This window comes from Anguilla anguilla, chromosome 4, assembly GCF_013347855.1.
Source record: "Anguilla anguilla isolate fAngAng1 chromosome 4, fAngAng1.pri, whole genome shotgun sequence".
Classification (NCBI taxonomy): Eukaryota; Metazoa; Chordata; class Actinopteri; order Anguilliformes; family Anguillidae; genus Anguilla; species Anguilla anguilla.
Window position 1 is genome coordinate 42,405,556 of NC_049204.1, and position 64,064 is coordinate 42,469,619.

At 42.0% G+C, this 64,064-nt stretch overlaps 1 protein-coding gene and 1 long non-coding RNA gene across 2 annotated transcripts; both read right to left on the reverse strand.

Annotated features, from left to right (window-relative positions):
• Positions 1 to 14,812: 14,812 nt before the first annotated feature.
• Positions 14,813 to 15,443, reverse strand: LOC118226406. Its single transcript, XR_004765037.1, has 3 exons — positions 15,285 to 15,443; positions 14,962 to 15,025; positions 14,813 to 14,831 (listed from the first exon to the last, which is right to left on the reverse strand). It is a non-coding gene; the product is annotated as an uncharacterized LOC118226406 (long non-coding RNA).
• A 973-nt stretch (positions 15,444 to 16,416) lies between these two features.
• Positions 16,417 to 42,718, reverse strand: LOC118225059 (PI-PLC X domain-containing protein 2-like). Its single transcript, XM_035413075.1, has 4 exons — positions 42,616 to 42,718; positions 29,717 to 30,183; positions 26,639 to 26,883; positions 16,417 to 16,782 (listed from the first exon to the last, which is right to left on the reverse strand). The coding sequence occupies exons 1-4, from the start codon at positions 42,716 to 42,718 to the stop codon at positions 16,629 to 16,631; spliced, it is 969 nt and encodes a 322-aa protein (XP_035268966.1). The 3' UTR covers positions 16,417 to 16,628.
• Between the last annotated feature and the right edge of the window lie 21,346 nt (positions 42,719 to 64,064).

Genomic DNA, 64,064 nt, shown 5'->3' on the forward strand with positions numbered 1-64,064 from the left:
GGAGCGATTTTAAAATGGCTTTTTCCTCATGATCATATACCTTCACCAAACATATCTACTGAATATCATGATGATTGTATAAAATGTTGATGACTTATGGCCAATTTTGTGCGAAGAGACGCTGTCGGATGACTTACTTGCGTCGCCATGCATGTGTCCTGGCCGCTTCCGGTAAAGGCCTTTACTATGTCGTAACACTTAGATGGCATGTCGTAACACTTAGATGGCATGTCGTAACACTTAGATGGCCCGGCGTGTATGCACAGCTGCAGTGTTTCTGCGCCGCAACTAAAAAAGGCGTCACACTAGTGTTGTCACGATACCAAAATTTTGACTTTGATACTGATACCAGGTTTAGTATTACGATACTCAATACTGAAATGATACTTGAAACTTAAACGATGCTAATTCGATACTCGGTACCTAACGATACTGAAATTACCTTAATAGATCAGAAACATAATGTCCACACGGGTTGACCTCATTTTCGAATTCATGGTTTATTAACAACCTGGTTCATTAACAACCTTTAAGTTGAAGCCTCTTCAACATATTAACACTGAACAATAGAAAAATATGTTAAATATATTTCAAAAATTAAACAGTTGTAAACTAAATAATCTTTAAAACAGGTCTTTCACCTTTAAATAGATTTAAAAACAGCATATTTTAATAACAATACAGCATCTATCTATAATAAAATATTTCCAAATTCCAAATCCAATATTGCTACTGAAGTGAACTGAGTCAAAGCTTGCGCTGTATCAAGGAGCTGAGTGCACAAGTCACCTCACTTGACAACCTTAGTTGCTAAGAAAAACACCTTTTTGCTCATGACAGCGCCACCTTTTTGCCAATTGGCTTCATATTTCCTCCCTGTCCATACAGAGTGCCCACATACATGTGTGGCGAGTTTCGAAAACATCGGCATAACGGTTATGCCAAAACAGAAAATGAGCTCTCTAGCGCTACCACTTTGCTTGATTGAGCCGAAAATGGAAGGTTAGCCTCCACTTATGTCTGCTGATGGGCCTACCAAATTTCATGGTGTTAGGAGAAACCGTTCAGAACTTACACACCTGCATGTTACAAGCCACGCCCATTTCAATATTCATTGGCTCATTTTGACCATATAAATAGCTTTATCAAAATTCTGTGAATAACTTTTGGTCAGCACTATCAGTAGATCATATGTACCGAATTTGGTGGTGATCGGATCAACGCCGTAGGACTAGTTCACAAAAGTAGGTTAATTCAAATTCAAAATGGCGGAAAATCTATTATGACACGTTAGGCAATGGAATGGTGCATTGGAATCGGCATGACCCAAGGATTCTGAGGAAACAATCACCACAACTCTAGGACAAACGGTTCAAAAGTTATAAGCAAAAATGTACCTTGAAGTTTGGCCTGTTGATTGCGCTACAGAGTTGGATGGACTGACCCGAAATTCGATGCCTGGATTCATTGGACTGTCCTTTATCAATGTGCCAAATTTCATAAAAAACCACCAATGGGGTCTATGGGCTGCCATAGACTCGCATTGCAGAAATAAATATAGCTGCGAGCAGCAATGAAGGGGCCAAGCACGAATCGGGCACCAGGCCGACAAGAAACCGGAAGATCCCCTGAAGACGACACCAGTCCATCACAGGGAGAACGGCACAACCATTCTGCAAGTTTTGTAAAGTTCTGCAAGTTTTGTAAAAACAGACCAGTCGGTTATACGGGCCGCCGTAGACTTCCATGGCAGAAAGCAATTGAAGCATTTGTCAAAAAGTTTAATTTGTGGAAGATCACAGCTCTAGGACACAAAATGTCTAATTAGCAGAAGATCTAATGGGTCCTAATTGGACGATGGGTCCTTGACGAGTTGCACATATGTGCAAAATTTCATGACTGTAGCTCAAATGGGGCCGGAGATACGCTTGATCAAGTTTATCTAAGAAAAACACCTTTTTGCTCATGACAGCGCCACCTTTTGGCCAATCGGCTTCATATTTGCTCCCTGTCCATTTGGAGTGCCCCAATACATGTGTGCCGAGTTTAGAAAACATCGGCTTAGCGGTTATGCCTAAACAGAAAATGAGCTCTCTAGCGCCACCACTTTGCTTGATCGGGCCGAAAATGGAGGGTTAGCCTCCACTCATGGCTGCCGATGTGCCTACCAAGTTTCATGGTGTTCGGAGAAACCGTCCAGAATTTACACACCTTCATGTTACAATCCACGCCATCCTCAATTTTCATTGGCTCTTTGTGGCCATATAAATAGCTTTATCAAAATTCTGTGAATTACTTTTGGTCAGCACCATCTGTAGATCATACGTGTCGAATTTGGTGGTGATCGGATCAACGCCCTAAGACTAGTTCGCAAAAGTAGGTTTTTCAAATAATTCAAAATGGCGGAAAATCTATTATGACGCATTTTAACGGCAATGGGTGCATTAGCATCGGCATGACCCAAGGATTCAGGGGAACAATCCCCACAACTCTAGGCCAAACGGTTCAAAAGTTATAAGCAAAAATGTACCTTGAAGTTTGGCCTGTTGGTGGCGCTACAGAGTTGGATGGATTGACCCCAAATTCGATGCCTGGATACATTGGACTGTCCTTTATCAATGTGCGAAATTTCATAAAAATCCACCAATGGGTTCTATGGGCTGCCATAGACTCGCATTGCAGAAATAATAATAATACTAACGATTACAATAGGTGCCCTGCACCTTCGGTGCTTGGCCCCTAATAATAATCCTAACAGATACAATAGGGTTCCACCAGCTTCGCTGCTTGGACCCCTAATAATCCTAACAAATACAATAGGGTTCCACCAGCTTCGCTGCTTGGACCCCTAATTAGACACGCCCGCGTCTGGACGACAAACGTGGCCTTGCAACCATAGAACCATACTGTCATAACATTTCAAAAAAGTTAATTGTGCAAGATACGTTTAGTGTTAAGATATTTACATAGAAAAATAGATAAAATAGATCACTAGCTAGCTTACTAGATAACAGAACTCTAGCTAGACAGATATATTACGAGATAACTAGCTAGCAAGTTAGCTGGATATACATATAGATCGATAGCTTAAGCTTGTATCATAAGCTTGCTCTCCCTAGCTTGTTTTGTCGTGTCTAGGAACCGACAGACTTCCACGCCAATCGCCAATCTGTAGAAAACAATTTCACGAGGGAAAAGACACAACAGCAGCAAGCTCTTCAGAAAGTTTTGACTTTATTGCACAGGTGCACAAAGCCGGATCAATTCAGGGGAATTGAACCTCGATTGTCAGTTTCACATACATTTTATACACAAATGTACCCCACAACTCCCCTTAACACATTTCTAAAAATACCAGCCATCTGGTCTTCTTGGCACCACAATGATTTTGATTTCCTGCTCTTGGGTCGGCCTGACCTTCTTGGCACCACAATGATTTTCTGTTCTTTAGATGATAACGTTATTGTGGAATGTTACCCCAACTTCAATGATTTTCTGTTCTTTATATGATAACATTATTGTGGAATGTTACCCCAGCTTTCCTTTAAACAAATGTTAGTCTTTATTCTGTAATGTTTCTTTAAGCATACAAGTTACAGGATTTATAGCCTCCTGTCATTTTCTACTGTATTCAGGTTACACAGGGGTCACTGTAAAGTATTAGTTTTCTAGCATGTCTATTTGGCACTAATTTTCTGCTGAGTAAGTATGGTTTTTTTTAAGCCTTCTGCGTTTGCCTTTTTTCTACAGTGGATACTGTGGTTTCTTGCGTTACCATAAGCTTTGCTGCAACTACTGATATAGAGTTATTGGATTACATATTGATTATATTAGTATATAGTTATACATGTGATATATTTTTATCATGCAGCATCGAGAGTTTGGAGGAAACAGTCTGATCAACATTGATGGGAATACCTTGACTTTAACATGTGACGTCATCACACTCATGGGGAGTCTCAAAATTCTCCTACAGTTTTCTTAAAGAAGCTTCAAAACTGCGTACAAATCTGATTTTACCAACAACATACAAATTATAAAAGTTGAGACTTTATGAGAATCAACTGAAACCCCGAAATGGTCAGAAATCGCATTTTGACATAGAACCTTGTTTATCTGAAAATGTCTCAAATGTATTAACTGAAAGAACTGGAGAGAAGTATCCCTAGAATAGCGGTTAGTGCAGTTGAACGCAGCACACAATATTTTTGGACCTTGGACCTTGGACGTATGTAGCTAGCCAATTGGAATAAAACGACACAGCATCACACCTGCTGCCGAAGCACTCTGCCTGGCTGCGAGGATGGGGAAATCCTTATGGTCATACGGTAGTAGGACAAGCCACATTGCACGCACTGAAATTAACCCAGATTTGGGAATTTTGGAGGAATTATTTTTAAAAATCAGACCCAGGGGAGACATTACAAGGGATGGGATTAACTAGTTAAACCATAATTTCTTGTGTAAAAAATTTATTGACTTTATATTTCATCAGAGAAAATTTGCCTCTTTTCAGGCTTTTCTCATTGACTTAACATTGGGTGGGCGGGGTTTCAAGTTCTTTTTGCAACCAGGCATTGCTGTTCACACAGTAGCCACTGGGGTAAAAGGCTTCACTCATAGAGGCGAGTTGTTGCCCCATCAACTTTTGCCGGAACGCAACCTGACGTCACGCTGCAACGGCCAATCACCTAAGTTGTTTAAATTACCATGTAGCATTCCACTGTTTACCGAGAAACTGTCAGATAAATTACTGACGCGATTCATTTCCTAAAATTTGATTTTATGACCGTCATGGTGATTTGATGGAACACAGAACACAGAATTTGTGTAACCTGCTAATATAAATATGGTCAATAAAGTTATTTATTTTATTTTTTATTTAACCTTTATTTACCCAGGGTAGGTTCGCTGAGCACAGATTCTCTTTTGCAGGACACTGCTTCACACTCATACACATTCACACCTGGGAGCTGCCCAGTACAACCACAATCCTCTATTGTTGGCAACTGAACAGATCCACTGGAGGTAGAGAACATCTTTAATGACCACAGTGAGTCAGGACCTCGGTTTAACATCTAATCCGAAAGACGGCATCTCCTACAGCACAGTGTCCCCATCACTGCACTGGGGCATTGGAGTTTATTTGACCAGAGGGAAGATTGCCCCCTGCTGGCCCACCAACACCACTTCCAGCAGCAACTCAGTATTCCCTGGTGGTCTCCCATACAAGTACTAACCAAGCCCACACTTGCTTAGCTTCAGCCAGTCAGCAGGAGCAGAGTGATAACTGCCAGATATGCAGTAGATACTACCAGGCGCGTAGCCAGAAATCTGATTGTGGATGGGCACAGACAAAAGACAGATGGGCACAGTCCGTATGTGTATAGCGATACAACAGCAGCAGAATAATCATATAACATAGGCTATACATAGAGCAGCTGGAATATCTGCATGCGCTCTGAACGTTCAGAGGCTGACGAAAATAATCCATAGTGGAATATATTTTGAAATATTGTGCCATATTGCACTAGTGTTATGCAGCAGACTTGCTTTCCAAAGCCATCAGAGAGAGAATAATCACAAACATTCAACGATTAGAGGGAAAAATAGTCTAACATAGTAACGTAAATAACGTTTTATTTATTTTTTAGTAGTAACGGTAATATTATTACTCAAATTAGATAGTAGTGCTGCTACCACAAAAAGTACAGTAAATATATTTTGTACAATATTTTGATCCATGACCCTACAGACACACAGCAGACACTGCAACAGCAGCATCAAATCCAATTGCAAAGCTTCAAACAAAAACTAAGCAAAATAAATATACAATGAAATAGACATTACTACAGTCTGCAATTGTAATTAGCCGACCTTTGATGATTAACCTACATCATGAGACGATGGGGCTTGCTGTTGAACACTGAAATAATGTCATTATAGTCCAGCAATTCAGTCAGTTCTCACTCAAAGGAGAGCAGGGACAAAGAGGTCAGTCTGTGTGTTGCCATTGATGCCCTGATGCCAGTTTTTATCTGATTGACAGTAGAAAACAGTCTTTCTACCGTACAACTTATTTAGGCTATAGGAGAATGGCAAATCTATTATTGGACAGGCTGCACCCTGATGCTCATAATGTTAGCCTAACGTTAACTAACTTAACGTTACAGTTTGTTTCCTGCTGCTTTGTTAATTTCATTTGAAACCCTCGTAAATGCATTTTCAAGAAAAATAACACAAACCATTAACGAACACATAGTAATCTATTTTTGTTGTTAACGTTATCTATAGAACATTGGCTATCACCCCCAAATGTATGCACACCTTTACCAGTAGCTTAACGTTAGCTATTTGAAATGTAACATGAATGATAAAAGCCTGGGAGCGTGTGCTATGCAATGGCCGTTCTGTAACCTATTCAGAATTCAATCAATCAATCAATCAATTTTTATTTGTATAGCGCTTTTAACAAAGGAGCTTTGTCACAAAGCAGCTTTACAGAGAACCAGCCCCCAAAGAGTAAGCTTAGGGCAACAGTGGCAAGGAAAAACTCCCTGACTGATAACAGGAAGAAACCTTGAGCAGAACCGGACTCAGAGGGGGAACCCATCTGCCGCGGGCAGGCACCGGTTTGTTATGGAAATGGCTTACATGAAAACAGATAAATTATAATACATAAACAGCCAATCCAGTATTAATTAAGTCCAAGCAAAGGTGACTCCGGTCACGTATAGAGATGGGCAGGAACACCAATGGGTGGCAGGGTCAGACAGGGGGACAGGCTTGGTGCTACACCTGAATCAACAGTGGCAGGAGGCAGGGGTGCCCAGCTGGTCTAGCTGGTCTAGGGCTGGAGCTCTGGGGCAGGGCGGGGTGCTCAGCAAACTTGGGCTAGAGCTCTGGGCAGGTGCCCAGAGCCGAGGAAGACCAAAAAAAACAAAAACATTGTTAGGGGGTTCAAATGGTAGATTGGCAAGCAGAGCAGAAGAGACAGAGGTGCCTGCGTGCGATAAGGAAAACCCTGGCAGAACAAGGCTATGGTAGCATAGCTAAGGGAAACAGAGGCAGGGGCCAACGCAGCCATGAGGGCAGGCTTGAGACAGTCATCACCAGACCATGACCGGTTCAGCTTAACACATCATTACCAATGATGATCCAGTGACAGCACTAACCGCTCAGTCCACCAGAGACTCTATAGCTATGCCCGCCACCCACTCCTGCCCCTCAAATATAGGAGAGGCTAAAAAGATACGTTTTGAGCCTAGCTTTAAATAAGGTGATAGTGTCTGCACCCCGAACATGGGCAGGCAACTTGTTCCACAGGAGGGGAGCACGATAGGAGAAGGCTCTACCACCTATGGTAGTTTTAGCTATTCTAGGAAGAACAAGGAGGCCTGCACCCTGCGAACAGAGCATTTGTGAGGGAATATAAGGAAGAAGTAAATCATTTAAGTACAAAGGGGCAAGCCCACGTAAGGCTTTAAATGTAAGATGTAGTATCTTATAGTATAGTCGGAATTTAACTGGCATCCAGTGAAGCGATGCTAACACTGGGCTGATGTGCTCGAATCTCCTTGTTCTAGTGAGAATACGAGCTGCTGCATTTTGAATTAGCTGGAGCATTTTCAGAGAGGAATTAGCACATCCCTCTAAAAGAGCATTGCAGTAATCTAATCTTGAAGTAACAAAGGCATGAACTAGCTTTTCTGCATCATGTAAGGACAGTATTTTCTGAATTTTAGAGATATTCCTCAAATGATAAAAAGCAACCCTAGAGATGTTTTTAATATGTATATCAAATGCAAGATCTGGACCAGAGGTGTGGGTGGGGTTGAGGACGAAGAAGGTGTGAGTGGCCACAAAATCCTACATACTATAATATACCTATAATAATTTTTAAAATTGGTACAAAAGTTTAGTTTGAATTTATTAATTTATTTTAGTAAAGTTACAGGTTTTAATTTCCACAATATTATATGCTCAAAAATAAAGCTCTTGAAAGTGTGTCACAGGTACATTAGCTTGTACAGACCTGTAATTTTCACTAAATAATACACAGTTATGGCTAACACAGACCATAGCAGGTAAAATAAAAAATATAAATCACAAAGGTGGTTCTTCTTGGTTTGTTCAAGTTCCACGATTTATGTGTAAGCTTCCAAATTTCTTACCACTTCATAATAGGAAGCTGGCAGCCCAGGAATGCTCTGCACATTCTGGGAAGAAATCAGAGGTGCAAGGTCAATTTACTCAGACAAATCCAGTTGATCTGCGCTGAAACACAGTGCAGGGAGGGGGCAATGGGGCAGAAAATGGCCTATATGACAAATTTTGTCCTCTGCTTGGAAAACTAACCCCTTGCCATGAGTAGCCCTATGTAGTTAGTGGCACACCTGGAGAGCGTTATGACTGAGGGTCGAGGAGGGAGGGGTGGTTAAAATGTATAGGTCTAGGAAGCTCTTAAAGTGTATGAGCTCTTACTTTATCACCATGAGATATTCTTTGGTATGGTATTGCCTCCAGTCACATGGGGAGCAAGAGGCTGTGGGGTAGCTCCACTCATCCAAGTCAGAGTGGATCAGAGCAGGCATTCCAGGGGACAGGTCTCTTTTGCTCACTGTCAATTAGTTAAAAACAATAGGCAACACACTAAATGGACTGCATTTATATAGCGCTTTTATCCAAAGCGCTTTACAATTGATGCCTCTCATTCACCCATTCACACACACACGCGCACACACCAACGGTGAAAGGCTGCCATGCAAGGTACCAATCAGCTTGTTGGGAGCAATTAGGGGTTAGGTGTCTTGCTCAGGGACACTTCGACAGGCCCAGGGCGGGGGATTGAACCGGCAACCCTCCTGACTGCCAGACAACCGCTCTTACCTCCTGAGCTATGTCGCCCCATATTCTTTTGGGTTTTGTTGGTGGCCATTTTACTACCTGGTCAAGTGCAGAGCTTCAAAGCAACACCCCCATGCTTCATCGTCATTACTATATGCTGATGAGACCAAGCTGTTTACTCTGTGCTGGTATGGTGTGGTTAGGGCCCAATGAGTGGGCAGCGCGGTATTCCTCTCTCTTCGTGTAGGGACAGCCTTCTATCAACCTGTTTGGTGATAGGTAATTTCCCTTTACGAGCCTGACCGATCAGCAGGGCAAACAGTGATATGAAGCACACACAATGTGCCCAAGGGAGCAACTGTAAGCGCCCCACTCTCCCTTAGAGGCTGAGGCAGACAGTGGATTGGCTGGGATCCATAAATACGAGGAAGGGAGGAATCCATGAGGAGGACAAAAAGAGAGACAGACATCTGCATGTGAAACTTCATGTCGCTCCAAGCCACACAAACTGAGTAGTAAAGGTGTAATTGCCGTGTAATTAGGCTGTCTTTATCTAAGTTACTGCCTCACCGCCTCCACACAGCAGTGTCAGTGTGCTGTTGCAGGACTTTCACAGAAGGGTCATGGCGGGACGGACCAAAACCAAGGGTGGTGAAACTAGGGCGGGGTATCTCGTGTGTAGGCGTGTGCAGGTTGGGAGTCAAATGGCCAGGAGGCCCAGGGGCTGCGCGCATAAACAAAGCTGTAACGTTTGGCCTGGCTGTGGTCTGGAACCAGTGCAAATTGTTTCCAGAGACTTCAGAGAAAGAAAGGGAAGGAGGGAGGCACACCTGCAAATCCCACAGGCGCCACCCACATTTCCTCTCCAAGTGCATGTTTGGCCTCGCCTATATCTGTGCTCAGAGACACCACGTAACACTACTCACCTCATCTGCCCCTCAGCCTATATGTGTGGTCTCAGATACAAATCGAAATTGAGCCCATGCTGCTGGACGGGAACCACTCAGATAAAGGCTGCAAACAGCAACATTCCACCTGAGATTCAAGCCAATATTCTTCAGGTTACCATCCTGTGATTTGATCCCTACAGTTTCTGCAGCCACCCCCACCCAAAAAACAATGTTCAAAGAAATCCTGCTGTGAGTGCGTGAGTGATTGGTCATGAACGTTCCCCCATAATGGGCTGGATGTGACACATTCAGGTGAGGTACAGGGAGCTACCTGGCTGTGAATCATGATGTGTGTTTTGGAGTCAAAGGCTGGGTCAAATCCCCCTCCACACGCACCATGCCCTCTCTCTGGCCTCTGGGGGGGAGGGCCAGAGAAATGACACAGTTTCCATTTAAGACATATTTGTAAAACAGCAGGGGGAAAAAATTAATAAAAGAAAAACAATTCTCTTATCCCACAGATCTTAAGCTGCATTGGCTGTTCGTACAGCTAGGAGAGCAGCTGGGAGAGCAGCTGTGCTCATAGCATCACCTTGAAGTCTCTTTCTCTTTCCATCCCCCACCCTGCACAATCTCTGTCTCCCTCTCCCTCCCTCCCACTCCTCACTGCTCTTAATCACTGCAGCTCCTCACTGCTCTTAATCACTGCAGCTACTCACTACCTTAATCACTGCAGCTCCTCACTGCCTTAATCACTGCAGGCCCTCACTGCTTTTAATCATTGTGTTCTATTTACTGATTTTTTTCCCCCGAGACTCTTTGCCTGGGTCAAATACAGTGCCCTCCAAAAGTATGTTCATCGTAGGGAACATGTCATTTTTGCTATACTCTTAAGGATTTTGGATTTGACATCAAAAGATGAATATGATACAAATGTACAGACAATCAGTATTTTAATTTGTATGGTATTTGCATGCATTCATGTTCACATGCATTCACCTGTTTACAGAATCAGATGTTTTTGTGTTGAGTCCCCCGATTTTTCACCTGTGGAAAAAGTACTTTAATGGATCACAGACAGGTGTTAACTGTTGCTGAGGTGTTTCCTTTTGCAGGGACTCTTGATTGAGCATTGAGTGTCTAGTCTTGGTTTTAGATTTTGTTTTCTTCTGTGGAGATTACATTTGGAGTCAGAATACATACACCATTATGTACACCAGAGAACTGATTATGGCTGAAAAACAACTAATCTTTCAGATCAGATAACAGAAGGATAGCACTGAAACTGTGTTTATTAAATACAGCTGTTTGGAAAATATTCTTTTTTTTTTTTCATTAAGTAAGCAAAAACAAACAAAACAAAAGGGCAAAGGAGGTAACAAAGTCATACAATAAAATGACCTAATCAAACCAGAACAAAACAGTAGGGAGAGTGCATGAGGACAACAAAATAAAAAAATTAAAAAAAAGAAAGAGGGAAGTGATAGATTAGAGAATGCTGGGAGGGGTCTGAATGAGTATATGTTTGTTGGGTGTAGGTGTGTGATGCCTGTGTGTGTGCAAGTGTATGTCAGATTCTAAATTTGGTAGGGATTGTGGTGTAGGTATAATGGTGGATATGTGTATGTGAGTGACGGTGAGCATGTTTATTGTGGATGGTGGACAGTCAAAAAGGGGTGATGAGTGAAGTCAGTGCGGGAATTAAGAATGTAGGGTATTAATGAATGGATTCCAGATTATGTCACAGTCAGCGGTTTGTTTTTTAATGGAGGCAGATCATTTTTCCATTGATATGTATTCGATTAGTAGATTTTTCCAAAGTGCAATATTGATTTTTTTCCTTGATTTCCAGTTCATGAGGATAGTTTTCTTGGCAATGATTAGGGCTATGGGGAGTATTCTACTGGATGTTGTTTAGGTTGTTGTTGGATATGTCTCCTAGTAAGCAGAGTGGAGGGGATAGTGGGATGTGGCAGCCTAAAAGAAGAGAGAGGTTGTCAGTGATGTCCCGCCAGAATTGTTTGATTGGTGTGCAGTCCCATGTGGCATGCATATAGCCGTCTGTGGTGTTCTGTGTGCAGTGCAGACAAATTTCAGAATCTATAAAGCCCATTTTAAACATCCTTTTCCCTGTGTAATGTACTCTATGAATAATCTTGTATTTTATGAGTTGTATGTTTGTGTTGGTGGATATAGAGAAGATGTTTTTACAGATTTGAGTCCAGAAGTCGGCACCTGGGATGATCTGTAGGTCTTGTTCCCATTTATTTGAAGGGATGGATATTGTTAAATCGGATGTGGAAATTGTCTTGTAGAATTTGGATAGTAGTTTTTTATTAGTAGTGAGGGGGTTGTTTTTTTGTCACAGAATAGTTTGCCATCAATGTATAACTTGTCGACTGAAATGACTGCTTTTTTTCCTTCTTGCATATTCTGTTTTCTGATTGGGAGTAGTATTTTGCGTCTGTCCATGATTTCTCGGGGGAATTGGTCATTAAGTCCATAGTCCATGCCTTTCAGTTGTCTGCCGTGACGTTGTACCAGTTGTTTTTGTTTGAAATGTTCAAATTTTGCTACTATGGGTCGTGGGCGTTTGTTTGCGGGGTTTTTTGCTCCTATGCGGTGTACTCGGTGGAATGTAGTGCCGCTTACTGTGTCCGGGGATATTTTGAGGTGAGTAATCATAAATTCCTGTATTAATTGTTCTGGATTGTCGTTATGCATTTGCTCTGGGATACCGGAAAAAACGAGGTTGTCTCTCATGCTGCGTGATTGTAGATCGAGTATGGTTTCTTTCATGTCCTTGTTTTCTTTAGTAAAAGAGGCGAACTGGGTTGTGAGGGAGGTGACGGAGTGTTGGAGGGATTTATTTTCTTCAGCCAGTGTAGTAATTTGTTCTTGGCTGAATTCCAGGCTGTAGCGTAGCTGCTGGAATTCCTTATGAAGCACTTCGATAAGCGCAATCCTTGCATCCAGTCCAGAGAGTTTATTGTCAATTGAAAGTCAAATGTCACTGATCTCGGTACAGCATGAATTGCTCGGAGAGCTATGAATGGAGTCGGATGGCCGGCATCTCTTGGACGTTAGTGTGGAGGCGGAATTGTCCTTCTCTCTGGCTTTTTTTGGTGTCGCTCATGGTGCAGAGTCGGTTGTAATATTGATCGATGTAGTCCTCAAGGTCTTCCAGATCGAACGGTTGAATTATTCCAAATATTAGGGTAATAAAAAAGGGTATATTTCATGGGAGAAATTAGTTGTTGTTTGCAATCTAGCAGCTGGGGGCTGCCATCATGAATCTCGCACCGGTCTCGTCAGATCTCGCGGTCACAGACGCATCCCCCCTCCGCAGCCGCCATGATCTGCTTCTTTTGTTCTTCGTGTGTCCTCGTTCTTCGTGTGTCCTCTCTGTGTTTCTATAATGGTGTGGGGGTGTTGGAGAACCAGAAGCGACTAATATAGGGGAACGAAAAGCTAACGCTACAGGAAGCGTTAACCACTAAGTCCCGAAGGACAAAGGAAAAGGAACACCCGAAAGTAAAACACAAAAAAAATAAGATCCTTGGGAGAGCAACTCCCGCACACAAAGGATCATAAACAACAAAAAAAACACGGAGTAAAAAGACACTCCGAAGGACCACCTTGTCCAGCCGTAAAACTGGCTCGCGAAACCAAAAACGACCCGTGAAAACCAGGGCGAAAAAGAAGGGGACCAGTGGTACAGAGGCGAAGCTCTGGTACCAAACCCAAAACTGGTCTTAAAAGAAAACAGACAACTGAGTAGCAAAAATTACTCAGCGAAAAGAAAAACCTGAGACGCAGCTCAGAAAAACACAAACAAAATACATTACCAGGGACAACGTCCCAGTACCCAACGGCTCACACGAGCTCAAAATAAAAGTACAAATACTCTTAAGGCGTCAGAATGCGCTCACTGCGCTAAGAGACTGAATCGCCTTAAAAGAGGACACAGAACCAACCACAAACACAATTCTATACACCGTCCACCGAGCACCTATACCTATACCGTACCGGCTTTGTGATAAAGGGGTTTTACACAGAAGCGCTGATAGCTGTTCTGTCAGTGCTTATAAAGGCACCTCCCCAGGTGAAAATAATTGGGAATCAGACACCTGGAACAAATTAAGAAATTCTCAAAGGCCGGGTGCCTTCTAGTGGCAGCACAAGGCCACTACACCCCAGAACCATGACAGTTTCTTTCTTGAAAATCTTCAACAAAAAAGAAACCACTAGTGGAATCAGAAACAAACACTCTACAGGTTGGCAAAGGAAGACAACAGAGGGCAAGGGTGAAAATATCCCAAGCCACTTTGACTTTGAGAGCAGAATTATAGAGGTTACACTGCAAGATGCAAACATCTCATTCGCAGAAAGAATCAAAACACAAACAGTACAGACATGAGCCATTAGAGTTCTGAAACAACGTATGGACAGATGACACCAAAATAAACCTTTACCAAAGCAATAAGACTACCAAAAGTGTGGAGAAAGACAGGAACCAAAGCACCCCCCTCATCTTTGAAATATGAGATAGTGTTATGACATGTATGGCTGCTTCTGGAACAGGCTCACTAATATTTAATACACTTTATTTATGATGCAACAGAGTATGGCAGCAGTAGGATAAATTCAGAAGTTTACTGACAGATTTTGTCCAGCTATGTACAAAGAAATTCTTCCAAACTCCAAATTGACTGGCACTTGATTCTGCAGCAAGACAATGACCCCTGAAAATGTTTGTGCAACCAAGGTATTTATCAAAGGGGAAAAGTAGAAAATTTTGGACTGGCCAGAACAGTCACCTGCCTTAAATCCAGTTGAGCGTGCATTTTACATGCTGAAGAGGAGAATGAAGACAGAAAACCCCTGAAACAAAGATCAATTGAAAGCAGGTGCAGAGGCCTGGAAAGGCATTTCCAAAGAAGATACCAAATGTATGGTGATATTAGCGGACCAAATGTTTGGTGATATTAGTGTGTCATAGATTTGGGGGCTATGCAACTGTAACAGGCGTGATCTTGCGTTGTGTTGTGTAAAAGCACCACAAACCAGGATTCCCAGTTGAGCTGATTTATTCTGATAATAGACAAACAGTGCGATCACTGGACTGTTCTTAACATGTATCTTCAGCAATGGTGATCGCTTGCATGGGCAAGTTAAACTCGGCAGTATAACCAACAATATCAATTACAGCATACATATGTACCTGATAATAGACAAACAGTGCGATCACTGGACTGTTCTCAACATGTATCTTCAGCAATGGTGATCTAAAAATGTAGAAACCCTCATGTTACCACACACACACGCGGCCTGGTAAGTGGCTAACTTAGCTAGCAACATAGCCTACATGCCGTTCGCTGCAGTTCGTAGAACAGATATAGTGGATATACAAATCTACAAATGCACAAAAGCCTTTGTCCATATCTAAACTCCTTTAGGTACATATGCATTGATATAACGATATAATTGTGAACAAATATGAACAATCTCTTAAAATAATTGGCACAATGTTAAAACGTGACCTACCGCTTGCATGGGCAAGTTAAACTGGGAAGAACGTAACGTGCGTCATTCCCTTAAAGGCAACTACACAAGTATTTTAAAGTGACAGAACACTAGACCCAAAATACACACATACACCTCTGGTACAATGGCAAGTGTAATCATTATTAACCATGTTACACAACCAAACATTAGACTTTATTGTTTTGATTTACTTTGTAGTTCATTTGCTAACATTGCACAGCTGTTTCTGTAAATGGTAAAACATGGTTAAACATATATGCATGTAAAAAATAGTAAAACATATACAGTATGCATGTAAATGCCATGAAATGAAAGCTGTTCATCTTTACTTTAACTGTCCTTTGTCTCATATTTATCTATTGATCACTAATCCAAATGCCTTGAGTATATAGAAAAAATGAAAAAATCTGCTATACAGTGGAGGGCATGGTATGCCCTGGACATTACTGAGTATTACAAACTACTCAGTTTATATTAGCTTTGTTTCAGCTACAAACATGTCAGACATGTAATTCACCATTTGATTGTTCTCACCAATAGGAAGCTCCAAAGTACTTGGCCAGCATAGCCTGGAGATAAGACAGAGCAGGTGTGATTTATACAGTATATTAAAAAATCCACCATAATGAAGGCAAGGGGGCATCATGTTTATATGTGAAAAAATGAAATGAAACAAGATTTTCATGCAGTGGATTATTGATTTTTATTTAATTATTTTTCATCATTACCTTATTACATTTAAAGAATGCATACAGACAAAAAGATATAATCAAATACAGATGATAGCCAATAGTAACAGAAAACAAGAACCAAATGTACGCTGGTTTAATCAATTATTATTGCATACATCTCTCAGAAGTGTCATTCCTCTTTTACTGGAAGTTTAATGGGTGAATTTGACCCAAATCAAACATGAGAGTTAATCACTGCAGCTCCTCACTGATCTTCAGCTCCTCTCTGCTCTACAGCTCCTCGGTGCTAGTGCCTCACAGTTGTTGGTCCAGCTCCTCTTTCCCCTGAAGATGGCCCCACTGCTACCAGCCTCGGAACTGCACCACTGCAACAGCCCGACCACCTCTGTACAAAGGTTAAGGGACTTCACACCTTTTCAAGTAACACTGGAGGTCTCAGTTCTCTTTTTTGTTTTAACAAAACCCAGGAAGTGAAATAAGCCCAGTGCCTAGTCTGGGAGCTGTGTAACTGTCCCTTTCAGATCACAGTCTTTTGTCTCTGTGATGGTCTGGTGATCATTAATTTCTGAGATGGTCATATAATTGCTCATCTCTGTGATGGTTATATGACCTTTATGGTTTGGTGATCTTTGGATAGTTATGGCTTCCGTGATCAGGTGACTGCATGGCTAGGAAGAAGCAGGTCATTGAGCCTAATGACCGTGTTGGCAAAGTCCACCAGGTCCACAAAGTCGGATGTGATTATGTTGACCCCGTTGACCCCTGGCTTCTGCGCCTCCACCCAGGCCATGATAGTGGGAATATTCCTGCCGGAGAGAGGTCAGGAGAACAGTCACACAAATTGTCCACAGTCTTAAAACAGTCACAGTCACAGCACTGTATAGTCATATCCTACAGTATATCCGGTCAGCTCAACTCCAGGTCTTGTGGGCCACAGTATCCACAGGTATTTTCTCCAACCATGCACTACACCACCTGATTTCACTAATGAGCTTGAGCGTATTTCCTGGAACAAGGATGTAAAATAATAAGTGAAATATGGTGGTGTAGTGCATAGTTGGAGCAAATACCTACATAAAAGGATTTTATTAGCTAATGGGCAGCTGCCAAAGCAGATGACAACAGCCTGCAATCAGCTCTGAGATCTCATGGGCAAACTGAAAGACATTCTCACAGACACCTGGTGACTGTACATAAATGTACTGATGTCAGCATATACAGTTTGCAAGATTAAGAATATTTGGAGAGTAGTGTCAAATTGGGTGTTTCTCCTTTGTACTAATCATATTTGTATTTCAAATAAAAAATGACTATGAGACAAAATCCACAAGGTCTGCATTTCATGTTTAAAAAAAAAACCTGTTTCAAATTTCACTGGTTTACCATATTACTCTTAATCATTTTTAAATGGAAAGCTGTGACTGTCCAGGTATGCTTTATGTCATTTAGAAGTGCTAATGGAAAGTGCTATTGCAGAATGTTCATGCATTCCAAAAGTCAACCGCTTGGAATGTCCAAGAGAAAAAACTACTGGAGGAATCAGACCATCTGGGGAAAACATCAGAAAGTGATGAGAAGACAATTATAAGTACTGTGAAAATAAATCCTAAAAAACTTGAGTAATTGTTTATGATCTCCATACATTGGGGGTGAAAGAATCATAGGACACTTTGTGCAGAAGACTGAGAGTGGCACATTACAAGAGATAATGCTTTCAGATGTAACCCTCTCATCAGTACTAAGAACAAAAAGGCGACATTGGAATTCACAATTTAAAAAAAATAAAAATACAGCAATGAATTTGATGAGTTTTGGAAATAAAGTTTATGGACAGATGAGACAAAGATAAACCTTTAGCAAAGTGATGTAAAAGTGAACCCTTGGCATACTAGTTCATTGTCAAGCATGGAGGAGGCAGTGCAATAGCTTGGGCCTGTATGGCTGCATTGGTTTTTATCGATGATGTTACCAACAATGGCAGCTGAAGTGTACAGAAACATATTGTCCATCAATATTCAGAGAAATGCCACCAAATTCATTGAACATGCTTATCATGCATCAAGATAACAACCCAAAATATACAGCAGACTTAACCAAGGAGCTTATCAGCAAGACATGAATGGAATGTTTGACATGGTCCAGGCAGTCACCAGATTTAACCCCCATTGATCATGGTTTTAGCTTTCTCAAAAGGAAACTGAAATCCAAAACCCCAGCAAACATACAGTAACTGAAAGAAGCATTGATAAAAGCTTGGCATAGCATCTCTAAGGATCACATTATGAACCTTGTGATGTCCATGAGTCACAGACTTGATGCAGTTCTCAAATGTAACAGGTATGCCACTACGTATTGACCTCACAGGTCATTAAACATGTCAAAATTGACTTTGTTCCTATACTTATATTGACTTGGAATAGGTGGACTTGACTCATTGAATGACAGTGTTATAATATAGTTCAATACATGTTAAACAAAAGTCATGAAATAAATGTACACATTCTAAATTTTGCCTCAAAGTCATTGTTTGAAGTGTGTCGTGTGATTAGTACAGAGGAAAAACAACCAATTTGCCACAACTGTCCCAATGATTTTGCATGTATGTAAGTATGTTTGACCAGTGATTCTGTGCTAAATGCTCTTTTAACCATTCTCATGGAGATGAAAAACACATGGCCAAGATCTGTTAAATAATTAAGCAGATAACTCTTGTAGTTGCACAAACCAGATGCTATTAGCCTGCTGTTAAGCACTTCATCCTGTTTCCCTTGAAACATGCTTCACATTTAGTAACATAGCCAGGTTGATGTTGCATTTAGTAACTGAGACAATTGTGTAATAAAAAAGCTAACAAATTAAGCACACTTAAAAGAAATGAAATATTCACTGGAAAATACTCCTTGAAAAGCACAATGAAAAGCTGAACACACTGTCATTGCCACTGTCTCTTCTAAACACTCAAATTTGCGATAAGCAATGATGCAGGGATGCCCAATCACAACACAGACTAACTGATAGCTTAGTGTGATCTCTCAGGATGGAATACACATTTATTTTGTTTGTACAAAGGTGAATACGTACCAAATAAGTAATATTCAGCTTTTTAGTTTTAATTAAATTCTGAAGACCTTTAAAGTAATAATCCCGAAGATTTTCATTAAAATAAATGTCTTTTAAGTCACTATCTATCGCTGCATTAGGTAACACAATGGTGATTGAGCCTATTTTTATATTAATTTATACTATTATTATTATCATAATTCATGATTAAAAAACTTGGTATCTGTGGCGACATTCCCGGGAAAAAATCACAAGCGGCGCACGTTAGTGACACATTTTTCATCACCCATCAGTGGTTGGTCCGCCAGAGCGGGTAGGCGGAACTAACGCAACAGGCTCGCTCTTCAACTCACTTGTGTGTGAGCGGCGTACTGTTTTTTGCGGTGTCTGCATGCGTTACAATAACAGAGAAAGGGGAGGTTGGGGGAGTTATGAAACCCTAAAAAGTTTTTGTGTAACATGAGAGATCATATTATTTGTTGATGTAGATTTCGTATTACATTTAATGACAATGTAACTTTACTAAATTACATAGCTATTTGCACAGCTAACGCTAGCTACCGGACCATGTCAAGAAAGACAACATTAGTTTAGACAACGTTGCGCACAGTATCCATCTCTCATATCAGGTAATGTTGCGTTAGCTAGCTAGCTAATGTAATTAACACAATCTAATGTCGGCTAACAATTAGAAAAAAACGCTAGCTAACGCTACCGACCGGTACCGACCTTGCAAACCATCTCTCGAATGCAATGCTACCTTGTTGCAACGTTGCAGTGTAGCTAACTTAAGGCCAGTTCAGATCAATGATTCGCAACGAGACTGGGTGCAACTTGCAAAATTCCAAGATGTCTGATTGTAAACGTTCTAAAACTGCACTTGGCGATTTGACAAGGACGGTCTTTTAAAACCTCAGGGCAGGTTTCACACCGCTGCAGTTTTCTCTGCAACATTTTAAAACCGTTTTGCCTCGTTGCGAATCATTGATCTGAACTGGCCTTAACGTTACCGTTATTTACATTGTCATCGAGTTCATCAATATATTATAATGATCGGAATAAAGCCGGGGTATGTGGAGCAGAGCCGGGTCTGATTTCTGAAGACGTCATGCAGGAGAAAACTAAATAAAAGAATACGGCAGTATGGATTAGCATTATTATTTTATTACTCTTCCTCATATGTTCCTTCAGCCTTTATGCCCTTTTTGATGAAATCTCCTTTGTTTTTGTTTTATTCTTCTTGTTCTGATTGCTAATTTAACACCCAGCTTACGATTAGTAATAATAATAATTAATTATAATAGTTAATTAACAACTAGGCGGTCGAACAAAGTAACGCATTAACAAAGCTGTAATTAACAATGTCGTAAAGGGAACTGATGGCATTCAGATGGCAACAGCTATATATAGTCCGGCATCTCCTAAAAGCTTCTCCTCGGCGACGGTAGTCAGAATCTGTAAACATGTGTCTCCGCAGTGACGTTGCCTAGCGATGTCCTCATCGCGTCACGTAGACAGCAGGGTTCCCCTGGAAACCACGTGTCTCGCTCCAGCAGGGCCGTGACGTCATCTCCACTTAAAGGGGACACACAAAGAGGCACGGCAGCACGCAAAACCAAAAGGAAAAAGGAAGCAGTGCTAATACAAAATAGAGGGACGTAACACTCCCACCCTTAAGACAATAAATAAATTAAACACCTCCGGTCTCTTAAACCCATACTGTACATGTATATGAACATATTTACAATCAATCTGAACGTGATAATTTATTTATTGTAACATTCGTACGTCCGGGACAAGGCATCCGCGACAACGTTATCACGCCCGCGGATGTGTCGAATATCTAGATCATAACCCTGCAGAAATAAACTCCACCGCATGAGACGCTGATTGTTGTTTCGCATGCGGTTAAGATAAACAAGTGGGTTATGATCAGTCAACACCACTAAGGGACGAAAAGTGGAGCCTACGTACACATCAAAGTGCTGTAACGCAAGAACCAGAGCTAGTGTCTCCTTCTCAATTGTGGAGTATACCCGTTGATGTCGATTAAACTTCTTCGAGAAGTAGCAAACGGGATGATCAACCCCAAAAGTGTCTTCCTGAAAGAGGACAGCACCGGCACCGCACTCACTTGCATCGACGGCAAGTTTAAATGGCTGTGTAAAGTCAGGTGCAGAGAGAACAGGCGTGCTGACCAGCAGAGCTTTAACATTGTCAAATGCCCGTTGACATGTCTCCGTCCAACAGAAGGTGTTTTTAGGACTGAGGAGGTCTGTCATCGGAGAGGCAACTGCGGAAAAGTTTCTGCAGAAATTGCGATAGTAGCCTACCATCCCGAGAAATCTCCGCAGGTCGCGCCGGGACCTGGGGATCGGAAATTGATAGATCGCCTCCACCTTTGCATCCACTGGACGTACTTGTCCCCGCCCCACAACTTTCCCTAAATAGGTGACAGTGGCTTGGCCGAATTCACACTTAGCCAGATTCACCGTTAAGCCAGCAGCAGACAAACGATCAAGAAGAGCTTCGATCTGCTCCACATGCTGGGACCAAGACTCACTGTAAATCACAAGATCATCTAGGTAAGCCTCACAACCTCGCAACCCAGACACCACGAGATTTACCAACCTCTGGAAAGTGGCAGGGGCGTTTCTCATCCCGAACGGCATAACGGTGTACTGCAGGAAGTCATCCGGTGTCACAAACGCAGAGATTTCCTTAGCACGCTCAGATAGGGGAACTTGCCAATAACCCTTAAGCAGGTCGAATTTGCTAACAAAGGCAGCAGAACCCACGCGATCCACACAGTCGTCCATTCTCGGGAGAGGATAACAGTCAGGCTTTGTGACTGTGTTAACCTTCCTATAGTCCGTGCAAAAACGAAAAGTTCCGTCAGGTTTGTTAACTAACAGACAGGGAGAACTCCAATCGCTCGAACTGGGTTCAGCAATGTTATTCTCCAACATGTAAGCTACCTCCTTCTTCAACTGCGCACGTTTCTCTGGGTTCACGCGATAAGGGTGTTGCTTAATTGGAAGATAAACACCCACGTCAATGTCGTGTTCTATCAGGTGAGTGCGACTGGGCACATCAGAGAACAGGGACATGTGCGCAAGAATAAGTTTAGTAATGTCGGCTCTTTCAGATTCTGACAAATGAGACAAATGCACCTCCAAATTTTCCAGAAACTCCGAATTCCGCAACCTCCCTTCTGTTACACTCTTTGGAGGCATAACCAAATCCCCGTCTCCCTCATGTTCATCGGAGGGAGATGCAGGAACGCAAGACAACACCACGCCCCTCACCTCATGCGTTTCATCAACCTGACGGTCCCAGTAAAACTTAAGCATGTTAACGTGACAAAGACGCTTCCTCTTCCTGCGATCAGGAGTGGTAATGAGGTAGTCACGGTCACCCACCCGGCATTCTATTATGTATGGCCCCGTATAGCGAGCCTGTAACGCGGACCCCGGGACGGGCAATAACACCATCACTTTATCACCTGGCGAGAAAGTACGCAGTGTGGCGCGCCGATCAAACCACAATTTCATCTTCCTTTGTGAGGACTCGAGATTTGCCCTAGCAAGCTCACCAGCCCGATGCAGTTTAAAACGGAAATTGCACACATAATCTAGCAGATTCGTGGCACTTCCTTCAGCTAACCACTTTTCCTTAAGTAGCTTCAAAGGACCGCGTACCGTGTGTCCGAAAACTAATTCAGCAGGGCTGAAGCCAAGGGATTCCTGAACAACCTCCCGCACTGCGAAAAGCATTAAATGAACGCCTTCGTCCCAGTCCTTTTCAAACTCCAGGCAGTACGTATGCAACATGTTCTTGAGTGTCTGGTGAAAACGCTCAAGTGCACCCTGTGACTCGGGATGATAAGCACTCGAAGTACAATGCTTAATCGCAAGCTGCTCAAGAACTTGAGCAAAGACCTTAGACATGAAGTTTGATCCCTGATCAGACTGAATAGTCTTAGGAAGCCCAAACAAGGAAAAGAACTTAACGAGTGCTTTAACGACAACTGGCGCCGTTATTTTCCGCAATGGAATCGCCTCGGGAAAACGGGTAGACGCGCACATTACAGTGAGGAGGTATTGGTTACCCCTCTTAGTCCGTGGTAATGGACCAACGCAATCGATAAGTACCCTTTCAAACGGTTCTCCGATTGCCGGAATGGGGTACAACGGGGCTGGGGGAATTTTCTGATTCGGTTTCCCCGTAACCTGGCACACCGGACAGGTCTGACAATATCTGGCAACGTCCTTCTTCAACCCAGGCCAAAAGAAGTGCTTCAGCACACGGTTATATGTCTTATTCACGCCTAAATGTCCAGCAAGGCAGCTATCGTGAGCAAGGCCAAGTATCTCCTTGTGATAAGCAGACGGAACCACAATCTGATGGACAGTGCGCCAGTCGTCCAGAACTGAAGCGTCAACTGGTGTCCATTTACGCATCAGTACTCCGCCCCTGACAAAGTAACCAGGCCACTGATTCAATTTCCACCTCGGGAATTGCAGTCTCAAAGAGAGCAGATATATCTGTGTCTCTCTTCTGCTCTACGATCAACTGATCTTGCGCCAGAGACAGCTTCTCGAGCGCGTCGACACAATCAACCTTTGTGTCCACAACTGCAAACGCTTTGTCATCCCCGTCTACCCCAGTAGGGGGTGACTGCACTCCATGCTCCAGCTTCCCAAAGAACGAGTCACTTAAGTCATAAACGTCCTCTAACACAGGAACATCACGAGAACAATGCAAAATATAAAGTCGTTTGGTAAGAAAAAGCATGCCTTTTCAACATATGGCATGTATTTTTCAAAGATCAGGCTTGTAAACAAAACGCAAATGTCTAAAAGTAAGCTTCTGTTCAAAGGCCCTTGTGTATTATGTCACCATTCCTCACAGGATAATTTTGAAAGTCTTAAGTAACTCTTCAAATCAAAATGTGGAAGGCTGCTTACTCAGTAGAACTTGGATGGTAAAGTGCGTTATCGATAACTGCTTAAAAGCCACTGAGTGGGCTACTTGTTTAACTGCCCAGGCTCAGTTAACAGGCCATGAAAATGTTAAAACAAATTACTACCGCCTTCGGGAAATGGGAGGCACATATACATACATACATTTTTAAACCTTACTAATGTTACGGTACGTTTTTTCCCATTGTAATGATGCCTAGCTTGTCAGCTCCTATTAGCCTAGTAGTCTTGTTCCATAGTTTCTAGCTACGTCCTTGCTGTGGATACCATGATGTTGACTCAAAATCGACCAAATTAAGGTACCTTACTAGGCAGCATTCTATGGGAACACACAATGACACTCTCCATGATTTTGTTTCCTTTGTGAGATATCAGAGACACCAGATTGAAAGGGACAGACACTTGAAGTACCACCCCTAACACATACAACACCATTCTATCTCAGCTCCATTCACTCATTCACTCAATCAGACAAATGAGCACAATAGACTGTTAGATAGATGACTGAGCATCAGAACCCCCAATGACCAATGACTATCAGGTAATGGGCATTGGTACCATTAATTAAGGAAGTCAGACGTCAAGGTACAAACACATTTCTGTTTCCTGCCTTTAATAAAGAACAAAGGACTCTGAAAGGGCCATCTAGGCCTCAGATCATTGTTCAGTTACACCACAAACCCCGAGGGACTGGGCTGTGGGCTGCGACAGGGCTGCAGTCTGAGTCTAAAACTGTTCAGTATTGATACTAATGATTCAGTGGCACAGTTAGAACAGCCCTTAGCATCACACAACACAACACAGAACTCTATTCAGGGGACCACAGTCTGATGTCATCCACAAAACAATGGCTATTCCAAATCAAAACCATGCAGGTTTTTAGCAAAAGCAATTTACAAATAGCATAAAGGGAAGAATTAGCTAAACTACTGATTATTGTTTACTTTTGGGACCTAAATCATGGCTACATATTGACCACAGACAACTACACAATCCCCTGTCTCTAGGATAGGCAAGGTTATATTGTGGTTATAATAATAATAATAATAATAATAATAAAAATAAAAATAAAAATAATAATAATAATAATAATAATAATAATAATAATAATAATATATAATTCTGCCTTGCGATTGATTGGCAGCCTGTCCAGGGTGTATTCCTGCCTCTCGCCCAATGCATGCTGGGATAGGCTCCAGCACCCCCCGTGACCCTGCTCAGGATAAGCAGGTATAAATAATGAATGGATGGATTGATAAATAATGCTCCTCGCCCATAACCTGTTATTATTGTTATAACTCGTTATTGATTCTGCCACTTTTGCTTTGGCAATACAATATCTTGTATTTGTCATACAAATAGGCTGATTTGAATTTTTAATTTGAATAAAAGAAGAGAGAGGGAGGTGGGTAGGGGAGAAAGAAAAATGAGATGTGTGATGTTGAGCAAGGAGTGTCTGCTGAAAGCTATCTATGGGGAGAAACAGAAAAGATCACAATACTGCACCTATGGGGTAGTTTAACACAAGATCTGCCTCTTCATTATTCTCCCTTTTCTATCCCCATCTCATCACACTCACTCCCTCTCACTATTCTCCTCCCTTTCTCTTGCTCTCTCTTGCTCCCTCTCTTCCTTTCCCTTATCAGTTCAATTAAAAAATCTTTACTGGTATGACATATGCATACATTGTAAGAACTTTACAGAAACAATCAATAACAGTATGTTTTTGAAAATACACATTCAAAACATTACATTATAAACAGGGCAAATATGAAATGAACATATACAGAAAAAATGCAAGAAAGAAATTATCTCATTCCTGTGTTCACCACCTCTTTAATTCTTGCAGGCAGGGCAATTACATGGTAATACATATGGTACCTTCCCTTCTGTCTAACTTACCTAGATTAGAGTACCCTATAGGCAAGAGCAAGGGTGAGTACACTTAAATGTTTCTCTTCCTCCTCTTTCTCCATTCTATCTGTCATTCTCTACCTCTTTCCCTCCTTTCCTTCTACCCTCTCCTTCTTGCTCCCCTACCCCCCACCTCACTCAGAACTGCTGAAGTTTATTGCTCAACTGCTGTCCTTTAAAAGTGAGGCCCACAAGTATATTACAGAAACATCCTACAAATGCGGAAAAGCTGCCAGGTAACAGTGGAGCGAGAGGAACAGATGACCAGGCTATAGGGAGAGGGCTGTATTCAACTTAACCACTTGCTAAAGGCAGGAAGAAGATGGGTAGGATGAAGAGGGGTACAGCTCATTACTCTTTTCAGGGGTTGTGGGGTTAAACAGGGAAGCCACTGTGGTTAAATGGAACAATGATTGAGAAACACACATAGCAGGGGATCTGATTGTAAATGGAAACTGCGTTCCACTGTGTTCTGATTGTAAATGGAAACTGCGTTCCACGCGGTAATATGATCTCAGGGCTGGGCATGCCAGCCTGCTGCTGAGGGAGCAGAGAGTGAGGCTGCCCATCACAGCTCATGAGCTGCAGTCATACCTGCAATCTGTTGGCCCCCACTGGATACACAGCACACTGTTCAAACACAGGTACATACACAAGGACACACAGAGTGCACTTCTGTATACACCACCATGTGCACACACACCTCTCCACCAGGTGGTTGCGTAGGCCCTTGATGAGTCCGCAGGCTATAGTGCTCACTCGGGGGGTGAGAATGGCCTGGGAGACGTGGAAGGCTCCGTACTTGGCCCGCTCCCCCAGTGTGGTCTCCAGGAACTGGGTCAACTTGGAAGCATCTGTGGTATTGGCCCAGGGGGCAGGGATCTTACTGCCCGGCCACAGGAGAGTACACTCTTGCACAGCCGTGGAGTGGTGGTAGAACACCAGGACCTGGGGGTGGATATTTGGATTAGAAAAGCAAACGTAGGGTGCTTTGACCATATTGCATAACTGTTGTCACACTAAATAAGTCACATTATGTAAAGTGAACAAAAAAAATGCCAAAACTAATTTTCAGGATATACAACGTTAGAATGGTTGTTAATAGTTGTCACAGACTTTAGTCTTTAGGTGGGCTCCAATTATGAATCTGTGTGTTCTGTGCAAACATGTTAATGGTAGTCAAAGACACACACCCTTAAATGAAGTGAATCTGGTGGAAAACTCAGCTTAGATGACTCTTTACCAGATGACTACCCAGATGACCAACTCCTGCATCCCTCCTGTCATCCCTACTGCCCTCCAGGAGGAGGTTGATAGAGGATGATAATCATTTACATTTGATTATATTACAGGTCATGCATATTCATGGTACAATATTGTCCCTGGTCGCATCCTTTTAGGAATATTCATAAAATGATTTCAGCTTCAGCAGATATTCGCTGTTAAGAATACAGATGTGACCATTTTGTAGGTCTATAAAACCCTGTGGTATTAATTCAATTCATGGTTAATTCACTTGTAAAATCATATTGCTGTGCAGACAATCATTTTCATAATAAATTACTTTTTAACATCTTTTTGTTAAAAAGCTGGCACAGGCAGACTACAGGAACCTGCTTGGTGGAAGGAGTCCCTTTTGTGAATAGGACCAGGACATGCCAGCTGGCCACTATGGGGCACTATGGCAAAAAAAATATGGGGCTGCTGGCCACAGTCTTCATTGGCATGACCAGGGTTTAATACCATGGCATTTCCTGTTGAACTCTGACTGCAATCTTTAGATGGCCAAGCTGTAAATATACAGTCATAGCCTTTTCTATGGTCTATTCTCAGCTTTATTTTAAGGGTATTTTCATACATTTTGGTTCCACCATGTAGGAATTAGAGCACTTTAACAGTCCCCCATTTCATGGCACTATAACGTTTGTGAAATATTAATGGTATGTACATGAAAGTAGTCATGTTTTGTACTTTGTCATATATCTTTTGCATGTAATGACTGCTTGAAGTCTGTGACCCATAGACATTATCAGGTGCTGAGTATCTTCTCTGGTGATGCACTGCCAGGGCTATACTGCAACCATCTTCAGCTCCTGCTTGTTTCAGTAGCTAGTTTCCTTAATTTTTATCTTCAGCATAAGAAATGCATGTTCAATTGTATTTAGATCAGATGAACGATTTGGCCAGTCAAGAATTTTACAGTTTTTAGCTTTAGTTTTGTTGCAATAGCAGTGTGTTAGGGATCATTGTCTTGGTGAAGGATGACATGGTGACAAGTGAGTTTGGAGGCATTTTCTTGAACTTGAGCAGATAGGATGGTTCTGTACACATCAGAAATCCTTCTGCTGCTGCTATCAGCAGTTACATTATTTAAGAAAGCAAGTGAGCCAGCACCTGTAGCAGCCATATATGCTCAAACCATAATACCTCCACCACCATGTTTTACAGATGAGGGGGGTGAAAAGTTTTCAGCATTATTTCTGACACTGAATAATAAATACCTTGCATTTGATGGCTGTTTTCACAAGAAAGTAAATAAACAAAAGGGTAGTGCATGTGTAGATATAAAACATACTCAGGAGTAAGCAGTGTTTTAATATAAATGCCATCTGGACTGGAGCATCAACACTGACAGCATCCGGAGTCGCACTAATCCTCCAAAGCTCTAAGTCCTTTACTCTGTTAGCTCTTGTGATTAAGGACACAAATAGTCCATACCTGTGTGTGTGTGTGTATGTGTGTGTGAGGGCAGACCAGCAGTGTGGAAGGGGCCCAACAACAGGGCCCCTTCCACCAGTGTTCATTTTCATGTGTTCATTTATATTTTGCTGCTGCCAGGCGTGCAGTGGTCCAAGGGAGGGGCCATATAGTAGCCATGCCCCTGTACCAGATGAGGCAGAAATGTTTCATCTGGGTTCAGGTACGAAGATGGATGGCCCACCTGTGCTCTCCAGAGTGACCGACATTGGCCTCGAGCAGTCTCGAAATGAGACCCTGAGTTGAGTCGACAACTATGTGATCGAAATTGATGGTAGGCTGCCTGATCAGCAGAGGGCAATGACACACCCCTAGTTTTGTATCATATCAAATGAGTCAGGAACCACATAAAAAATGAGAATGTCAGCTAACTTTTAATGCTAAAAAGCCATTGGGAAATTTTTTTTCAGGTGGCTCACAGTAATCCAATGGCAGGTCATTAGGGACAGGTTAAGCCACTCAACTATATAATGGCTCAATTCTATTAGCCAGGCATACATGGTCATGTCCACTGGTGGTGTACTTTGCGCCCCGAAAGTCAGAAAGTAAACCCTGTGGCCATTCCAAAAGCTCCTTTATGTCCGCTTCCGTAAATTCAGGTCCACTTTGAAAGAATTGGTATAGACCAGGTTGGGCTATTAAAACATAGTGCCAAAGGCTATTGCTTTGTATCAGTCCAAGTGGAATATGTAATGTGACAACTGGAAGCGGTTCCCCTCTGAAATATATTGGGTAAGACTAATGCAGAGGTGCTATTTCATTTTTTCTCGCATGTGGGAATCCCGAAAGAGATTCTCACAGATCAATGTCCCCTGAGTACATGACCCCAGGACATGAATCAACCATGCCATTTCAGAAATAAATTGCACCTCAGATTAGTCTACTACCACCCTCCTACACACATATACCCAGACAAACACACACACACGCCTGGAAAGTACACTCTCTCTAGCCCATCCATCCACACATTGAGCATACACACCTGGCTGGAACACCTGTCTCTGGACTCGCCCTCTCTACTCACCTGATACTTCTTCTCCCACAGGTAGTTGAGAGTGATGTCCTCCACCACCTGAGGAGGACACAGCTTGTGACCAAACGCCTCCTGCAGCATGCCAATCAAGTAGCAGTGGTGCTCATGCCCCATGGCATAGTGATGATTGAAGTCAAGGAAAACCACCTCTTTAGGGTGGCTATCCAGGAATCTGTTGATATCGGCCAGCCCATCCCGCACCCGATGACCAAACAGGCCATGAATGAAATAGATCTCAAGGCCTGGCTCGCCCGGCTTGGATGACACCCTCAGGTCGAAGTAGCGGATGCCACCTTCCAGCTGCTGACGGAACGTCAGGTTCTGTGTCATGGACCACTTCTTCATCACCTTCTTAGCCGGCAGTCGGAACACCATTGCCAGGTACTTCACCACTGCTATCTGATCAGGCCCCACGGGGGCCTTCACATCCACCCAGAAAGTGAAAGAGTCATGGGACCCTGGGAACAACAGAATCATCATATTTCATCACACTCATTGTTTATTCCTGTGTACTTGTGAAACTTTGACTTAATGGCTGTTTTTAGGCATAGGTAAACTAGACAGTTGCGTAGAGCACCACCAGCTGGAAGGGGTGCCAAAGAAAATGAAACACTTTTTTGATGAATTTATCTGACTCCTCATCTACTTTTAAATGTCTGCGAAAGTGATGTCCGATGTGTCCCTTTCATTTATAAATAAACCAGTGCCTGGTCGACCTGTGATGCTCGTAGTAATAGAATGACTGCAGTGCTGGCCTGAGAGAGATGGAGTGTTGGCACGGGCTTGTACAGGTAGATCAAATGCAGTTCATCATTGACAGACTACATTACTTGTTGATGATGTGATACTGAGTTGAAGTTTCATGAAACTCAAGCGGCTTTGGGCAGTGGGGGGGGGGGGGGGGGGGGGGGGGGGGGGATGTTAAATATGTTAACATCTCAAAGGTTAACATATTTATTTCATATTTATTTAAGACTGAATGGCATTACCCATTAAAATGTATGAATAAGTTCAGTAAAAGTACATACACATAATATACTGTCTAAATGAAAAGTAATCAACTTCATACACGCACATTTCATTATATTATTACAACCTCATTTACGTTATCTTTCAGGCTTAAAACATGCTCAAAATTCATTAATTTCTGCGATTAGCTAAGTGCAACTGTCCTGATACCTCTTCATAGCTTCCAACCTAACTGCGGTTTTGCTTCTAAGTCCTTAAAGGGTTAGAATATATATATATATATATATATATATATATTATATATACAGTCCCCTCCAAAAGTATTGGAACAGCAAGGCCAATTCCTTTGTTTTTGCAATACATTCAATACATTTGGGGTTGAGAAAAAAACGATGAACATGAGACAAGAGTTCAGAATTTCAGCTTTTATTTCCTGGTATTTACACCTAGATGTGTTAAAGTACTTAGCACCTTTTGGTATCAGACCACCCAATTTTTAGGTGAGCAAAAGTATTGGAACAGAGAGTATTTAAGTAAATGAAAGTAAATAACACTTAATATTTGGTAGCATATCCCTTGCTTGCAATAACTGCATCAAGCCTGCGACCCATTGACATCACCAAACTGTTGCATTCTTCTTTTGTGATGCTTTTCCAGGCTTTTACTGCAGCCTCTTTCAGTTGATGTTTGTTTTGGGGGGTTCTTCCTTGCAATCTCCTCTTCAGGAGGTGAAATGCATGCTCAATTAGGTTAAGGTCTGGTGATTGACTTGGCCAGTCTAAAACCTTCCACTTTTTCTCACTAATGAAGTCCTTTGTTGTGTTGGCAGTGTGTTTTGGGTCATTGTCTTGCTGCATGATGAAGTTCCTCCCAATTAGTTTGGACGCATTTCTCCGTAAGTTGGCAGACAGAATGTTTTTGTAGACTTCTGAATTCATCCTGCTGCTACCATCATGAGTTACATCATCAATAAAGATTAGTGAGCCCACTCCAGAAGCAGCCATGCAAGCCCAAGCCATGACACTTCCTCCACCGTGCTTCACAGATGAGCTCGTATGTTTTGGATCATGAGCAGATCCCTTCTTTCTCCACACTTTGGCCTTTCCGTCACTTTGGTAGAGGTTAATCTTGGTCTCATCAGTCCATAAAACTTTGTTCCACAACTTTTGTGGCTCATCTCTGTACTTCTTTGCAAATTGTAATCTAGCCTTCTGATTCTTCCTACTGATGAGTGGTTTGCATCTTGTGGTATAGCCTCTATATTGCTGTTCTCTAAGTCTTCTTCGAACGGTTGATTGAGATACCTTCACCCCTGCTTTGTGGAGATTGTTTGTGATGTCACTGACTGATGTTTGGGGTTTTTCTTCACAGCTCTCACAATGTTTCTGTCATCAACTGCTGTTGTTTTCCTTGGTCGATCTGTTCGATGTCTGTTGCTCAGTACGCCAGTGGTTTCTTTCTTTTTCATGACATTCCAAGTGGTTGTACAAGCTATCCCCAGTGCTTGTGCAATGGCTCTGATCGATTTCCCTTCTTTTCTAAGCTTCAAAATGGCTTGCTTTTCTCCCAAAGACAGTTCTCTGGTCTTCATGTTAGTTTATCTTTTATAACACAAATGCAGTTTTCACAGGCAAAACCCAAGGCTAAAACCAAGAGTAGACATTCAGAACTATTTATTGTTTAACCAATCAATCTAACAGGACACATCTGGGCAACAAGAAACACCTTTCACATGTTCCAATACTTTTGCTCACCTAAAAATTGGGTTGTCTGATACAAAAGGTGATATGTTCTAAGTTGTTTAACAAATCTAGATAAAAATACCAGGAAATAAAAGCTGAAATTTGGATCTGTCATCTCATGTACATCTTTTGACCTCAAACTCAATTGTCTTCAGTGTATAGCAAAAACAAAGGAATTGACCTTGCTGTTTCAATACTTTGAGGGGACTGTATATATATATATATATATATATATAGATTTTTTTTTTTTTACATATTAACAAAACAACCATTCTTATTAATGCAAGACATGTATTATGTGAGACATTTTATTTGAAAAGAAACCACTGCAATTATCCAATCAGAGTAAACTCTCATGATATGTGTGCGTGTGTGTGTGTGTCTGTGTGTGAGTGTAAAAAATCTGTTTTAATCACTAAGTCACCTACACTTAATAAAACAATTATACACCAGTCTTAACCACCATGTTAACTTTCAGCATAAGCAGCAATAAAGGCAATTTTTTTAAAAACATGTACTTTAAGATTGTTAAAATCACAAAATCTGTGCAATGCAAATCTTTGCCATAAATATTCTCCAAGTCCAGCGCTTTATCTGCATTGGCAGGCAACCTAATTGTTTTTAAAATCACCTAAGCCTAAGAAATGGTACAAAAACAAAAAAAAAACTGTAAAACTATTAGAAATGGTCAGTGCATGTATTGGTAGCCTACAATTTGTAATGAATGATAATATAATGATATTATGAAAATATTACGAGAGATGAATAATTTTTAATACAAACAACCTACATCCCTTGGATATGATTATACAGCACAATGAATTTTCTTGGACATACCATTCACTAGCTAGACTGAAAGTACAGAGAGTGAAATGTTACATTTAACCCTGAGGTTGGGGTGAAAACGCTTCTTAGGGTAGCCTACACCTAACCGTCTTAATAGCTCTAATGGTTAACTCAAAGTAAGGCAATTCAATATAATTCCATGTTGTAAGATAGAAAGTGTCTTTAATTTATTGTTTAATTACATTTACATGTTTTTGTGGCCTACCTATATTGCTGAAAATCTATCACAAAACATTATTCTCTGGTTCCCTTCTAATGTGTGTTCGATCCAAACAGCTGTAGCTATCAGTCCATGTCACATGTCACTACTTTGACTAAAATTAAACTTGAGTTAAATTGGTTAATTAATTGTCTACTGACAACAGGCTAACAACCCTGGTCAATTTAACCCCATGGGGGGGTGTCTGCACATTTGCCTGGCTAGCAATTCCAGCAAGCTAGTATGCTATATCAAAACTATGTGATCTGTTAGTCACCCTCCATTGTTGGCCTGATTAAACAAAATGGTGGCGCTAGAGAGCTCATTTCTGGTTTAGGCATAACCACTATGCCGATTTGGTATAGGGGTACTCCAAATGGACAGGGAGCAAATATGAAGCCGATTGGCCATAAGGTGGCGCTATCATGAGCTAATAGGTGTGGTTTTTGGAAAACTTTGAACAAGCATATCTCGTGGCTCACAGGAGCTACAGTCATGAAATTTTGGACATATGTGCAACTCGTCAAGCGTAATACGTTTCCTATAAGGACCCATAAGCTCCACCCATTAGATATTCCGCAAATTAGACTTTTTTTGAAAAATGCTTCAAATGCTACCAATCCTGTATGATTTGATAACACTACGTAACCGCCCATTCTGGTGTCACAAAACTTTGCATAATGATTGAAGGTCACTCCAAAGTCACTGAGTGACCACATTGTAGCTCAAATGTTGCATTGGCATGTTGTGCTTGCTGCTTGGCCCCCGTAATCGCTGATTGCAGCTATATTTATTATTATTATTATTATTATTATTATTATTATTATTGTTACTATTATTATTATTATTATTATTATTATTATTATTAATAATAATAATAATAATAATAATAACAATTATAATAACAATTATCTCCATAGGAGTAATTTTTTTAGGTTTCTGCAAGTCAGAAGCTATGTACTGACTCATTCGCATGGATTTGCTGCTGCTCTGCCCTCTTGTATGGACGATTGCCTTAGAGACTTAGCCGGCAAAGACAAAATCATATCCCGTTTATATGACACTTTACAGTCTATAAATCCACCTACAACAACTTCGATTAGAGTAGACTGGGAGAAGTAGCTAGGGGTAGAGATCCCTGATTAGATCTGGGAAAAGGGTCTGGAGGAGATCCACCAATGTTTCATTAATTCTAGACACCGTCTTATTCAATTTAAAGTTCTGTCAGGACCACTGTCATCAAAGTAGAACTTTATTGACAATAAAGGCAATACAGTTATGTTTGGCGGTATGGCTCTGTTCTGGAGCTCTCCCGCCAACCATGCAGCCCGCGTGGATAAGGCCGGGAGGCCAGCAGCCAAACCCCAAAACAACCATATGCCGACATGCTATTAATAAGTGTCTCCGGCTGATGTGATGACTGTGTACGACCACCTGGAGGAAGCCCTTCGTCCAGTCGAGCCTTTCGGCTTGAGGCCGTCTATTTTTTACGTGGATCAGTGGTTATGTGTACCAACAGCATGTTGGACGTTCCCCTGAGGCCAATAGTTAGATTAATTATTAATTAATAAACCAGGGGAACATACTATGTGAGATGTAATTATTAGGCTATGTGTACCGACAGCTTGTCGGTATTTCCCCTCGACCGCCGAGATTTGAACTAACCGGGGGAAATATACTATCGACTACGTCAGTGTAAATGAATCCTCACTCATTGCATAGGCCTACCGGAGGAGACGGTAGTAGCAGCAGCAGGAGCGCGGTGGCAGTAACACAGCAGCATAGGAGCCTTAGCAGCAGTAGTATGAGCAGTGAAGCACATGTTCGACGATGATGTGATGACTGTGTACGACCACCTGGAGGAAGCCCTTCGTCCAGTCAAGCCCTTCGGCTTGAGGCCGTCTATTTTTTACGTGGATCTGTGGTTATGTGTACCAACAGCATGTTGGAACGTTCCCCTGAGGCCAATAGTTAGATTAATTATTAATTAATAAACCAGGGGAACATACTATGTGAGATGCAGCAAAAACCCCCCAAAACAACCATACGCCGAAATGTTGTTCGTACTTAGTCTCCGGCTAAAGTGATGACTATGTGAAACGCCATTCGGCTACCGGAAGGGCCCTTCATCCGGTCAGCTCGAGGCCGTTCTAACATTGTGGGTCAGTGGCTATGTGTACCAAGCTTTTTTTTTTTTTTTTGGCCTTTCCCCTGAAGCAAGAGTAAAATTAAACCAGGGGAAAATACTATTTGTAATGTTGAAGGCTATGCCTACGTGTATGGCCTTGGCTTCTATCAATCAAATTTATTTGTATAGTGTATTTTATGGCAGTTGTCACAATGTGCTTTACGGACAACCCTGGCCTGAACCCCCACAGGAGCAAGCCTAAGGCGACAGTGGCAAGGAAAAACTCCCTGTGGTAGATAGGAAGAAACCTCGGAAGGAACCAGGCTCAAGGGGGAAACCCATCCTCCTCTGGTCGGCTCAGGTTGTTGATTGTGACAAGCATGCCAGTCATTGGCTTAGCTACCTCGTAGGCCCAAGGCCATTCAACTAATCACCAAATATTATTACGCTATGTGTACCAACAGCTTGTTGGTATTTCCCCCCAGCACAGAGATTTACACCAATTAGAGGGAAATATACTACTCATATTAGTGTAATGAATCCTCGTTCGGTAGTAGCAGCAGCAGCAGCAATAAACAGCAGTAGCAGTAACATCAACAGTAGTGGCAGCAGTAACGCAGCAGTAGCACCCAGCAGCAGTAAACTGATTATAGAGGAAACGTTGGCGGCTGCGACACCGGTACTTGCCAGTAGACAGTAGCAGCCGTGCTCCTATACTGCAAAGCTCATAGCTTTTGAACGGAAATTATGTCAATGCCAACAGATCAAAGAAGCACATGTCCAAAGCCCTGTAGCTTCACTGAGGATGCCGGGAACCATCACTGCTGTCGTTACCGCACTGGAGCAGGAGTGGTGGTGTAGAACTCCGGAATGGGGACCACATTGCCAATGAGACGGAGGCGGACGGCAACCAGATATCGTCATGGCATTTCCCAATGAAGGCTCCTCAGGGCTCGCATGGGGGCGCCACCACAGGTACCGGGTCATGAAGGAGAGGATGGAAAACAGTGCTAGTATGCAATAATGAGTTCCTTCATTTTCTCAGATTGAAAGCTTGAGGTGTATACAAAATATAGCTAATTTAAGCATATTTGCCATGGTGAGATCACAAAGAACCACGAAGCATAAGGAAATGCAGTTATTAAAAGCTTGAGGTGTATACAAAATATAGCTAGACGAAATGCAATATACGATTAAAGAAACTATGACAAAGTTGCGAAAGCACATGCTACAAAGCTGCCTGGAACCAGCCATAACCGGGAGCAGGAGCAATCGATGACGCGCAACGCCATTCGCGTGAGCATGCAATTGTAGAGACAGCGAGGCCAATACCTAGGCTATGCGGAGTATGTCCGTAGCAGGAGGTATAATTTTTTCCTTGACATATGTGCTCAGTTGTGTGGTCACAAGCCTGATCACATGCACGGTGAAGAGGTCAGAGCAATGGCGTGGAGAAGGCTACATCAAATCCATTCTCCGCTGTGAAGCCTAAACGCCCGTTTAAGTGTCATGGAATACGACGATACACTTATGAATGCGGAACGTAGCCTATGCATTCGCGTCTTGCAACAGCACGATATTGAGAGAACCAGTTGGACGAGACAACGTTAAGCCTAATTTGTCTCATTAAAATGGACATTAACAATTCCTAAACATTCAGGATCGTGATCTGACAGCTAAATTAGATAGCCAACCAAATTGTATCCTCGCAGATTTAACACCAATATGACTTTAATGCGATATTCGTGAAACCAGCTCCTCTGTGAGACGTCCCCGCAATCGAATGTGTATATTCGGTGTTGTCAATTTAGCGACTTTTAGAGGAGGGCATAGCTACTTTCTATAGAAATAGTTGACAACACTGTGTATATTATGCGTTCACCGGTAGACTCAGAGCTCAGCAGAATTGAAATAAGTTTGATGACATTACCCGGCAAGAATCTGCAGCTAGCAGATATGGACGTGGCAGCAGCTTCCAGGCTTGAACATGGCGTCCTCCATGGAGGGGCGGCGGCCGCCGCAAAGCAGCACTCCTTGAATGAAGCTCCCTGGCCAGTTAGCAGTGAAGACAGTGCACCGGTATCCTCAATATCTGGAATATGCCGCTTAAACAACGCTTTGCGTGGCTGGCCCCAAATGGATCGCCTGCCTGCTGCAGCTATAGAGCTTTGAGGTAAGGAGCAATGCTAATAAATAGCAAGACTTCCTCATAGTGCCTAGGCTGTGAGCTAGACTAGCAGCTAACATGTAGCAAGCAGACATGGTTTAGACTGGCAGCATGCCGTAGCTGGATTGCAGGAAGCAGCGCCAATTTACGAAGCAACGTGCAGCGCTTGCATGCAGGAGGAGCAGCCGAATGAGTAGAGGGAGGCTGTTTAAGTAGACCACCCTGTTAGTGAATGTACTGTGATAGGCGAACATCACTCAGCTGAGCCATCAGCTGATTCAGCCGGAGTGCTTGACTCTCGCGGTCTGCCAGAACTACGCGATGCTCCATTTATCCATAGACTCCATTATTCCAAGACCAGATTACACAGGCTATTCCCAAATGTCTCACCAATTTGTGAAAAATGTAATGCAACTGAGGCCACTGTACTCCACAGCTATGCGCTATGCCTCAACCTGCATGGTTACTGGGGTGAAATCTTTAAAGTGTTCTCAGAAGTTCTTGAGCTTCACATAGAACCAGACTTTTAATAGTTTTTGGGGTTTCAGAACAATCGATCAGGCTACGTAAGGCTCAGCAGCAATTCATTTCGTATGGGTTAATAATAGCCAAAAAGATAATTTTTTGGAAAAAGGAGGAAGTACCAACTCCAAAGCTGTGGCTCAGTGAGCTCACAAACACCTTACATCTTGAGCGGATACGATTCTTATTAAGGGACAGAGGGCCCCATTTCGATAAGATTTGGTACCCCTTCATCTGTTATCTTGGGAAGACAGGACGTTAGACAAAATATACAAGGTGAACCTTAACTAGGTTCATTCCATACAGCGCCCTGCTTAATTACTCGGTCCTCTTTCTTTTCCCCCTGTCTTTCCCTTTTCTCATAATCAGCAGGTGAGATCGGTTGGGTGGGGTTGGGGGTTGGGGGTTGGGGGGTGGGAGGGGGGTGGGTGGTAAATTGGAATAGACTTTTATTTTATTTTTTTTTATTTATGTATTTATTTTGTTTTTCCTTTCTTTTTTTGTTGTTGTTGTTGATGTTTTTAGTTTTCTTTTGAATGTTAAATGTTTCTTTATGCATACTGAAAAACTTGTTGATTCCTATACTACTTGTACTGTCATCCTCATGTGAACCTTGAATCTCCAATAAACCTTACTTGACAAAAATAATAACAATTATAATAACAATAAAAATAATAATCATTTCTTAATCTGTTTCCATTACATTACATTTATTTGGCAGACAGTTTTATCCAAAGCTATAAGTGCATAATATCTGTTTAATGTTTAGTTTGGTTTGTTTTATTGTGTTATTTGCCTTTATTTATCTTGTTACACACAATAAGTGCAATATTTAAGTGAATTTGTGTGCATCTGATTGTGTCGTCGCTTCTGCCGTACCCCGCGATTCAGATAAGCGTATCTTAACTTGATTTGTTTCTGCTGTTGCTAGTTAGAGAAAATAGTTGTGTGTAATTTAGGTAATCTTTTAAAAAAAACTTGTCTCAACTGTTGCTAGTCAGCAAGCTTAGTTGTGCGTTAGCTCAGAATCTCTGTAGTTGACTCGCTGTTGTTAGTTAGTTAAAGGCGTTAGTGAAACTGTGTGTGGGGGTTGGTGTTTAATTGCCCGGTATTGTTGAGCTAATTTCGAGTAGCTTCACCTGGTGCTATTTAAGTGGTGTTCATCTGTGGTTCATTAGTGTGCATCTGATTGTGTCGTCGCTTCTGCCGTACCCCGCGATTCAGATAAGCGTATCTTAACTTGATTTGTTTCTGCTGTTGCTAGTTAGAGAACATAGTTGTGTGTAATTTAGGTAATCTTTTAAAAAAAACTTGTCTCAACTGTTGCTAGTCAGCAAGCTTAGTTGTGCGTTAGCTCAGAATCTCTGTAGCTGACTCGCTGTTGTTAGTTAGTTAAAGGCGTTAGTGAAACTGTGTGTGGGGGTTGGTGTTTAATTGCCCGGTATTGTTGAGCTAATTTCGAGTAGCACACGCAATGTTCATCCACCCATTCATCCTTCCACTCATCTCTCTCTCTCTCTCTCTCTAGTCCTGTTAACTGAATGATTGGAATAACTGGATCCTCTTATCTTTGGCTTCACTAGTAGTCAGACTGGCATGACTGGCCAGTAATATATCAACACTCGCACAGGCTTGCACACACACACATATGTACACACTTGCATGCACGGACGAACACACAAGGAGACAGACACACATATGCAAAATGTACACATACACATGAAAATACACGTGTAAAGATACACATACACACATTACAATCAATCAGATGTGTACATGCATGTACACACACTGAGTTGCAGAGTTCAACATAGAACCAAATATAGTCTGTTCAGACCTGCCAACCTTGAGTACCACAATAGTCAGTGTAATGCTTAGTTCACATGCTTTCGCACCACTTCACTTTGCACACGAAAGTCTGCAAGACACACACACACACACACACAAGCCTTTCTTCATAATTCTAGTTTTGACTGTAGAAGTGATCAGGCAAAATTGTATAATTTGACCTGATTCTAAAATATCACTTGCACTGCACTGGGCTATATTATGATATACTTGCAAGTCAAACGTTTGAGTACACCTGCTTAAAACCATTTTTTTCATGATTAATATTTCATTATATGATATGTGTGCTTATACAAACTGATAACCATTAATGAATTGCATTTAATTATTTAATAAAAATACAAAAATGTATATATGTTTGTATATTGTAACATATGTTTTCATTTTCAAGTGTTTACTTGTGTTGTAATGTAAAACACTGTCCTTTATGAATAAAACTAAGTTTCTGTTCATGATTTCCATTTTTATTTAATAATTAAATTATTGAATCAGCTTATATAGGGCTAATGAAAAAAAAGTATTCAATTGAAAAATTATCTAGGAATGTAGGCCTTTGTAACTAGAGGTTTAGCTAAATTATTACATGAAGCTTCTTGGTGGCTAATGTCAAAATCATAAATTTATGCACAATGTTTAAAATGCATGGTGCGGAAGTTTTGAGGGGCGGAGGTACGGCCATTGTTCCTGATATTTTGCTCCAACAGTGTGTGCGCGATTTAAATTTAGAACAGGGAGTCTCCGTGGCGTTTGAGTTACTGCAACTAAATAATTCCATCAGTTATTCACACCGTAGCCGTCTCGTAACGAGGCTAAATCGTATGCGAGCTACTACTACGGCTAACTATATACATAAATTTATCTCGTTAGGATACACCCCTTGAAATGCATCATCACGTAAAGTTACCGAACATGTTTTAACGTTTTATATGTTAACATTACGGTCACATTTTTGTGCTTGATTATTACTCTCCCACTTCTCATTTTACCTCAGCAATGCAGCGTTACGCCTCGGTGGATAATAACGTACCGCTGCGTATCAGGGGATGTTGAGTGGGTCGGGGAGGAGTTACAGAACCACAAGCACAAGGTTGCATCTGGTCCAATCCGAGGGATGTAGTTTAAATACCGAATAAATGTACGGTATTGTTTTGTATTGATTGATTGTTTTCCGTAATTAAATTAGAATAATATGTATTTTATATATTTTATATATATTATATATATATATACAGTTGGCATTTCGTACATGCGTATTTTGAACAAGAATTGCGTGGTTGGTACACAAAATGCGTGCAGGTTGGCAGGTCTGTCTGTTTGACCCTCGGCATACACACAGACCACAACAGACTGTGGAATCAGGTCAGCACCCGGTCAGTAAAATATCAACACATGCACACAGATGTGCCCACACACACACACACACACACATAAAGTCAAACACAAACACACCCCCTCCCCCACACACACGCACATACACAAACAGATCGCACACATTCCTACACATCCTTACACATAAACCTGAACGCCTGAAACTCAAAACTATCTGGTTCTCTGGTAAAAAAAAAAAAAAAAAAGTTGAATCTGAACAAGTCTGCATTATTTATCTCTTATTTAGTAGTTCTGCATGAGGCAATGTGCTGGGGACCTCCTCACTTAGTTTTATACTTGTTGTAAATCACAGTTCTGTGCTGCAATACAGAAATGTGTTCAACGAGTCCAGCACTCTGACCCCTACAGTACGCTCTGTTGCTGTGGGCCAGTTAGGGATCAAGAGAGAAGAAATACGGTCGGTGATATTAGCAGTGAAGGAGTAGTGAGGGAGTTTTTTTTTTTACCTGCTGGGTACTGTTCTGGAAGGAGAAAATTGACATTTTAGCCTGTTTAAGTGTCTCTCTTTATGTAGACATTCTTTCAAAAAATAAATAACCAACTTTTATTTTTACAAAGCCTACATAGCACTGTTTATTACCTGGGTTGCCACACAGTGCTTCAAATGCTGTTCAGAGATGAATGAAGAGATGTAGGTAAGAAAAGCCAGCACTTTTATGGGGAAAAACAAAGTAACTGATCTGAATAATAACTGATAAAATCATTTTCTGGAAAAAATGAATAAATAATATTAGTGAGGTTACCAGTGTGCATTCTACAATAAGAGCAAAAAAGTACCAACCGTTCAAAATCAAGGTCATAGTGGTCCTCATTATGATCTTGTTTGAATATAAAAGTTATTTAAAAAAACAATTAAGGTATTGATAAACTAGGATACAAAACGAATGTTTCCTGTGCATTTACATCTTGTAAAATCATAGTAGCCTACATCTAGCATTGTATATTTTAAATGTAAATTTTATAAACATTTTGTATGATGAAACAGTGGAAAACTAGGATGAATATAGACTTTACGATTGTCATATTCAGGCAGTCCATCATTTTAAGCACCCTGGTCCAGACCAGTGCAGGATTACTTACCTGGCACCGCTAGATACTTCAGGGGCAATGGGGTAAGCGTGGGGCTGAGCGCACCCATCCAGTCGGCGTTCAGGCTGCCATTTCCATCAGGGCACGTTTTCATGACTCCAACTTACATACAAAAATATTCTAAATCTGTAGCATTTGTCGTCAATATCCACGCGAGCCCTGACTCACTCACACCCCTTGGTTTCATCCTGAAGATGTCCTCGGACTTCGAGAGACCTCATGCTTGGTTAGAGCGAACAATTAAGAATCCCGTTTCTCGCACGGTCGGGGAGCAGACGCTTTGGCTAATGAAGTTAATCATCTTAGTCGTAAATTCCACTAATTATCCTAGGCTTCAGTTTTAAACCCGTTGGTCGAGAGAGTCCCACGATTATCCCCGCCCTCCCCCTCTTACCATCACTACAAAGAGATCTAACTAAAGGGAATAAAAAGACAGACCTATATACGCTGCTACAGTCGTGATTATATATAAAAGTGCCATTAGAAAACTAAAGCAATCAACAGGCTTTGAATCCAGGGACTGAAGTGATACCATCTTTCCGCATTAGGTTAACCCCTTAGCGCAGATGCCAAATCTGGACAATCCTTGCCCATTTAGGGGGTACGCTATTTAAAGCTTTATAACTCCAGATGTGAACACCACAGAGACTTGAAAAATGGCTTAAATGAAGCAAGACATTTGTAGCATATTCACAGTGGTAGACAGTAATGAAATACTTCATTACTGTACTTACAAGTACTTTACTCAAGTGTTTCCATTTTGGGAGACTTTTTACTTTCACTCCACTACATTGCAAATGAAATATCCTAATTTTAATCAACTACTTTTGTGCGATATCTGTCTGTCACTCGTTACTTTGATGTGGAGAAAATGGATTGTCTGAAAGATCCTATAGAATAATAATACGACATCACTTTCATACTGAAGCCTACCAATCAGGGCGCAGCACACATTTAGATCGGCTCATGACACTTTGAACCAAAGACGTTAGCTAGGCGGGAAGGCGAGTAGAGACAGGCGATTTGGAACACAGAGACAGCTTAACAGTCCAAGTACATCTTAATATTCCTGTAGATTCACAAGAGCCTGATAATGACAGTGACAGTCTCTTGCCAGTACCGGAGGTCGGGGCACTGCAGCACCCTTGGCCATATCTCAAATCATTTTTTCAAATATTGGAAGAGAAGGAAGCAGCATTTTCTTTTAAATGCCTGATATGCCTGCCTGCAGTACGCACTCTCTCTGCATTCAAGAACTCGCCGTCAAACTTAAGAAAACACATGGAGGCAAGTCAATTTTTTAATCTCAGGTTGCGAGCTAACATTTTGATAGGCAAGTTAGCTAACGTTTGCAATTCTAACGTTAGCTTGCAACAGCAAGATCTTTCACTGTGTATGGAGTTAGAATAAGTCAATGACTAGACAATTCCTCCAGAAATTGTGAAGTGTGGTTGCCACCAATGTAAAGTCGACTTAATTAACCTAATTAAAGACATTCAATTGCAAAAATAACGTATATAACCAAATATTTTGAGCAGTAACACTTTTGGACGATGAAATCTTATCTGTGTTCAGTAGATACAGACAGAGACCTTGCATCAGCATCACTCAGCGGGTGATGGATCCACCGCCTCTGATGAAGAGGACTTCTTTGCAAGCATGAAGCCATCTCACGATCAGGATAACATTGGACAGTTAGATGGCTACCTTGCCAGCAAACTTGATCAGAGGACATTCTTAAAAACATCCCAGCAGTGTGCAAGCTGTCTCTTAGGCTGAATACTGCTTTGCCAGCTTCAGCTGCTTGTGAGAGGCTGTTTAGCACAGCATGACTTTGTCATGTTCCGGTGTTCCTGTCTGCGTTTTCCCTGTTGGGCCGCCAGATGGCGGCACTTCTGTTTTGTGTCCTGTTCCCCCCTGTTAATTGTATTATTGTTTGTCTCGTTATTCCATCATTCTTCCCACCTGTGTCTTTTTATCCCCTCCTTCTGGTTTGATTGTTTTTTGAGTTCACCTGTGTCTTGTTATCCCCTCCTTTTTTGGTTTGTCTGCCTGTCTGTCGGTGTGTCAGTCTACATGTTTTTTGTCATGTCTGCCCATTTGTCAGTCTGTGTGTCATAGTTCACCCCTCTCCTTCCCTCTCTGTCTGTCCCTTAGTGTGTCTGTTGGTCTTGCCGTGTGTCTCCCCGCCTGCTTGTCCCTTTGTCTGTCCGTGTAGATCTCCTGGTGTTCCTGTGTCTGTCAGTCCGTTTTGTCAGTCCTGGTCCACCCCTGTGTAGTGTCCTTGCCCGTCTAGTTCCTTGTAGTGTTTTGTTCCGCTCCGTGTTTGTCTTGTACCCAGTCCTGTGTTGTGTGGGTATCTGTTATGTAGGGTCTTGGTGTTGTCTGTTCTTGTCTTGAGTCTTGTCGCTTCCTGTCATAGGTCCAGTCCGGTGTTCAGTCTTGAGTCTTTACCCAGTCCAGTGTTCTGTCTCGTCTCGTCATGTACTAGTCCGGTGTTTGTCGCGTTGTTCCTGTCCAGTGTTTCTGTCTAGTCACGCCCCAGTCCAGTCCTGTGCGTCTGCCTCGCCCCAGTCCAGTCCTGTGCGTCTGCCTCGCCCCAGTCTGAGTCCCTGTCCAGCCCTGAGTCCCTGTCCAGCCCAGTCCAGCCCTGAGTCCCTGTCCTGTCTAGTCCAGCCCTGAGTCCCTGTCCTGTCTGAGTCCTGTTCCCCCCCGTCAGAGTCCGGTCCAGAGTCCTGTTCCCGTGTTCTGTCCCTGTTCTTGTCTTGTCCAGTCCTGAGTCCTGTCTCCAGCCCCCACCCTCTGTTGACTCCCTCCCCCGGTCGGCCTCCTGGGACGTCAGGAGCCGTCCCTTGGGGGGGAGGTACTGTCATGTTCCGATGTTCCTGTCTGCGTTTTCCCTGTTGGGCCGCCAGATGGCGGCACTTCTGTTTTGTGTCCTGTTCCCCCCTGTTAATTGTATTATTGTTTGTCTCGTTATTCCATCATTCTTCCCACCTGTGTCTTTTTATCCCCTCCTTCTGGTTTGATTGTTTTTTGAGTTCACCTGTGTCTTGTTATCCCCTCCTTTTTTGGTTTGATTGTTTTTTGAGTTCACCTGTGTCTTGTTACCCCTTGTCTATTTAAGTTCTCTGTTCCCTTGACTCGGGTGCTGGTTCCTTGTGTTTGTTCCCGAATTCTGTTTGTTGCAAACCGTATGTACCTGCCTGTATTTTGTTCCTGACTTGTGTTTTGTTTGACCTTCCCTTGTGCTCTGCCTTCCCGTGTTTTGCCCTGCCTGTGTTTTTGAGTTCCTGTTGTTTTCGGTTTCATTAGATTATTTTTTGAGTTTGTGTTTTTGCCCATTGTGGCCTTGTCTGTTCCCTGTTTGTTTGCCTGTCGTTAGTAAAGTCTGTTAATTTTCCCTTTTTGAGTTTGCGTTTTTTTTCCCCCCTCTGCGTTTGGGTCCCCCCTACCCTTACCGTGACAGACTTATTTTATCTCCCAAGAAACTTTGAGAACCAGCTCCTTAAGTTGAACAAAAAATTATGTAGCTTTGCCTAAAACTCAAGGTCCATACTAAATAAGTAGAATATTTTTATTCTTTCTAATGTTACTGTTTTCTTATTATTTTGTCTGTTTTGTCTGACTTTGTCTCACTACACAATCTTGAATGCGTGATTGTCCGTTGTATGTATTTTTATGTTCGGACCCCAGGAAGATTAGCTGCACACTGTGTGCTGCTAATGGGGATCCTAAATAAATGAATAAATAAGTAGTAGCCTGATTTGCTCAAAGAATTACGCAAAGGTCAAATATTGTTAACACTCCTGCAGAGACACACACACATACATGCCCATACACATCCACACACACTCACATAGTGAAACACATAGACACACACACACTCATGTGTCCTCTCAGCAGCAGAAGAGCAAATGTACCCTAGTTTAAAGGAGTAACATGGTGGTTGAACGTGACGCTTCCCAGTTGTCTTTAGGCAACAACAAAACATGTGCATAATGTTTTTATTATTCAGTCATTTCAATGTACTTTAAAACATATTTTTCTAAGTCTAAATTTCCCACTATAAAAGTTCACCCGAACCGTCTGGGCGTGGTAATGAGAACTGTCAGTTAGCTATGATTGACAGACCGTGCCCCGTTACCATAGCTACCCCCATGATCCGCGCTCTTTTTGGGAGACTTTTCACAAGCTAGCTAGCTTAGTAGTATATTAAGTATCGATAGATAGCTAAGGTAAGGACGTTGACTTATATCCAATTATAATTTTTGCTATCTAGCTAGCCAAGTTAAGATAAAAGCACAACTATAACGTCCTCATAAAAGCAAACTAGCCAGCTAACGTTATCGATAACATTGCCTTATGAAAGCAAACTACATAGCTAGCTAGCTAACGTTAGCTAGCTAGCTAAATGAATATAACCAGAAATAATCTAATAGTCCTTAAAAGGCACTCTAATTTAAGTGAACCTAACGTTAGTCAAATATTTGCATTGTCTTGCCTGTAAGCCAGCGGCGCAAACTATGGATCTCAAGTTATCCATGGGTTTACGGGGCATGGAAAGTGGAGTGGTTACTGTGTTCGTGACGCACCAAGTTGACAACTTTCTCAACCGGTTGAAAATAGGATGATAAATTTAAAATGCATATTTCTCCAAAAATACAGAACGGACATATTTAATACTTTACTCATTGTGTTTCTTCAATGCCTCTTGTGCAAATAGCACATAAAACCGAGAAAGTGTGAAAATCACCATGGTACTCCTTTAAGAGTGTTAAACGTACCCCAGTGTATTTTGATATTTGATAGTGAAATATTGGAATTGATGGTGCCTTTGTTCCATTTTTTTTATTAAACTGTCAATTTGTATTTATACCATAGTTTTCACTCTTACATACACTATGTTAGGAGGTGAACAATTTAGTTTGCCTTCTGTATTTTAAAATGGTTTGTCATGTCAGCAACCCCTGACAAACATAACCATACTAAATAATAGTACTTTTTACTTTTGATACTTAAATATTTTTAAAAGCAGGTACTTTTGTACTTTGACTCAAATAGAAATTTAATTTGAAGACTTCTACTTTTAGTGGAGTAATATTTTGCAAGGTTATCTGTACTTTCACTCAAGTACATGATATGTGTACTTCGTCCACCACTGCATATTCAATACTAACTTAGATTAGTTTATATTCATAATTTTGGAGGAAATAAAGTGCCACAAATGCAATTGTCTAGGCAAAAAAACCGTCAGTACAGTGGTCTAAAATATCTAGGGGTCCAGAAACATATCCAAAATCACTCCAAAATTGAATAAAATGTTTTTTGTCCATTATAAAGCATATAAATGAAGGTTTAAGATGAAACATTGCTATCAGATTTAAAAAATAATGCAGAAATATTGTCACACAATGCCGTACAGTACCTAAATGTGTAATAATTAACTCTTGTGTGTATTTCTATACTCTGTACTCTCGTATGTTTTCTTGCATGAGGATGGGACGACATGAAAACAATTTTCAACCGTCCACCACGTTTTGGCAATGTTCCAACTCTCACGTCATCACGTTTCACAAAAACTATTACCTTACCATCTAACGCTTACATTACAGTGTGAAATATCCACATTATGTAACACCACTAACCCATTTAAAGATACTCAATTTCAAAAATAACGTATATAACCAAAATATTTTGAGCAGTAATACTTACATAGCAATGATGAAATCTCATCTATGTTCAGTAGATGGAGACAGAGACAGTATCAACGTCTATTCGCTTCTGTTTTGCTCCAGAAAACGGTGTCAGCTAGGTCTATCAGCAAACATATGGCTTAGATATGTCCAGAAGTCCTCAATAATAGTAGTATTTTCCAAGAAAGTACAAAATATTGTTGACCACGTTTCGTTAGGTGCATCATATTTTTCTGCTAACATAGAGTGAATGCGTAAGTGAATGCGATGCTAAGAATATTTTCTGTTACGCTGACCTATAAAACGCTATTCCAAAAGCAGAATTAGACATGTTATACATCGTTAGAAAGCTTATAGCCTACTCTCTACTGAAAAAATGAATTGTCAATCAAGCCAGGCTGTACTAAAAAGGGCGACGACGCCGTAAACAACAGGTGTGGTACTACGCACAGCTATTTTTGAAGATACCCAGACGTCACAAATGCACGTATATTTCCCAAACGGATTGTCCAAGATAATATATGACCACGCAGCCTCAAAAGGGACATCTCTACACGTAAAACCAACAGTAAGGTTGTAGCCTATATTTATTCAATATTTACTCCCAGACATTGACTGTAGAATGACATGGTATCATTTTTTAAAACTTTTTTCAGTTTATTTTGTTGTTCAGTGAGCAGCGTTTTCACTGCTGTATAGGCATATCTTAGGGCTATTGTCGGGTTTATATTGTTGCTATGACGGAATATGATTTTTTAGTGGTGAAAGAATATTTTTATGAATGCCAAGATAGACAATATTGTCCATTATGTCAAGGGTGGGGGGTGTTTTTTAGATGAGACTGCAGGGAGGGGGTGCGTGTTAAATGAACGACCAGAGCGACAATGGTGGGGCTGCGAAACTCCGTTTTCGGCATAGTTGTCGTGTATCCTCTACTAATGAAACTAAAACAACGTGTTTCTGTTTCTAACTCACACTTTGGTTGCAGTAGCACCGAATGTTTGAGTTTAGTAATCTCTGCACGCCGGCGTGCCGACCACTAGGGGCTGTGCGCTAAGAGGTTAAACCCAACGAGGGGCTGTGGGAGTTTCATCTGGCTGGAGGAATGGGACCTGGACAGATAGATTGGGGTTGTCATTCCCTGGGAGATTAACTGTCAACTCGACCCATCCATTGTAGGGGATGGCATCTCCATTAACTGCATAGACATCAAGTGTCTCTTCTGGACCGAGGAGCTCCACCAAAGGTCTTACAGTGTAACTGGGTGTGTATTTTTTTCTCCAGGCTCTGTCAATGATGCTCACCTGTGATCCTGTGTCGAGGAAGGCATTCACAGCATATCCACCGATGAAACACTGTAGTAAGCTCTTTTTACCAACCAGAGGTGCTTTGAGTTGAGGTTCGATACTGGAGGACTGAGAATCAGTGAGGTGAGCATTGGTACCACTTGTTTCGCCTCTCTTCATGGGGCTCTTTGTGTGATTGTCTATGGGGTGGGATACTAGATGGGATTGTGGATGAGGACCGGTCACTGGTTGTCCCTGTTCAGGGACTGGCTCCCGTTTCCCTGGTGTTTGGTTCTTCTCAAACATCCAACTGCCTGGTGTCCTGTCTCTCCACACACAAAGCAATGGCTACAATTAGCTAAGCCCTACTCCATACATTTGGGACAGCTGTATTGTTTACTTCTCCTGGGGATAAGTGACTGGCCCCTCAGTGCCTGGTTTTGTGCTAGTGTGGGTAGCTGGTTGAGGGGTGGTTGATTTGGAGGGTACAGCTGGTTGAAGGGTGGCTGATTTGGAGGGTACGGCTGGTTGTGGGGTGGCTGATATGGTATGGATATAGATATGATGGTGATTGAGCGGGGACAGGTGTTGTTGGAGTTGTGCGAGTGGATGCTCTGATCTCTCAAGGAGGCTACCATGCTGGTTAATGTCTTTACTTGTGCACTGAGTTGCTGTAAGATTGAGTGGTCTTTCTTTTCTGTGGCTGTTAAAATTGTTCTCACCTCCTGCACTCACCTGTGCGCTGTGTGCATGAGTGAATTTATGAAGGGAGGTTTGGCCCAACCTGCGCTACCGCTCACTGATTATTGTCATTACATGTGTCATGGTTGTGCCTTCTCTGTTCCCGCCTCCCCGTAGTTTTCGTCCTGTCTCACGTCCCTTAGTTTGGTATGCCTGGGTATGTCTCATTATTCAATTATTTTCTGTCTCGTTAATTTAATCATTGTTCCCACCTGCCTCTCGTCATCCCTCACTTCTGTGTTAATTATGCATTATGTTCTCCTGTGTCTTGTTAGCCCCTGTCTATTTAAGTCCTTGGTTTGCCTGACTCGGTGCTGGTCCCTTGTATTTCTGCCAGCTTGTCTGCTTGTGTTTCCGCCTGCCTGTGTTCTGCCCTGCCTGTATTCTGCCTGACTGTTTCTGTTCACTGTTTTCTGCCCTCGCTATGTGTTCCCAGTGTTTTGACTTTTTGAGTTTCTATAGCCCTGTCCGGATGGGATTAGTTTCACCAGGGGAGGTCAGGTAATGTAATTTTCACCAGGGTAATTCAGTAATTTTATTCACGTCCGGAACGACTATGTCAGTGATTTTGACCGGGCACGCAAATAATAATTCCGGCTGAAATAACCTACTGTTTTTCAGCGAAATCCGAGGTCCTCTGATAATTCTATTACCGTCCGGATGGACATGTCAGTATTTGATGCGGATTACAATGATTTTGGGTGGTACATCTTTATTATACTTCCCATTTCCGGCTTTGTATTGCGTGAGCTCAGTGCGATCACAACAAGAAACAATGGAAGATATTCTCGAGTCCCTCGAATCCCCCTTATCAACTTCTTTCATCCCCTCATGGAGACCAATAATAAGAAGTACGATCAAATCGATCAGAAAAGCCAGGTCTCGCAAGCTGCTGAGATGGGCCACATTTATGGCAGTTTTGGGTAAGCTCGCTCTTTACTGCTAATCGCTAACGTTAATAGCCTACAGTGTGCTCCAAAAATGTATGGCGTCGGTGGCACTTTTTTTTTTTGATGTGCTTCTAAACGATTAAAGCTTGCATACACCAATTTAACAACCTATATTATATCATTTCAAATCCAAACAGCAAAATCAGACAGTATCAGACAAAGACAAAGACAAAAAGACAAAGACAAAATTTAACTGACCAAATACTTTTGGAGTTCACTGTACAGTATGCTACGTCTCATATGTAAGGCATGCTCATATGCATAGCTTGTGTATTCGCCTCGTATGAACTATAACTTAACTATATGAACTATAAAATAACTTTTGTTATTTTGGTTATGTACAGAACTTTGGGATATGAAGGCTACAGTAATTATGAGGTTAGAGATAAGACTGCCAGCTGTAATTTGAGTATTTTCATCCATATTAGGTGATAGGTTTAGAAATGTGTCAGTCATAAATACATTTGGAGTGCACTGTATGTTTTGATTGATGTAATTTAGCTACATTATTATTATTATTATTTAGCTAAATCAATTGTGTCAAGACATGTTAGCTTGTGGTCAATAGTTAATATCAATTGCTGATATAATGAATAGACCTGTGCATGCACAAGTCTTTTTAGTTACTGTATTAAAAAATAAAATAGATCTATCATGAGTAGGGCCACCAGTTTGATCCTACCTGTTTTTTAAGGACCACCTTTCTCTGCATTCTATATTACAGTTAGCTGTTGGTATCCCACAATAAGCGCACCAAGGGGGCGGAGAAGTATGTTTTGGGAATGTGACGTCCTGCAAAACTTTGATGATAATGAGTGGTACCGTAATTTCAGAATGCCACAAACAACATTCCAAAACCTTTGTGACCAGCTTCGCCAGGATGTCAACCCGAAAATCACTGCGATGAAAGCCCCAGTCTCCCTGGAAAAAAGAGTGGCAGTCACTCTGTACAAGCTTGCAAGCAATCTTGAATTCCATGATGTGGCCAACCTGTTTGGAATTGGAAAAAGCACTGCATGTGACATCTTCTGGGAGGTGTGTGAGGCACTCTGCAAATTGAAGAGAGTGTATGTTAGAAGACCTACAACTCCACCTGAAGTGAAATCCATCCTTGAGGGATTTGAGAGGAAAACTGGCTTTCCAATGTGTGTTAATGCCTTGGATAGCACTCATATACCTATTGTAGCTCCATCTGCTGACCATACGGACTACCACAACCGTAAAGGCTGGTACAATGTGCTGCTGCAGGGGCTTGTTGACCACAAGTATAAATTCATTTGACGTTGGCTGGCCAGGAAAGTGCCATGATTCTTTTGTTTTTGAAAACTCTTGTCTTGCCAAAAACTTGAGAATGGCACTTTCTTCCCCCCTATCACCAAGAACATACAAGGTGTTGACATACCAGTGCTAATTCTTGCTGACTCAGCCTACAGCCTCACAACAAACATCATAAAACCATTCCCAGACGGTACAGCAAGGGGACCTCAAAAACAGTTCAGCGAATGCTTCAGCAGTGCTCGCATTCATGTTGAGCATGCTTTTGGGCGACTGAAAGGACGCTGGCGTGCCATTATGAAGAGGAATGACTTATAAACATAAAATGTGAAATACATTGTAGCAGCCTGCATTGTTTTGCATAACTTTTGTGAGATGCAGAATCTCAACTTTGTCAACACCCCAATGCTCCCAGAACAGGACGACACACCTGAGCAGCCTGAGGATGAAGAACCTGACGAGGGAAACCCCCCTGCACTTACCACTGCTGATCAGATCCGTGAAGCTCTAGACGCACACATTACAGACAGGCAGTAGGGTGAATTGTTGTCAAAAATGTATCTTTAGTTCAAGATTTTTTACTTTTTTGGTTGCTGACAGGTGACAAAGCACTACACAGTTCCTTAAACTATACTACGGGCAGGGGTGGACAGTAACAAAGTACATTTAATTGAGTACAGTACTTAAGTACATTTTTCAAGTATCTGTACTCTACTTGAGTATTTCTTTTTTTGGAAACTTGTGACTTTTACTCCACTACATTTGAAAGATAAATATTGTACTTTTGACTCCACTACATTTCTGTGAAGGTTGTCGTTACTCGTTACTTTGAAGCATAGCTTTGAAGTCAACAGTTGAATATTTTTTTGTTTTCTAAAGTGCGATTGGCCACACGCTGTGTTCCTCACAGGAGAAAAACCAATCACAGTAGCCTACTCCTAATACGCGGTCAAGTTCAAAGTGCTTGCTTGTTGTACCAGTGGTTGAGCAGTTCAATTTTGAACTTTGCGGCGCCGCGGCAGTAATTACGGCGACGGCAGAAGATAAGGATGATTCTTCGCCACCAGAGCACCCATGGCCATATCTCAAGTCCAGGTTTGAAATTTGTGAAATTCAAAAAGATTCATATTGTTTTAAATGTTTGCTCTGCTTACCGCGCACAAACTACTACTACGCTGCATTCAAAAACTTGCCGTCCAACCTGAAAAAAAATGGTTGGGTCAGCCAAAGAACCTGGATTACCTAGTTGTTGTCCAAATTGAAAGACTGGTGGAGGCCCATACATAGGAGGCCTCATGCACTGCATAAACTGCATCATCATTTGGTGATTCTCACGAGAACGCCTCTCTTCAGCCTCCAATCATTTCATCTCGAAGTCGAGGTGTGCCTTCTCCAGATCGAGTCGACTGCATTCCACCTCCCGCTCCCATGCGAATCTCTCTTTCTCATGGCTGAGAGAACCACTTTCCTTGTCGTGTTCAAGGAGTCGGTCGAGTCCTTTATCCATAGCTTCCATCATTTTGGTTTTTTGGCCTTTCCTTTTACGTGCAACTGTCAACAAAAAACAGCCTACTCAACCACAACTAATTTCTGACGTAATTGGTAATTACATTCTGACAATTGCATCCATGAGATAGAGGTATTTGAAACAGACTTCTAAAATGGGAATGAATTCCTAATTTGGTAAGTATGCATATCAGTAGAACTATTACCTTGGGGAGTGCCATTAGATGGTTTGCTTGTGCTGGGACTCTCATTTTCATCTCCATCAGCGGCTCTTCTGCTGCAGTCAGATGCACTATCATCAGGGGGTTCAGCTGACGATTCTGAAATAGGACCTTAAAAGAAAAGGCAATTCCATGAAGCACAGTGTAAACAGTTTGTTTGTCATGGAGTTGCAGAGATAATTAACAATCAGGTTCTGAAATTAACACCAGCCACCAGCCAATTATTAATAATATTTGTGGTGTGGGGATGGCTGGTTTAAGCAGCCACACCTGCCCTGGGTCAAGCTAATTAGACCTGGCCAATTGGATAATTGGTTAAGAATTAGATAATTGGCCAGGCTAATTGGACCCAGGAACAGGAGTGGCTGCACCTGTGCGTAGTGAGGTAATCATTGCGCACAGGTTAAATCTGCCATCCCCACCCACACCAGGGAGCTTCGGTCATGACTGGTTTACATCTGCTCATTTGGCGTTACCATCTTGCCAAACCCTCGTGAATAAATGTGGACTGTTTTAACATCATCTCCCTGTGTCTCTGTGCTGGAGGGCCCCAAGGAAAGCCACTTCGGTGGCCTGTGGCAGGCGTGTTTGCCACAGTGGCGCCCAACGTGGGGCTCCTCCGGCACAGCAAAGAGGCACAGGAGGGCCAGCCAGGAAGCACACTGGAGGAGGGGCGGCTGAGGTGTTCCCGACAGGGCTTCGGGTGGATCCTCCGGGCCAAAGACAGGGAGCGGAAGATGACCAGGGAGGGGAAGGAAGCAATCCTCAGCTGGGACGCTGAGGAGCTGCACCTGGCCGAGAAGGCAGGTCAGCGATGGGCGGTGCACGAGAGGTGGTCGCGCCGTGAGCTGGACTTGGCCGGGAAGGCGGGTCAGCTACGGGTGGCGCACGAGCGGTGGCCGCGCCGTTTTGCTTCCTTTCTTGTCCATTTGGTTGTTTTTAGTTCTTTGTTTGGCCTGGTTGGTTTGCCCGGAGCCCATGAGGGGATAAGCCTGCAGCCGCCCACCAGCAGAGCCGACTGGCGGCCACCACAACCACGAGGGTTCCTGGTCCCCAGCGCCACAAGAAGGCCAGCCCACCAGCCCACCAGCCCACCAGCCCAGCCACCCCACCACAGCCCCTGGAACAGCCCAAGCCGGTGACGCCCCTACCAGCCAGCAGAGCAGCCCAGGACTTCCCGTGCTCCGGGAGGGAGGAGGAAGAAGGGCTGCCTTGTCGTCCGGGGAAGGGTCACAGCATGTACTGGACTGTTCCGGGGCCACCCACCCTGACTTTTTTTTTTTTTTAGCGTGTTTAGAGTTTTTATTTTTATTTGTCTTTTGCTTTGTTGGGAGTGGGGGGGGGGGGTAGGCTTCGGCCAGTGATTCTCCCTGACCTCAGTTTGGCGTTGGGGGTATGTGGTGTGGGGATGGCTGGTTTAAGCAGCCACACCTGCCCTGGGTCAAGCTAATTAGACCTGGCCAATTGGATAATTGGTTAAGAATTAGATAATTGGCCAGGCTAATTGGACCCAGGAACAGGAGTGGCTGCACCTGTGCGTAGTGAGGTAATCACTGCGCACAGGTTAAATCTGCCATCCCCACCCACACCAGGGAGCTTCGGTCATGACTGGTTTACATCTGCTCATTTGGCGTTACCATCTTGCCAAACCCTCGTGAATAAATGTGGACTGTTTTAACATCATCTCCCTGTGTCTCTGTGCTGGAGGGCCCCAAGGAAAGCCTCTTCGGTGGCCTGTGGCAGGCGTGTTTGCCACAATATTATTATTATTATTATTATTACTAGTAGTAGTAGTATACGTGATCTAGTCTACTCACTATTTGTAAAAATAGTAGTTGTAGTAATACAGTCGTTGTAGTAGTAGTAGTATACATCTACTCACTATTTGTAAAAAGATCATTGAAAGAACAATGATGAAGTATTTTAGTTTATCTTACCAGATGGCCCATCACCAGTCTCGTCCTCAGAGCTGAAATTGTCCATGTGAGCATGCCCGGGATTGGTCATCGGGCGACAACCTGTTCACATCAACCAAAGTTCAGTTAGTTATGTTGTCACTGTTAAGCGGAAGGATTTTTATGACAAATATTCAGCCAATCATTTAGCCATCCAGCCCACCTGCTAGCTATCCAGCCACCCAGCTACCCATTCAGACAGCTAACGTTAGCAAACATGTCTGTGAATCTCCTCATCAGACACCGGTTGCCTGAGAGAAGGGGATTCAGCTGGAGATGGATGTCTGTGTGTTTTGGCCCCAGGCCCTGATAAATAGAGTGCAGGAACACTTCTTGAATGGTCTTGGCATCATACCGTATGGTAGTACTGGTCTGTTTTGACTGGAACAGGATTTTCTGTTTCAAATCAATCATGCAATAGAGAAACTGTTGTGGTGGTTTCTGATCACCTTACTTGGTGGACATTAGTTCCTGAAACAGCTCTGTACTTCTCTTTTCCCCTAGGTGTGACTGGAGGAATCCCTTGATGTCAGTGATGGCCATTTCATATTTATTTACCAGCATATCCTTGAAGCTGCCTGGTCTGATGATCCGCAGTAGACCCCAAACCAATTCTGCCTCTGTGAATCCCTCCCTGACCCCCTCATCAATTTGTTTACAAATACTGTTATAGCTAATGTCAGAGTTGTGGTCACCAATCTGCCCCCCATGTATCTGAAAATCTTTTCGCTGGAGATAGGAGAGATCTCGTAAGGAGACCAATCTCTCGGGGGTGTGGTGTGGGGTGAAATCGACATGACTATGGTGCCGTGGCATGCTGCCACCTTGGGCTGTGTTTGGCATCATTAATGGGTCATCTACCTCATGGTTGTTCAGGTGTGTGTCAGCTACTGTATGTGTAGCTTTCAGGCTAGAGGATGTGGTGGCAGTAACTTTACACTCCTGTAATTTCCTGCCTAGTTCCTCATTCATTACTATTAACTGTTCTATGTTTTGGATGGCTGCAGTGTCAGTGGGCATGCTAGGTGTGCACTGTGTCTGCTCAACATCATGTGAGGGTAAGACTGATGTAACATTCTCCCTGTCACATTTATATATGGCATTACACAAAAAATCATTCAGTATTAACAGCTGGGTCATACTTTCATCTTCAGATTCTAAGTGGAACTCAGACTGCATGAAGCTACAAATATGATCAACGCAACCCTCCAACGCATCACCCTGAAATAGTTCATCTGGGTCTTGATTGTTGACGGGGCCCAATGTCCTTTGCGATCTTGTAGACTTCAGCAGCTGGCAGTCTGTGAAGATTCTTTTTAATGCCCCAGATTAAGTCTTTCCTCGCTGTGGCCATGGTGTGTTCTTCCGATGTGTCTGCAGTGCTGCTCCCTTAGGCTAGGATTCTCTCTGGTCTCCTTCCTCCTTGGACACCCACTGGCAGGCTTCTCGGCTTTGGTCAGGTCACGTTGTCCCCAAAGTTCAGATATCACTCCGCTCCCCTGGATGGCTGAGGCTGGAGAGGATCCAGAGGATTTTTACTTGTTCTCTCTTGTTTTTGTAATTTTCTGTATTGAAAAATATATTGTCTTCAATCATACATATTTACATCAATGTATCACAAATTTCCATTCAGTGAATATTCAGTATGACATTCAATATCATTAAGTTATGAAAGGAAACCTTACAAAATGTGTGTTTAAAACACAAGACTCTTGAATTACTGTACGTGAAATACTTGGATTCCTCCCAGAGACTGTAAAAAATATGGACAAAGCTACTGTGATGTCACCCATTGACTCTCCGTGGGTCTCTAAAACACGTTTTGAAGCTCAATGGCGGGCGCGGCCATGTTGGAGCCAAAACCATATTGTTAAGCGGTTATGTGGTTTTTACAATGTGATTGACAGTCCTGTGGGAGGGAGAAAGCGGGCCCCGGCCTGGGCCAGAAACGCCGAGGTCGCTCTCCTCCACACTGTTGAATGCTTCTTCAAAAGATGCACACTTCTCAGAGTCTGATGCAACTGGGTTTATTGTTAGTAAATCAAAGATTACATAAAATAACCCGGGCTGATCTGCGCAGTTCAGTACAATTATCAATCACTCATAAGTAAAGACAATACATCAGATCATTCTCCAAGCATTCCCAAAACACACACCATGTGCGCGCACACACACACACAGACACTCTCCCCTCGGGCCAACTGCCTCTTATATCCATTTTCTAACTCCTCCTGTTGTGTAGCTTAAATCTAGTACTTCCCATTTAATTTTGTTAATTACGTAATATTGTTGACATCATTATTTTTATCTGACACCCAACTCTCGGACACCATTGTTTATCAGCCCCTCCCTAGTGCTCGTCTCCCGCCTGTCTCACCCTCCCCCTTCTATCATAAGTCACATATTCTGATAACACATTTTCCAAAAAAGGCAGAAGCTTCCGTTAGTTTCACAAAGGCGCCTTTATACAGCTTAGTCAGCAGGGCAGAAATTATGTGTGTATTACGTGTTTGTTCTTATTGTATCTATTTAGTATGAAGCGTTCCCCTGCTGCCGGTTCTCCATACAATGGGCTTGTGTTTTTTGAGTACATTTGTATTTATTTCCCACATTTTGGTTGCCTAGGTCGACCTTGGTCCACCTGTATCTTTCTTCCTTTGCTAGCCGGATGATATGTTAGGGGGGAGACAGCTGGTGCTCATTGATACACTCCTTTCCCATATACACTGGGCCTGTGCTCTCTAACTACATATCTTTCCTCATACAATGGGCTTGTGTTTTTTAGTACATCTAAATTTATTTCCCACAGTCCGGTGCGGAAAAACCCATCAACCTGAACGAACGATTGCAGAACGAACTCGAGGCTGGCTGACTGTCTGCCGTTATGTTTTAAAATATATTATCAAATGTTTAAGGAGTTTAATTTCCATCTATGACTGTACTGTGTCATGTAATCACATTATATATATGTCATTATATGTATGACATTAATAATAAAATTATATTCAGTTATCTTCAATTTATGTTTCTCAGCAAAACGAATATGCTTAGCTAGCATAGCTTGCCAGTGAGCTAGGTAGGCTATCCGTGGTTTGCTCACGCATTAGCAATATGAACCACAGGGGAAGAACATAGACTACACTGATGGTCAATCAATCAGAGATGTGTAGCCTACTGGTGATTTTTGACTAGGCTAATTTTCATATAACTGTCTGGTATACCTGCTGTTAATCGAGCAAATTATCACCATAGGTTTTTGCCACAGTTGAGCTAGTAACTGCTACTCCATCGCCGTTTGTGGTGTTCACTTGCTGGGTGATGCTAGCTGACCGATCGTTCGCAAGTCACTTTTAAACTAATAAAAATTAACACTGTCAGCGGTGATTAACAAATCTACCAAGTATTTTAATAACTGATCTGCAGGCGTGTAAATATGACAACGCACTTTGTAGAACAAGTTTTCCACCTGGTGCATGAAGACAAAAATAATGTACATTGAATTTCTATTTTTTATTATTATTATTATTTTCTTGTGGATCATAAAAACCAATGGAGAAAAGCCAATATACGCAAGGAGCCCCCAGGACCGATTCTGAGAACCACTGGCTTAAATGCTCTTGTCGGTCTCTTAAATGCTAAAAAAATGTTCCTTTCTAAATGCCAGTCTTACAATTGATGGTCAATTTTGTTAAATACTGTGTGTGTGATTTCATTGTGTGTTGTATGTTATCCAGCAAATAAACCTTAAGACTCTTAATTCGCTTCGTGAAACTGAAAAGTTTGCAGTGTTTGCCCCAAAATCTGGATTATAGTGGCTTTGTCACATCTGTGAAGCATGGCCCAGGTAGACATGTATGAAATGTACACGACTGACAAGCCGTCAAACACGTTTGACAGATTGAATATTTGCCGGTTAGGGTTAGCTAGCTAGTCAAATGGCTTGGTAGCCGAAGTTGCGAACTGTTTTAGCATAGGCTACTGGACTACCAAATATAGCAAATAAGCGTTAGCTGATTATGCTTTCTGCCAACTAATTATTTGGTTAAGTAGGCTAAAGGAATGTTGGAGCCAAAACCATATTGTTAAGCGGTTATGTGGTTTTTACAATGTGATTGACAGTCCGGTGCGGAAAAACCCATCAACCTGAACGAACGATTGCAGAACGAACTCGAGGCTGGCTGACTGTCTGCCGTTATGTTTTAAAATATATTATCAAATGTTTAAGGAGTTTAATTTCCATCTATGACTGTACTGTGTCATGTAATCACATTATATATATGTCATTATATGTATGACATTAATAATAAAATTATATTCAGTTATCTTCAATTTATGTTTCTCAGCAAAACGAATATGCTTAGCTAGCATAGCTTGCCAGTGAGCTAGGTAGGCTATCCGTGGTTTGCTCACGCATTAGCAATATGAACCACAGGGGAAGAACATAGACTACACTGATGGTCAATCAATCAGAGATGTGTAGCCTACTGGTGATTTTTGACTAGGCTAATTTTCATATAACTGTCTGGTATACCTGCTGTTAATCGAGCAAATTATCACCATAGGTTTTTGCCACAGTTGAGCTAGTAACTGCTACTCCATCGCCGTTTGTGGTGTTCACTTGCTGGGTGATGCTAGCTGACCGATCGTTCGCAAGTCACTTTTAAACTAATAAAAATTAACACTGTCAGCGGTGATTAACAAATCTACCAAGTATTTTAATAACTGATCTGCAGGCGTGTAAATATGACAACGCACTTTGTAGAACAAGTTTTCCACCTGGTGCATGAAGACAAAAATAATGTACATTGAATTTCTATTTTTTATTATTATTATTATTTTCTTGTAGATCATCAAAACCAATGGAGAAAAGCCAATATACGCAAGGAGCCCCCAGGACCGATTCTGAGAACCACTGGCTTAAATGCTCTTGTCGGTCTCTTAAATGCTAAAAACATGTTCCTTTCTAAATGCCAGTCTTACAATTGATGGTCAATTTTGTTAAATACTGTGTGTGTGATTTCATTGTGTGTTGTATGTTATCCAGCAAATAAACCTTAAGACTCTTAATTCGCTTCGTGAAACTGAAAAGTTTGCAGTGTTTGCCCCAAAATCTGGATTATAGTGGCTTTGTCACATCTGTGAAGCATGGCCCAGGTAGACATGTATGAAATGTACACGACTGACAAGCCGTCAAACACGTTTGACAGATTGAATATTTGCCGGTTAGGGTTAGCTAGCTAGTCAAATGGCTTGGTAGCCGAAGTTGCGAGTTTTAGCATAGGCTGCTGGACTACCAAATATAGCAAATAAGCGTTAGCTGATTATGCTTTCTGCCAACTAATTATTTGGTTAAGTAGGTAGTAAAAATGACTTGGCTACCGAAAAAGCTTCAGAGGAGGATTATTTTATGGTCGTCTAGTGCAGCTGTAAATAGCACACGCCATAATGAAATCACTATGAAATGGGATGCCAGCATTTTCTGACTTTGCACAGGTGGACCGTGGACGATGAGTCGGAGCCGCAATGTCAAGGCCAAACCGATTTATTTTCATAATAACTTCAAATCAAACTTGTATGCACAGCACAGCAGCCTAGTTTTGGTTATAGCCTGCCAACGTCTTGGAATTATAACGTGTGCTCTTCTGTTCTTTTCTTGCTTTAGTATTCGTTTTATAAAATGATAAGCATTTGTGCTGGGACAGCATATTACGTACCAAAACATTCAAACGGTTTAATTCGGTTGCTGAATATTTTCTTCCGGATTTTCTGTTAGCCCGTTATAATTGACTCAAAATGTTTGATACAGTTATGTGAGGTATGCGGTAGTTCTGCGTAATTTACATTGGTGATACAGTAAAAGCAAACTGGAAATCACCTTCCGCACTTTTTGTCATGGTGAAATAACAGGTTAATTCTATTAATCGTCCCTTTTGCTTTTTCAGACAGCCATAATTTTACTCTGCGATTCTTCAATTCCACAAAAAGACCAGGAAGACTATGGACTAATTTGTGGTGCATGGTTCGCATCTGGAGGGCACACTTCGCTGCTCCGTTAGCAGTAACTTTAGGAAAGCAAACGGTGGCTGTACCACTGCAATATTAATTTGAATTTTCACGCAAGTCCGAGTTTTCGTTCTATTCATTCTTGTCATTTTGCGATTAGCCTATATGGAAAAGCATCAGTAACCTTGTGTCAGGAAGTAGTGGGGGGTTAGGACCCAAACACAGTGAGGGGAAAAAACTCAAAACTCCAAATGGTAAGAAACAAAGACTTTACTTAACAAGAAACAGAACAAACAAATCCGGAACAAAAGGGAACAAAAGGCCTCGCAGGGCAACTCCTAAAAAACAAAGTAAATTTTCAAAACTCAGGAAACAAAGAAAATCCAAAAATCCAAAAGCACGTAAAAATGGAACGTGGGCAAAAACACAGGAAGCTACTCTCAGGAGGAAACATGCGGGGCAGAAACACAATCAGAGGCACACACAAACAAACAAGGATCCAGCACCTGAGTCAAGGAGAAGGGAACTTAAATAGATACGACACTGACGTCTTTCAAGTGACTTGAAAGAATTGAGGAAATATTGGGTAGCATTGCTTTGGAATACATCTTATTTAATTTTGGTGAGGCAAGATAGCCTATATTGTTTGTAGTACCATAACTTGGCGTCATTTTGATATCAATACTTTTAATGGCAGGCCTGGATTTTGGCAGTCTGAATGAATGAGTTATAGACGGTGTATGTCTTGTATGTGTGAGTAACTTGGCATTTTTGTATGTTGAAAACGTGTTTTTTTTAGATATAATTTCTTTTTGCAAAGCGTTTTATTATGAGAGTGAGAAATGCGAAGTGACCCTGTAAGAAACGGTTGTGGATTATGGCTATCCTTGTGTGAATTTGTACAGTCTGATGAGCGTGTACCGTTTAGCAGTTTTGGTTTGCTATATATGTGAAACAGTGGCTGCGACAAAGGGTGCGGTGGCGTAAGTGTAAACGCATCAGAAACGCAGGTGAAATATGGCCAGTGTATGTACTCACGGATTTGATGGCCATCCAACGAGCCTTGATTGACAAAAGAATCAGCAAGCCCATAGAATTAGAGCTCCCTAGGTTGCAACTTGTGTACCCTTATGTCCTGCTCCGTTGTCTGTTAATTTGTGGAGATGCACTTTTAGTGTTTGTAAGGTTTATAAGGCATTTTGATAGGCTTATCTGCAGGTAGGAATCCTCTTCTCTGTTTTGCTAAGCTAGAACCAGAAAACTTGATAGTGGCGAATAGGAGCAGACGCATATGTCCCAGTAGGCTTTGCATATGAGAAAATAACAACAATTTGAGAGAAATTCGGAGAAATTATGAAATTGCGTAGTTGAAACAATATGTTTTTAGCAGAATGGGCATGTAGGTGAAGGTTGACATGATCACAGACTATAGTGCGAAATAAATGAAGTGACCATGAGCGAGCTTAGTTTCCTGATCGAACGGTATATATAACAGTCTGTATAAAGCATTAGTTGTTAAAGTGGAGGATTAAGTAATGTGTGAAATCTATTGCATTGATTGCTTTTCTCACGTTCAGTAGTTGTAGTTATAATAATGAGTGAGTCATGGTTTTAAATGTAATGTTTCAATGGGGAGTTGCAGAACGTATGTACGTAGTAATTGTTTGTATGTGGCTAGATAGACAACAGGGCGAGGTAACATGAATGTAGAAACGTGGCGTTTGCTGATAAGAAGGTTTTGTACCGCTACCGCCAAGTGAAGAAATATAGTTAGTAGAAATGGCACAGTGGTGAACTGGTGTAACTT

Coding starts and splice junctions, on each gene's coding strand:
- LOC118225059 (XM_035413075.1), bottom strand. CDS start 42,718: ATGAAAACGTGCCCTGATGGAAATGGCAGCCTGAACGCCGACTGGATG. Junction 26,884..29,716: donor TGTGGGAGAAGAAGTATCAG/GTGAGTAGAGAG, acceptor ATCCACCCCCAG/GTCCTGGTGTTCTACCACCA. Junction 16,783..26,638: donor CGCAACCACCTGGTGGAGAG/GTGTGTGTGCAC, acceptor TCTCTCCGGCAG/GAATATTCCCACTATCATGG.